The sequence below is a fragment of the Cololabis saira genome, chromosome 13 (assembly GCF_033807715.1).
Source record: "Cololabis saira isolate AMF1-May2022 chromosome 13, fColSai1.1, whole genome shotgun sequence".
In the NCBI taxonomy this organism is placed as follows: Eukaryota; Metazoa; Chordata; class Actinopteri; order Beloniformes; family Belonidae; genus Cololabis; species Cololabis saira.
The window spans coordinates 44,308,449-44,380,537 of NC_084599.1; the positions used below are offsets into that span (position 1 = coordinate 44,308,449).

At 42.9% G+C, this 72,089-nt stretch overlaps 4 protein-coding genes and 1 pseudogene across 4 annotated transcripts; all 5 read left to right on the top strand.

The window, feature by feature from the left end:
• The first annotated feature begins 1,974 nt into the window (after positions 1-1,974).
• Positions 1,975-3,398, top strand: LOC133458817 (interferon-induced protein with tetratricopeptide repeats 2-like). Its single transcript, XM_061739018.1, has one exon. It carries the CDS (start codon positions 1,975-1,977, stop codon positions 3,328-3,330), a length of 1,356 nt encoding a protein of 451 aa, XP_061595002.1. The 3' UTR covers positions 3,331-3,398.
• Positions 3,399-20,229: 16,831 nt separating this feature from the next.
• On the top strand, positions 20,230-21,579 carry LOC133458818 (interferon-induced protein with tetratricopeptide repeats 1-like). The gene has a single exon (XM_061739020.1). The coding sequence runs from the start codon at positions 20,230-20,232 to the stop codon at positions 21,577-21,579; it is 1,350 nt and encodes a 449-aa protein (XP_061595004.1).
• A 2,668-nt stretch (positions 21,580-24,247) lies between these two features.
• LOC133458819 (interferon-induced protein with tetratricopeptide repeats 1-like) lies at positions 24,248-27,312 on the top strand. Its single transcript, XM_061739021.1, has 2 exons — positions 24,248-24,297; positions 25,992-27,312. The coding sequence occupies exons 1-2, from the start codon at positions 24,248-24,250 to the stop codon at positions 27,310-27,312; spliced, it is 1,371 nt and encodes a 456-aa protein (XP_061595005.1).
• A 21,519-nt stretch (positions 27,313-48,831) lies between these two features.
• LOC133458820 (interferon-induced protein with tetratricopeptide repeats 2-like) lies at positions 48,832-50,184 on the top strand. Its single transcript, XM_061739022.1, has one exon. It carries the CDS (start codon positions 48,832-48,834, stop codon positions 50,182-50,184), a length of 1,353 nt encoding a protein of 450 aa, XP_061595006.1.
• Positions 50,185-54,960: 4,776 nt separating this feature from the next.
• LOC133458821 (interferon-induced protein with tetratricopeptide repeats 2-like) lies at positions 54,961-60,590 on the top strand (annotated as a pseudogene).
• The last annotated feature ends 11,499 nt before the right edge of the window (positions 60,591-72,089 follow it).

A 72,089-nucleotide genomic window follows, 5' to 3' on the forward strand; every position in this document is an offset into this window, starting at 1 on the left:
TTTATCATAAAGACATCATTCTAACGTTGAAAGATTAAAAGTGCTTTGGACTACAATACATTTAAGCCTCCGTATGCTAGGTAATACTGTCTTCAAGATTTTGAACTTTAACTTTCATGTTATTTTGGGTATTTTTTACTTGCCTTTTCACTGACTTCACACACACTAACTTTAACTCTACATTAAAATTTTGAGCAAACTTTCAGTCCGACTGCCTTTCTGCTGACGGTCAGCCGTAGGCTTGGTGAGTCCCGGCCTTAAGACCTAGAAAACAGTCTCTTGGATCCATGCTCTTACTCACACAGGAAGTGTGCCATTTTGAGTAGAATACGTTATTTTCATGTATTTTGGTCATTACTAGGCCGGATCTGGTCCAAAACTGATGTGTATGATTGTGGTCTGAGCCTGAACACGTCTACAGTGGAATATTCTGGAACGGTTGTAACACCACCTGTTGGCAACAGGAAATGTCATGTTTTGTACTAAGCATACCTGCTCCAAGCAAGATAAGCCAATACATGTCAAACCTGGTGTACCAGTAGTTAAGACACTGAAGATAGCTGACAGTGATACCTGCAACTTTCTATCAGAGTGTGTTGCTGTGAAATCTGTGCATTTAATGAAGCTTACATTTTTGAACAAGTGGATATGAAAATCTTGGATGAATAGCACCACCTTCTGATGAAAATATAATGGTTTTTGCCACATTATGTCCTGTAATTATGCTGTCCTTTATCAGATCAGCCTAAGACGTTTACTGGATATAGACAAAACTGTTGTCACACACCAGATAAGATTTTGTGGATGGACGTCTAACAGGGCCTGTGTCATTGGCCGTGAAACCGGAAGTGGATGGTTTTTGCCACACATATTCATTGAAATAAAATTAATTAAAAATCCCCTGTTTGTCCCAGGGAGGAAAGATTCAAGGATCAGATCTCTGTCACAAATGCAGAATTGTCATACACTGCAACATAGGGTCTAATAAGAACTTCATCACTCTATATTTTTGAAAATATGAAATCATAATCGTTGATCATATGTCGGTCATACTTTTTCCAAACAACATCACAAATAGTGTCAACTCTGAGCTCATTAAATCCAGGGAGTTTACTTCAGATCAGTCAAACAGTGACATTTTAGATTTTTTGGACACTAAACATATTTTTTCCATCTCTCCATTCATTTTCTGTACCCACTTTATCCTCGGCAGGGTCACGGGGAGGGGAGGAAGACTCGTGTGATCTAGAGGGCTGCATTGGGATTGGGTTCTGCTGGGTCCCGCGGGACCCAATGCAAATCTCGCGGGAGCGGGCGGTTTGAACTCTCCTGCGGGCAGGAGCGGGCGGCTAAAAAAACAGTGCGGGATCGGGATGTAGTCGAGCGACAAGATGGAAATCAATGACGTGGAAAAGAACCTCAAACAAGGGGATCCTGGTGAAAAGCGTCTTTTTTCCCTGTTCTCCTCGTGTCCGTGATGACGAGCATGTAGCTTTTGTGGCTCACAGAGGGCTCAGTGGAAGGGCTCGTAAATTTGGAAGATAAGAGAGCGAGGTTGAGGAAGCCACTGTTATTTAACCACTAGCAGTTCACGTAGGACCATAGCCCAACACAGAGGAGCCAATGGCTGCTGAGTATCAGTTTCCCAGGGACCAGAAGTTAGATCTGAAGTCCTGTCTTTTCATATGAAACTAATCAAAGTAAGTGAACGTAGTCTTCTCCTGAGGTGCATGAACAGTGTTGATCCTGGATGTTGCCATCTGTCGTCATGACGACAGTAAGATGCTGCTTCTGTAAACCTTCACCTCCAAACATTAATTCACCACTGTAAATCTGTAACAACACTGGTGGTGTCCTGGTCAGCACCCACTCGTTCATCCATCTTCCTTCCTTCGTCCCTGCCTTTCTTCTCTTTTAAGCTCCTTCTTCCATTCTTCTCTCGAGGTTTCAGAACAGATTGTGTGACTCTGCCCGATGTTTGACATTTTTAAATATCTACCCTTCAGTGCTGCTCAGGACCCGCCCACCTTGGAGTCCAGACTGAAGGACCTGGAGTGCCACTTCACCTGGGGCCTGGATCTCAGCCATTCCAGTCTGATCCGGAGCAGAGACATGCTGGACGACATCGGCACTGAGGAGGGAAACCTCTGGCTGGGTCATATTTACAACCTGCAGGGTTTCATCTGGTATCAGCTCGGTGATAAAGAAGAGGCCCGGCGTTTCCTCAGAAAGGCCACCGGGACCTTCCGACAGCTGAAGAACACAGATGAAGGTCCCTGGTTGGTGGTGAACTTTGGGAATCTGGCCTGGCTGCACCACCTTCAGGTAGAAGACGAACAGAGTCAGGGTTACCTGTCAAAGGTTGACGCCCTGCTGAGGGAACACCCGTCTCCATGCAAGGACAAGCTCCACCCGGAGATCTGTGCAGAGAAGGCCTGGACCCTGATGAAGTTTGACAAAGACAAGAGGCGGAAGGCTGCACGTTACTTCCAGAGGGCAGTGGAGATGCAGCCGGACATGGTGCACTGGAGGACCAGCCGTGTGATTGGGAGGGTGAGTGCTCAAAAGTACAGCAATACGGACCTGCATCAGGGCATCTGGGAGGAGATGAGGGAGGCCAGGGAGCTGGATCCAGATGACACATACCTCGCTGCCATGGAGCTGCTCATAAGAGCCAAGAGAGGAGAACAAGTCAAGGAGGAAGTTCGCGAGCTGGAGGAAAAGATCGTACTGAAACCTGTCAGCAGTTACAGTGGCATCAATGTTCTGCTCAATTTGTACAGACAGCTGGGCGACATCGACCAGGCCATCGATTTGGCAGAGAGGGCCCTGAAGAATCATCCTGATAATCGATACCTGAAAGAGTGCGCCGCTCTCTGCTACAGCTGGAGAATATTTTCCTTCAGACACAGTCGTCCAAACCCATCTGATCTGATGGAACGAGCCATCAGCCTGCATGAGCAGGCGATCGCTCTTTACCCTGATCGCCGTTCCCTCCGGAAGAAGCTTGACCTTGCAGACATATGTGCAAAAATAAGCAGGGATCCGCCGAGAGCATATCAGATTTACCAGGAGCTGCTAACTCTGGACCTGGAACCTGCAGACAAGCAGCTGGTCTACAACTGCTATGCTAATTACTTACACCTTAACCGGCAGGAGCCAAACAAGTCCATTGACTACCACATGAAGACAGTAGAGGTCCCTCTGGAGTCCTCCTCCAGGCAGAACAGCATCAGAGAGCTGAGGAAGATCAGCAAGCGACGTGGTTTCTGGAGGTCGGAAGAAATCCAGAAGTTCCTGGAAACACTGCAGGAGGACCAGCCTGAGTGAGATTTCAACAACAGCTGGAAAACAAAAAAGTGTGTGGTAACACTTTACAATAAGGGTCCCTTAATTAACGTTAGTTAATGCATTATTAAGCATTAATTAACAGTTTAATAATAGTTAAATAACCATTATTATGTATTACTTAACATTAATTAGCATATTAGTTAATGCATTAATAAACAGTTAGTTAATGCATTATTAAGCATTAATTAACAGTGTAATAATAGTTAAATAACCATTATTATGTATTACTTAACATTAATTAGCATATTAGTTAATGCATTAATAAACAGTTAATTAATGCCTACTGCTCAGAGTTAATTAATACATTAGTAAGCATTAATAAACGTTACATGATGTAATTATGTATCCTTATGTATGCATTACTTAGTATAAAGTAATACATTAGTTAATACATAAGTAAAACGTTAATAATGTCCCTAGTAATCATTTACTAATGGTGTTTATTTGGAGTGAATATGCATTAAGTAACAGCTACCTAATACATCTACTAATCATTCGCTAATGGTGTACATGTTTACTGGATGGGCATTATTAAACAACTATTTACAGTCTTAAGTAATCATTTCCTAATGGTGCTGTGTATGTTATCAGGTAGCTTACCTGACCTTATGAACGGTAACCTGACATAAACCTTAATAAATGTATAGGAGTGGCTCATAAGCATTACTTAACCATTAGTAAATACTATTCTGGACCCTTATTGTAAAGTGTAACACATTTATCCCTTAGATAACACATTATTAATGCTTAACTGCCTCATAAGCATTACTTAACCATAATTAACCATTAGTAAATACTATTCTGGACCCTTATTGTAAAGTGTAACACATTTATCCCTTAGGTAACACATTATTAATGCTTAACTGCCTCATAAGCATTACTTAACCATAATTAACCATTAGTAAAGGCTTGCTGGACCCTTATTGTAAAGTGTAACACATTTATCCCTTAGGTAACACATTATTAATGCTTAACTGCCTCATAAGCATTACTTGACCATAGTTAACCATTAGTAAATTAAGCAATCACATATAAAGAAGTTTAGACTTTTTATTTAAAACAAAATAAAACAGATAACAGATAACAGATAACATTTGTTATATGTATACATCTTATACATATATATATATATGTATATATATATATATATATATATATATATATATATATATATATATATATATATATATATATATATATATATATATATATATATATATATACATATATATATGTCAATGTCTGGAACGCTTTGAAGACAGAAATGGGAGTTTTCAATGGGGAAACCCAGAGTTCTGAGGCGTCATGAACGCAGCATTAGCGGAGGAGCAGAATTTTCTGGCAGGACGGACAGTAATTTTAACAGGATAGCCATTTACCAAGCTGCACGTTTCATTTTAGGAGCACACGGCATGCGTGGGTTAAAGTTAGCAAACAAGTTGAGTGAGCTGACAGAAGGCAAAAAAAAAAACACAAACACCTCAAACTAATTGAATGGCTCCAAAAGAAAAAAATACTGAGATGGAAAGTCAAGTGCAACCGGTGCCATCACAAAATGAAGCTGAAGAAAAAGATGGTGGATCTGTGGACCGATTTGAATGGTGGGTAACTTTGGCTAACATTGTGGGATAACGTTTTTGGTCAGTATTATTATTGTTATTATTATTGTTATTATTATTATTATTATTATTATTATTATTATTATTCGCCAGCTTGATTTCATGATGGACAACATTGCTGCATCCTCAAGAACCCTTTCAAGAATGGCAAAGCTGTCTGCATGACAGCGATGGAGAGGCTGCATCATAGAGAAGGACAGAGAATTGGGGGAAGGAGCATTTCTCATGATAGATGAGTCACTTCAGACATAAAAGAAAGGTAACTTTTTATATTAACTGCTACAAATTGTTAGGCTGCTAATTATGACTTAGTCTTGTGATGCCCAACGTTCAGGTCGAGACTGGACAAGACTTGAATGTCTGGGGAAGTTAGTGCAAGATTTTGTAATAGTGCTACCGCTGGTTGCAACCTTGAAACCTTTATAACCTTTATTCCTTGAAAAGGTAAAATAGGTAAAATAGGCAGGTTAAATAAGAGTTTTCTTTTTCCTGCTCCTTTCTGAACATGGATAAAGATGCAACTGTTTGCTATTTCCTTTGGTACAATTTGAATGTTTCCATGGGCAGAACAAGTAAATGAAATTAAATGAAAATCTGTGTTAGTATTTCATCCTCAACCAATGATTGGTTAGCTCTGCTTTGCACACACCTTACCAGAAACGTCAGCAATGTTAGCAACGAAAGGCCCACCCTAAAAGACTGTTGGTTGGTTTTGCAACACTGTTTTTTTTAAAACTCACAAAACGTTTCCACCCAGACACCCGCTTATTTTTACAAAATTGAGGTGGAACTTCCCCAGACAATCATTTTGAAATATTAGAGTTTGGAAACGAGACTAGTTATAACCACATCACCAATGTGGAAAAATTAATTAGTATATTCAAAGATTCAATATGTAGATATAGATACACTTCAGGTGGAGCTTTGTTTGGTTTATTACACACACACACACACACACACACACACACACACACACACACACACACACACACACACACACACACACACACACACACACACACACATACACACATATAGTCATTTAGTCACATGCATACACACACACACACACACACACACACACACACACACACACACACACACACACACACACACACACACACACACACACACACACGCATGATCATATACATACACACACACACACATAGACATACACACTGGCTTGTTCACCTGCATGCTGGCTCTCTAGTTTTTGGGTTTAGGTAGCGGTAGCGATAGCTTAGCTCAGACTGCGATCAGATCTCAAGATTTAGGTCGATTGCTGTTCGTGTTTTGGTTGGCTCCGTGCCGGTTTCGTGCTTTGTTTGTGGTTTTTTGTTGCAGATTTCCAGTGCTTGACGTGTGTCTCCGTGTGTTCCTGCTTCCTGGATTGGCAGTGGATGTCCTTTTTTTATTTAGTCACATTTTTGTCGACTAAAAGTCGAGCATTTTAGTCTTTGTTTTAGTCCATGAAACCGTGAATTTATTTGTTTAGTTTTAGTCAACAAAAACTATTTGCATTTTAGTCTAGTTTTAGTCTGACAATTTAGTCTAATTTTAGTTTGACAATTATTTAAAACATATTATACATTAATATTATATTCTACTTTAATTGAGCTCATTTCTTTCACTAAGTATTGATATCAAATATTCATGATTTTTTAAAGATTTAACCCTCTAAACGCCAGGTTTTATAAACTTTGGCTGCAGTCGCAGCTGTGTAAACGACTCAACAAAAAGCTGGAGTTTGTTATGATTCTCTCTATGGCTGCACCTTTCATGTGATTCAAAATGCCCCATGTTTGGATTTATTTGTGTTTATGGACCTCTTGTGTAGGTGTGTGTGGTGTGCATTTATACAAAATAATCTTAGAGGGGCTTTGAACTTCTGCACAAAAACCATGTGAATGAATGAAAACAGTGGCACTTGAAAGCCTTTGCTCATAATGTCATAAGGTCACACACACACCACACACACACACACACACACACACACACACACACACACACACACACACACACACACACACACACACACACACTAACTAGTAGACTACTTTCGGGTAGGTTTTATTGTAGTAACATTAAGCTGACAGTACACTCAACAACACAACGTTGATTTAATGTTGTAAAGAACCAGCAACATACTTTATGTTAACTTAGCTTACCTTGATTTCTTTGTGGTAAATGGAGACGTGTCGTTTCAGATTTGTAGTGTTCTTTCCCTTCAACTTATGACCGCACTGCTCCCCGTCCGTTAAAATCAAGCATTCCGTTTTATCTTCGACGTCAATGTATCTAAAATGTTTCCAGACATCTTCCCTTCTCTTTTTCCCGATCCCCGTGCAAAGCATGTTACCGTTTTATTATATTTAATGAAATGAAATGTCCGCGTTGAGATCGTGTGCAGCTGCGGCTAACTTCAAAAAGGGGGTGTGTTTGTTTGTGTGTGAGTGTGAGTGCGAGTGTGTGGGGGAAGGGTATGTTCGATATATGCACCCTGACCACAAGGCCAATACAAAGTGATAGACAACTGTGCTCCCGGACAGTCCCGGTGAGCATTTGCGAACGCACAGCGGCGCTCTATGGCAAAAGAGACAGGAGGAAGTGATACGTTCATTATAATTATATATTTCGTATCGTCTTTGTTTGTGAACGAAAATGACCATAGATTTTAGCGGAGTATTTATTTTGTGAACTATATTTTCGTTTAGTTTTTATTAGTCAACGAACTTGCATAATGATTTAGTCATAGTTATTGTTTATACACGTGTTTTTTTTCTAGTCCGGTCTCGTTTTCGTCCGGGGAAAAATGGGCGTTGACGAACATATTTCGTTTCCGTTTTCGTGAACGTGAACAACACTGCCCACAACCAGCTTGTTTTCTAGCTGAATCTGTTTGTTATCGAAAAGTATGTAATTGATTAAATTATTATTCAAACTGGGAGGGAAGAGATCTGACACAGAACTCATACTGGAATCTGACGATGCCAGGTTTGGGTTTAAGTGTACAACGCTGCTTTTTCGGACAGGTCTGTGAGCAAGGAGCAAGAAAATTCTCACCTGCTGTGTTTCCCTCACATGCTCTGGTCCACCATCCTAATGTGGAGATCTATACTGTATCTTTTAGCCTGGTATTTGGCTGTACTTTGTGTGTATAAAAAGAGTTAAAAACTGCAAGATCTAACTGCTGTCTGAGCGTCGATTAGCTGAGCCAGAGCACAAAAGGTGTGGCGCTACACAGCTGTAGCAGCATATGTGTATGTTTTATAACATCGGCAAGAAAAAAAACCATTGTTGATTGTCTTCTCAATCGCAGTGAAACGATTGGATTGCCGATCGACAGAAGCCAAGTTGAAACAGCAGCCCATCATTTATAATGTTCATGCTTATAGTGATGAAAAACAGAATGGGACAGAATCATTCCTATAGAAACTCTTAAATTTGGCTATAGTAATCATCCATTCCATGGAAATCTTGCATTTTACTTTGTCTAATCAGATTTGTCAACTTTATTCCTGCTAACATTATAAATGCATCTGACACAAGGTTAATAATCTTGTTTCTTGTTCTGTCATTTTCCCCAAAACACAGTATGGAAGGGGCAGGATGGCTGAGGCTGGAAGCGGAGGAAGTGGGTGTTCGGGATGCTGGGGGTGCAAAGCACGCGGAGGCGGCCAGGGCGAAGACATCCAGGGAAGCCGGTGCTTCGCTTGGTGGAGAAGAGGGGGAGGAGGGAACTGGTGCCACTCATAGCTCATCATGTCAAAAGGGAGCCGACATTTCCAGGGAGGATAAACAGAGGGTAGCCTATCATACTGTGTTATTGTATTATGTTACTAATAATGTTTGTTCAAAGATCTCCTCTGTGCGAATTGTTGTTACGTATCTGTTATCACAGATGTGTGTGTGTGTGTATATATATATATATATATATATATATATATATATATATATATATATATATATATATATATATATATGTTGTATACATATAACAAATGTTATCTGTTAAAATCTGTTTTATTTTGTTTTAAATAAAAAGTGTAAACTTCTCTATATGTGATTGCTTAATTTACTAATGGTTAACTATGGTCAAGTAATGCTTATGAGGCTGTTAAGCATTAATAATGTGTTACCTAAGGGATAAATGTGTTACACTTTACAATAAGGGTCCAGAATAGTATTTACTAATGGTTAATTATGGTTAAGTAATGCTTATGAGGCAGTTAAGCATTAATAATGTGTTACGTAAGGGATAAATGTGTTACACTTTACAATAAGGGTCCAGAATAGTATTTACTAATGGTTAATTATGGTTAAGTAATGCTTATGAGCCAGTTAAGCATTAATAATGTGTTACCTAAGGGATAAATGTGTTACACTTTACAATAAGGGTCCAGCAAGCCTTTACTAATGGTTAAGTAATGGTTATGAGCCACTCCTATACATTTATTAAGGTTTATGTCAGGTTACCGTTCATAAGGTCAGGTAAGCTACCTGATAACATACACAGCACCATTAGGAAATGATTACTTAAGACTCTAAATAGTTGTTTAATAATGCCCATCCAGTAAACATGTACACCATTAGCGAATGATTAGTAGATGTATTAGGTAGCTGTTACTTAATGCATATTCACTCCAAATAAACACCATTAGTAAATGATTACTAGGGACATTATTAACGTTTTACTTATGTATTAACTAATGTATTACTTTATACTAAGTAATGCATACATAAGGATACATAATTACATCATGTAACGTTTATTAATGCTTACTAATGTATTAATTAACTCTGAGCAGTAGGCATTAATTAACTGTTTATTAATGCATTAACTAATATGCTAATTAATGTTAAGTTATACATAATAATGGTTATTTAACTATTATTACACTGTTAATTAATGCTTAATAATGCATTAACTAACTGTTTATTAATGCATTAACTAATATGCTAATTAATGTTAAGTAATACATAATAATGGTTATTTAACTATTATTAAACTGTTAATTAATGCTTAATAATGCATTAACTAACGTTAATTAAGGGACCCTTATTGTAAAGTGTTACCAAGTGTGTTCCTCATAAATGCAAATACTCGAGTTTAAGCAATGTTTAGATGATAGAAGAGAGATTTGGCTTTTTAATTCACCTGCTACCAGAAAATGTATGTTCAACACTTTAAATAAAAGAAAATATTACTCTTTAACTGTCAATGTATATCTATTAAATTCAATTCAATTCAATTGTATTTATATAGCGTCTATTACAACAGAAGTTGTCTCTAGGATTTTTCCTGAGACCAAAACATGACCCCCGAGAAATTATTACATAACCATAACATAAACAATGGCAGGTAAAAAATCCCCTAGTGGGAGGAAAACCTTAAGCCAAACAGTAGCAAGAAAAACTCCCCTTTAGGAGGGAAGAAACCTGGACCAAGACCTGGATCATAAGGTGGGACCCTCCTGCTGAAGACCAGCTGGGAAGAGCAGGAAAAGAGAAAACAGACAGAGGGAATGAAGAACAGAGAAAGGAGAGACACAGACACAATGGCTAGCTAGTGCACTGCAGGGATAACTATATAAACAGATAGACAGCAGACACTGAGGGGTCAGAAGGGGAGCGGGGGGTGGTCAGGATGTCAGCAGGCATCCACATAGACAGGTGGAAGCAGCAGTGGGATGATCAGAGGGGGGGACTGCAGGTCAACATGCAGCTCCTGAAGCTCTGGCCTGCAAACATGCACAAAAGAGAAAAGTGGGGGGCAGGCCAGCACAACAAACTGCAAGATCGATGCACAAAAATTATGGTTATGAGATACTTATAATTAATAAATGAAAATGGAAGAGAAGAAGAGGAGAGCAGGAGGGGTGATGGGCACCTCTCAGTGGATCATGTTGGTGCTCCCCTGCAGTATAGCTCTATAGCTGCAGCTATGATTACTGACTCTAACACACTAGAGTTTACCAACTAGAGATTTACTTAACACTAACTATAGGCTTTACTGAACAGAGACGTTTTAAGTTTGCTTTTAAAGGTGCAGGTGGTGTCAGCCTCCTTAACCTAGATTGGAAATTGGTTCAATAGTAAGGGTTCCTGATAGCAGAACGCTCCCCCTCCAAATCTACATTTGGATACTCTAGGAACTACGAGTAAACCTGGACTCTGAGAGCGGAGAGCTCTGTTAGGAACATAAGTTACTATCAGGTATTGGAGGAAGTAAGCCGTTTTGGGCTTTTTAAGCAAGTAATACAATTTTGAATTGGATTCTGAATTTCACAGCGAGCCAAGGAAGTGAGGCTAACACTGGAGAGACGTGATCTCTCTTGCTGATTCCTGTCAGCACTCGTGCTGCTGCAATTTGGATCAGCTCGAGCCTATTCAGAGAATAACTTGGACATCCTGCTCAAAACACTTTTTACAATAATCTAGCCTAGTAGATACAAATGTGTGAAATAGTTTTGCTGCATCACTCTAGGAGAGGATTCTCCTAATCTTTGCAATATTACGAAGATGGAAAAACGCTGTTTTACAAACCTGATTAATCTGCTGTTTAAACCACAAATCCTGATCGAAATACAACACCAAGGTTTCTCACAGTTGTCACTAGAAGCCATTGCAACACCATCTAATACCTTCCTAAGATGCTTTGGACCTAAAATGATAACCTCTGTTTCATCTGAATTTTGAAGCAAAACATTTCCAGACATCCAGTCCTTGATGTCCACAAGACATGCCTGAAGTTTAGCGAACGGTTCTGTTTCAGCTTCATAGACAAATAGAGCTGTGTATCATCAGCATAGCAATGAACATTGATGCCATGATTCTGGATTATACTTCCCAAGGGGTGCATGCATAAACTGAACAAGGTTGGCCAACACTGAGCCCTGCAGAACACCGTAGCAGACCCTTGACTGTTCTGAAGAAACTTTGTGTACATGAACAAAATGGAATCTGTCAAGTACATATATGAATAACAATAATACAATACACATGAACAAGCACATACTGAAATAAATAAATCCATCCATCCATCCATCCATCCATCCATCCATCCATCCATCCATCCATCCATCCATTATCTATACCCGCTTTATCCTTTGCAGGGTCACGGGGGTCTGCTGGAGCCTATCCCAGCTATTTTCAGGTGAGAGGCAGGGGTTACACCCTGGACAGGTCACCAGTCCATCACAGGGCCACATATAAACACACAACCATGCACACTCACACTCACACCTACGGGCAATTTAGAATCACCAATTAACCTAATATGCATGTTTTTGGACTGTGGGAGGAAACTGGAGTACCCGGAGAGAACCCACGCAAGCACGGGGAGAACATGCAAACTCCACACAGAAAGACCCTGCTGGGCCTGGGAGTCGAACTGGGAACCTTCTTGCTGTGAGGCAACAGTGCTAATCACCAAGCCACCGTGCTGCCCATGAAAATAAACAAACGAATGAAAATTAATAAAATTTGTCATTCGGGGAATTTTCGACATCTCGATTAAAAGAGACTTGATCAGCGAAGAGGACACCTCTAAGGGGGCGAATATACTTGCTGTTCAGAACGCATAGGCGACCGCATCATGGCCGACACGCGTATCCTGCGATTGTTTCACATGTCCACATGAACGTTCTCCAAAAAACAAAAACGCGTATGCAACCTGCAGTTCTCGTTTTGCCTGCGAGTGGCACTGGTCCAGGTTAGAGCACCAGCTGACCCAACACAGTCTCACTCCGGAGGCGTCGGATTCCGACGAACGGTCAAGAGCCATTGGCGCCATCTACTGACGCAAAAGGTACCCTTCTGCGTCTCTTTCAGACGCAAGTAGGCTCCAATTGACTCCAATGTAATCCCGTCTGCGGCTATATCTGACGCTCAGAGCAGCTGATCACCGCGTCCTCATTCCTCTTTTAAAATGCAAATACTTCAATTTAAACATTTTTATCCCACAATCTCTGTTCAGTGAGTATCATGCATGGTTTATCAGTTATTAAGAAGCATTTTTCCACTTTGACCAGAGTGAAATGTGGATGGAATTGGGCACCAACAAACGACAGCAGCCTTTTTAAAAAATATATTTTTAGTTAAATGCATTGCATGCATGCGTTTATAATTCCCATATATTCTGTGGCTGTAGTCTACTAGTTGTCAGACATTTTTGGGAGATGTATATATATTTTAAAAACTTAAATAGGGGACTAGTAGCCATCGTCTCGCTTTATATCCTCCCCCCACCTTTCCGCTACCCCCGATGCGTCCCACAAGGACGCTTACACTGCGGCAATACTTGACGCCCAGGGCAAGTAATCACCAAATCACCATGACAACCAAACACTACACTCCCGACTCCTCTCACATAAAAACGTACCCTGCCTACTTGTTCCAAAGTACAAAAACGTAGAGGGATTACAAAAATAGCCCTTGAATTGTATAAATACATTTTTCTGACTATTCCTTTTGCGACCAAGTCACGGACTTTCAAGATTCGGGAACCCCCATCTGGGAATTCCATCTACGTCATAGTGACGAGGGGGATCCTGGACACGTGACAGATGCCCCGGTCGTGGGCCGTTGACTGGTATCAGGCCATGGAATGAAGCGTTATTTATTCCCATAAGTAGGCTAGTGGGGGGCTAGTAACCTGCTAGTAGTTACCGGCCATTTGTTTCAGTTATGGATAACTGAAACAAATGGTTTGAGTAGCCCAGTAATGATTTGTACGCTTGGTAAGTCTCAGCCAATCACGGGGCTGGTTGTTAGGAGGTAGGGACCCGGATCATGCCAGCCAATCAGAATCCTGGAAAAACATCAACAAATGACACGTGTAACTTCCTTCCAAGACGGAACGAGTCTTTCGTTGGAGTGACAGAGAAGTGGAGTTACTTTTAAGTGTGACTTTAGAATATTAAACAGGTAAAATACAAGAAAATATTGACGGTGGCCAAACTAATTGTAAACACAGGTCGCACACATGACGCTGGCGAAAAAAAGAGTTGTTTTTATCAGTGATGGATAATTGTAGGCAATACACTACCCATAATCCTCAGCTACCGTTGCTATAGAGACGACGCCAGTCCGCTTTGCTTGACAAAATCGTTTTAACTATTTATTATTATTATTATTATTATTATTATTATTATTATTATTATTATTATTATTATTATTATTATTATTTATATTTATATTTATATATAACTATTTTAACATTTCTAAACACAAAAACACGAAAGTGTCCTTGATAATTCAATAATACAATAGGTTCATGTTAAGGACATCCGTTTTAATTAGTTCTCCTTCGATTATGACATGTTATTAATGCTCAGTAGGCAAAGGAGGTTTGTTATGTATTGTTATGAGGCCTATTTCAATTAAATTCAATTCAATTTTATTTGTATAGCGTCTAATACAACAGATGTTGTCTCTAGACGCTTTCCAGAGATCCAGAACATGAACATAAACATAAACATAAACATAAACATAAACATAAACATAAACATAAACATAAACATAAACCCCCGAGCAATTTTTACATAAACAATGGCAGGTAAAACTCCCATAGTGGGAGAAAAGCCTTAAGCCAAACAGTGGCAAGAAAAACTCCCCTTTAGGAGGGAAGAAACCTTGAGCAGGACCAGGGGGACCCTCCTGCCGAAGGCCAAACTGGGGGAGTCGGGGACGTCAGCAGCACACAGCAGGCAGGCAGAAGCAGCAACAGGATGATCAGAGGGGGGGGGGGGGTGTCAGCAGCATTTCATGTCTATTTTTGAACAGTTCACTAATGCTTTGAGCTACGAGGCTGAAATTCTAGACTCTGTATCAGGAGGTGACTCTCATCCACTGTGCAGATTTTCAGATCTGTGTGACCTTCGGAAGTGTCAAAGGTCACGCTTTTCAGCCTGCAAAGACTATTTTGTGTCTTTTTTTGAATAGTTCACTAATGCTTTGAGCTAAGAGGCTGAAATTCTAGACTCTGTATCAGGAGGTGACTCTCATCCACTCTGCCGAGGTCCAGACCACCGTGTGTGGTGGCTTTTTCGGGCCTTTGAAATGTTTTTTGAATAATTCACTAACGCTTTAAGCTGGGAGGCTGATTTTTGACTATGTTGCAATGCAGAAGGCCCTTTGCTAGGATCTTTTGGTCCCGTGGCTGTACGACTTCCACAGAGCTAGTTGGCATTGCAGAGGGTTCACAGAGTTGAGACTTGGCAAGCCCAATCTAGGCCCCATATGGAGGCCACAGATCAAGTTTTACTTGGTTTGGTCAAATATTATGGCAAAAGTGTCCGTTCGAATGTTGGAAAAGGTGACGTTTCAAAGCCCCGCCCATCGAAAAGTACAGGTCCGATCTGCACCAAACTAATGTCTGTCTGATCAGGGGATGCCCCCAAACAACATATAAACAATTCAGATTTCTATGACTTCTGCAACAGTGTTTCCTCCAAAACGTTCAGGCTGGTTAGGAGGGTGTAGACACGTATAGGTCTGAGAGCCTCCTGACTAATGGAACAGGGCCTATTTTGTGTCTTTTTTTGCATAGTTCACTAACGCCTTTAGCTAGGAGTCTGAATTTTTTATATGTTGTAGATGTTGTAGATGTGGCAGAAATGGTAGGATCAGGGATTCATCGGCAAGACCCCAGATGGCCCTCTACCAAGTCCCCAAGACATCACCAGTATTGTTATAATAGCGAAAGGGGAATATAGAGAAGCAAAAACAGTTTGGGACGATGTTGAGTTGGCATTTTTGGGGTCCATTGAAGAAGGCAATGGAGAAAGAAAGGGCCAAGGCTGAACTGAACATGTCTATCTGCATCCTCATGACAAAAGTAAAGAAAGCTCCTTCCAAAGCAGCAAGGTCTACCGCCTACAAGAATCTGAAAAACCAAAGGGTGAAGATACCTTTCACATCGAGGCAGAAAAACCACAAACCCCACCTCATGCATCAGGGTCGGAAAAAAGGAACTATGGGAGGCTGAGGCTCCTGGACTGAGAGCCCAATGCCATCTGCTCAAGAAACCCACACCAGCAACTTACAAGGACTCTGGGTACACCAGTTTTGGTGGACCCAGGAAGTCCACCATCCACATCTTTTTTGGATTGTGGCCTTCATGGTGTTTTTAAAGGACATTTCCAGCCTTCTCCCAAACAAAAGCCTTCAGGTGATGATGGCCCGGCTAGACCACCAAGGCACCACCTTGTGGAACTGACCTGTGAGCTAGAGGCATATTTCCTCTAAGAACAACTGGAAATGGAGACAAAATGTATGTCCCCTTTGGATATTGAGACATAGGAAGACTGGTAGAGCGTTTACCGCCACTGACTGTACATCTGGAGCCGACCTTTGGACATCTGCATTTGAAGATTCCACTGCAGGGCAGGTAAAGCACTTTGAATTACCTTGTGTTGAATTGTGCTATACAAATGAAATTGCCTTGTCTTGCCTTGCCTTTGTGTCTTGGAGACATTTGAGCATTGCTGTCCAGAGCCAAAGGGCGCAGACTGACGAAAAGGATCCTGAGCAACGTTGGAATTTCTGAGGCTCAATCAGACACTGAAGAGGAAGATAGCCGAGATCTGCTACGAAAACAAGAATCTCACCTGGCTGGATGCCCTACCATTGGCACTGATGGAATGTCAATTAGGAATTCCACTAGTGACAAACCTAACTTGATTGGGACTGGATATGCAGATAAGAATACCTGGTCAAGAGAGTAATAACATCAGCTTTGTCTAAGGGAAAGCAGGGTCCCCCTCCCTATCAACTGCCTTTCTTAGGTGCCGATGGGATAAGAAACGGGGCAGGAATCGAGGAGGGATGAGAAGGAGACGTGTTCAATCTGCGACCATAGCATATCCTTTAAGATTGGTTTTCACACCTTTTAGGGCGTGAAAGGAAGAATAAATATTAATCGTTCTAATAGTTCTAAATTGGTTTAAATTACGTTAATTACTAACTGATTAATATTGTTTTATTTCCTTGTGGTAGCCGGTTAGTACATAAAGGTTTGGGCAAGGCTGGTTAAAGTGATACTTAGCTCTGAGTTGTTGATGTGGATTACCGCGGTGAAGTTAGTTCTAGGTTGGGTATTTAATGGACGTTCACTACGGAGCCGATGGTCTCTCTGAGGGACTATCAATAAATTACCCACTGAATGAATAAAACACTAGTTACATTAGTTAAGCTAGTTACACTAGTCACAGTAGTTAAACTAGTTACAGTTGTTACATTAGTTACACTATTCAGCTAGGCTAACAATGACAATCAGCCATTGTTAGCAGACAGCCAGAAACCAAACCAGAAATTCCAGCAATTATAGCAGGTTATTACGTAAAGGCTTAGTAAAATTGAAACTTAGCACTGAGTTGTTAATCAGGATTTTAGTTTTCATTCCCGTGAACTGGAAGTGGACCTGGACTGACACTAAGGTGTGCCCCTTTAAAAGCCTGTGTGAACACGCGGAGAGGAGTTTCCAGCTGTGATTCCAGAGGTGATAGAGGAACGAAACAACAAATCATTAGTAACATTAGTTACACTAGTTAAGAGCGACAATAGTTACACTAATTGCACTAGTAAAGTGAGTTACAATAGTTACATTAGTAATGATATTTGCATTAGTTACAGTAGTTAAGCAAGTCACAATGGTTACAATAGTTGCAATAGTTACGCTAGTTACATTGGTTACAGTAGTTATATTAGTTATACTATTTAGCTAACAATTTAGGCTAACAATGGCTTATTGCCATTGTTAGCTGACAACCCAAAACCTAAGTCTTTTAAGACGTAGCTTTGTTGTGTAAAGGGACTGTTGTGTTGGGCTGGAAGGAAACACAAAAATATTTAAAAATTCTATCACTGGCATGGCAGCACCTTTGTCCAACTGGACTCTCAGCAGTCTGACCAAAACCTATCCAGCTGGACCCTCCTATGTGATTCTTGCTTGTGTTTGTTCTCTCAGATGTAAGTTGCTTTGGATAAAAGCCACTGCTAAATGACAGTAGTAGTAGTAGTTACACAAGTTCCATTAGTTACAGTAGTTAATCTAGTTACAGTAGTTAGAATAGTTACATTAGTTACACTAATTACATGAGTTACAGTAGTTACATTAGTTACACTAATTACATGAGTTACAGTAGTTACATTAGTTCCACTAGTTATGCTAGTTAAGTAAGTTACACTCGTTACAGTAGTTACAGTAGTTACACTATTTAGCAAAGCTAACAATGACAATCAGCCATTGTTAGCCCGAAACCAAAACACAAGTTCCAGCAATTGTTGTGGGTTATTACGTAAAGGCTTGGTAAATTGAAACTTAGCTCTGACTTGTTAATCAGGTTTTAAGTTTTCATTCCTGTGAACTGGAAGTGGAGTTGGGCTGACACTACGGTGCGCACCTTTAAAAGCGTTTGTGAACGCGCAGAAAGGAGAGTTTCCAGAGGTGATGGGGGAACCAAACAACAAAGCAAACCTTACAAGAGACTTCTGATTTGCGGAAAACATTCAGATCATGAGGTGAGTAGTCTATCTGGATTTTCTCAGTTCTCTACCTTTCAACCCTTTTATCCTCCTTCAGGTCCTTCCTCAGGATTTATTCCCTTCTTGTCTCATTTATTTACTCCCCATCCTCTTTCTTGTGTCTCTTCTCTTTTACTACATTGCTTATTAGGGTCCAAGCACAAGGGTGTGAGGACCATATTGTATCTGTAATGTTTAGTGAGGGTGGCAATGTAAATTGGCACAGCCTTACTGCTATCACTCGGATGTAGGAAAGGGTGGAAGTGTGAAAAACATGGCCCTAGGGGTAAAACATTAACATGACCCTGAGCCTAAATAAAACTAAAAAAAGGTTGTCAAGTCCCTTATTGCTATTACTCAGATTTATTAAGGGATGCTGATGTAAATACAGTACAGTCTATGGTCTTTGAGATATCGGGGCTTCAGTTTTATGATTTTTTTTCTCACCTGTATAATTTGACAGGTGAGTCATGCTTCGCATTGTTCAACAAACATCAGCTGATAAATTACTAATCACATACCATCATTCTATCAGAAGTAAAAACACTGACTGATGACAGTGTTCAGAACTCTAGACTAGAGCGATCCGTCATTCCAGTTGTTCTTTCCTTTTCTTTCTGGGCGACGTCACAGATTAGCGACGGTCATAGGGACATAATCGGCTCACCTACGCGCAGAACGTACGCTCCAACCGACGTTGGGTTGGTGTGTTCAGGAGTATTTTTTTGACCGCCTCGGGGAGACGAGTCCGACTGCCTTTCAGTCCGACTGCCTTTCAGTCCAACTGCCTTTCTGCCAACGGTGAGCCGTCAAGTTGGTGAGTCCCAGCCTTAAGACCTAGAAAACAGTCTCTTGGACCCATGCTCTCATACAGGAAGTGTCACATTTTGAGTAGAATATGTTATTTTCATGTATTTTGGTCATTTCCAGGCCTGATCTGGTCCTAAACTGATGTGTATGATTGTAGTCTCAGTCTGAACACATCTACAGTGGAATATTCAGGAACAGTTGTAGAGCCACCTGTGAGTGGACGTCAAAGTTTGATGCCTCGCCATGATTATAAAAGTTGTTCTAATTTGCATGTGCTTTGTCCAATCTGACCCAAAATGTGTGCATTTAATGAAGCTTCCATTTTTGAACAAGTGGATATGACAATCTTGGATGAACTCCATGGAGTTCCAAAAGATGGTGATTTATTACTCCAAAAACAAACCAAAAGCGCTGCTGAACAGAGTTAACAAAACACAAGAGCAAAAATCCAAAAACCTTGACAGGACTCACGGAGGAAGGAAACAGTACGGACCAGCAGGGAGCAGGGAAAAACAGGACCAGATATACGCAGAAGGGTTGACCAGACACAGGTGCGGACAATCAGGGCAGATGGGAACCAGGGAAGTCAAGACCAAACTGAAACACAAAGACACAGGTTTCAAAATAAAACAGGAACCTAAACAAACCATGACACTGTGGTGTATGAACAGTGTTGATCCTGGATGTTGCTTTCTGTTGTCATGATGACAGTAATACAGTAATTCACCACTGTAAATCTGTACACAGCACTGGTGGTGCCCTGGTCAGCACCCACCCGTTCATTCATCCCTCTTTGCTTCACTGTTTCCTCCATCCTTCCTTCCTTTCTTCCTTCCTTCGCCCCTGCCTTTCCTCTCTTTGAAGCTCCTTCCTCCATTTTTCTCTCGAGGTTTCAGAACAGATTGTGTGACTCTGCCTGATGTTTAACATTTTTAAACATCTACGCTTCAGTGCTGCTCAGGACCCGCCCACGTTGGAGTCCAGACTGAAGGACCTGGAGTGCCACTTCACCTGGGACCTGGATTCCAGCCGTTCCAAACTGATCCACAGCAGGGACATGCTGGAGGACATCGGCACTGAAGAGGGAAACCTCTGGCTGGGTCATATTTACAACCTGCAGGGTTTCATCTGGTATCAGCTCGGTGATGAACAAAAGGCCCAGCGTTTCCTCACCAGGGCCACCAGGGCCTTCCAACAGCTGAAGAACACGGATGAAGGTCCCTGGTTGGTGGTGAACATTGGGAATCTGGCCTGGCTGCACCACCTTCTGGGAGAAGATGAACAGAGTCAGGATTACCTGTCAAAGGTTGACGCCCTGCTGAGGGAACACCCGTCTCCATCCCAGGACCAGCTCCACCCGGAGATCTGTGCAGAGAAGGCCTGGACCCTGATGAAGTTTGAGAAAGACAAGCAGCAGCAGGCTGCAGATTACTTCCAGAAGGCAGTGGAGATGCAGCCGGACATGGTGCATTGGAGGACCAGCCGTGTGATTGGGAGGGTGAGCGCTCACAAGTACAGCAACAAAGACCTGGATCAGGAGATCTGGAAGGAGATGAGGGAGGCCAGGGAGCTGGATCCAGATAACACGTACCTCGCTGCCCTGGAGCTGCTCATAAGAGCCAAGAGAGGAGACCAAGTCAGGGATGAAGCTCACGAGATGGAGGAAAAGATTTTACTGAATCCTGTCAGCAGTTACAGCGGCATCAGTGTCCTACTCATGGTGTACAGACAGCTGGGCGACATGGACCAGGCCATCGATTTGGCAGAGAGGGTCCTGAAGGATCATCCTGATAATCGATACCTGAAAGTGTGCGCCGCACACTGCTACAGATGGAGAATCTTTTCTTTCAGACACAGTCGTCCAAACCCATCTAGAAGCATGATGGAACAAGCCATCAGTCTGCATGAGCAGGGGATCGATCTTTACCCCGATCGCTGTTCCCTCAGGAAGAAGATCGACCTCGCAGACATATGTGCAGAAACAGACAGGGATAAGAAGAGAGCATATCAGATTTACCAGGAGCTGCTGAGCCTGGACCTGGAAACTGCAGACATGCAGCCAGTCTACTACCGCTACGCCAAATACTTACACTTCCAACGGCAGGAGTCGGACAAGTCCATCACCTACCACATGAAGACAGCAGAGATCCCTGTAGAGTCCTCCATCAGGCAGAAGAGCATCAGACAGCTGAAGAGAATCCGCAAACGAGGCAGGCATGGAGAAATCCAGAAGTTCCTGGAAACACTGCAGGGGGACCAGCCTGAGTGAGATTTCAACAACAGCTGGAAAACAATAAAGTATATTCCTCATAACTGCAAATACTCGTCAACAGAGGAGTTCAATTAATCTTCAGATTAGAGAAGAGAGATTTGTTTTTTTAATTCACCTGCTACCAGAAAATGCATATGGTGCATAAAAGTATGCTTCAGTAACTTAAAGATGTTTGAATAAAGTTTATAAACTCACAAGTAACAGCTTGTTTCTTTGATAACTCGATCGATTGATAGATATGTTGTGCCACTGCCCATGTGATTATGAATTCATGTGTGATTATGGACTTATGGGGGAATTATGAATTTATATGAACTCATATGAAATGTGTGATTATGTGAACAGTCAGGCTTTGACCAGCTGAAGGCTCAAGGTTTTTGGCCTTCGACCGAAGCCACCCTAAAGTTTATGACACCGTTGCCACACGGCTTGGAACAACAGAAAAACCCCATGGACATAAAGCTCAGCCAGGATTTGCATATGTGGCCCCTTGGTGATAAGGGACCACACTGTGATTGGACAAAAACTCCAAGCTGCAGGAAGGAGCATGGACTTCCCTGGCGCAGGTATAAAAGAGCAAGGCCCCCCTCTCTCGACCTCTTCTCTCTTCTCTGCCTTTCCTCTCCCCTACAGGTCTGCTGTAGCACCAGGACCAGCCAAGGGCCGGCTTTCTCCTTTCGTGACCGAAGGAGCGTCCGTTTTGCAGCGCTGCACGAGTGACCCCGAGGTTCCGAGCCCAGAAAGCTGAGCTGGGGACCCTGCATTGCCTCGACGTGAACGCCTTCGGACCGACTGAAAAAAGCCAAGCTGCTGTGCCCTCATCCAGCTGCTGTGCCCTCATCCAGCTGCTGTCCCCTCATCCAGCTGCTGTCCCCTCATCCGCCGCACGGATAACAGGAGGGAGTGAGAGTCGCTTATCAGGACCACCTGCTGAGCATAACCACCCAGCTGTTCCCCAAGGAACGCTGACCGGCCAGACCAAACCACTTTTTTTCTTCAACTACAAAGATCCACGTAAGAGGCTGTTTTGTTTCTGGGCAGAGAAAACTTAGTAACACACTTTAAAAGTTAGTTTACGTTGTGAGCTGGATGGCTGATCCCTTCACAACTGTGTTATTAGATTAAGTGTTTTTGTTTATCTTCTTGTTTGTTTACTGCTGCATCCACACCGCTGGATCGTGATGGCATGTTCCTCCACAACAGAAAACAAAGCCCTTCCCCATTTCCTAGTTGAATGACCAGAGCGCACGTGTGAAGTTTAGTTTCACAGTGGTGCATTTCTGTGTGGGAAAGATCAGAAGGTCTTGGGTTTCTGGTAGCGAGAAATTATTTAAGAGTGTCTGTTATTTTACTTTTCTTCTCTATTTCTCTTTGCCTCTCCTACTAATCCCCACACACACATACAGACGCTTATCTCGGTCATAGACTCCCGAGCCATCCTGAGCTACCGACACACACACACACACACACACACACACACACACACACACACACACACGCGCACACACACACACACACACACACACACACACACACACACACACACACACACACACACACACACACACACACACACACACAATTGGAAGATTTGCATTATATGATTTCTTGTCCCTGTTAATGTAGTGAGCCGTTGGAATTTATCTGAAGTGTTGTTTTACCATCTGCTTGACACTGGTGTAAATAAATTCTGATTGAAAGAAGTCGTCTTTGTTTATTATACGCACATTTGCCGCTAATGTTGGGTGCCGGAGCCTGTGTTCGGATTTCATCCTTCAATTGTATTCTGTAGAATAATTAATCTTGAGACTGATTCTGCTGTTAAAGTTATCATTTTCCTGGTTAGAGCCCCGTTGATTAAGTCATTTTGAATAATTCAATTTGATAAGTAATCTTCTTTATTAATTATTAATTGTTGAAGGACAATTATTATCAACTCTTGATAACTGAACAGCATTACATGTTGCACAACAGATAGTACATAAATGTTACTGCCGGGCCCAAATAATCACAACAGGTAATGTTGCATTGGAGCCAACTAAACATATAAAATAAAATAAAATATTACTCTATATCTGTCAGTATTTATCTCATGAAACACGCTGAAATTAGTTCTCTGCTTTTAGGCCATCATGAATTATGCTACACTAGTTGCATTAGTTACGCTAGTTACATGCGTAACCCTACACTGTCAAGGAGGTTGTGTTGAGGACCCAGATGCAGGAGAGCAGGAGGCAGGACTTCTCAAAACTGTGATTTATTAACAAAAAACAAAAACGCTGCTGAGCAGGATCCAAAAAACAGAACATGAATCAAAAAACTATGAAACCTGACAAGGAGAACATGGAGGGAGTAAACACTACGGACCAGCAGGGAGCAAGGGAAAAACAGGACTAGATATACACAAGGAATAACGAGACACAGGGGCAGACGATCGGGGCAGATGAGAAACAGGAAGGTCAAACCAGAACTAAAACACAAGGACACGGGCTTCAAAATAAAACAGGAAGGGTGAAACCCTGACACATCACAGCTGATGGCTCCCATCCTCTCTCTAGAGAGTTTGTGCTTCTGAACTCTGTAGGCGCTACAGAGTTCCTCTGGCAAGCAAAAATATTTATAAGTCTTTTGTCCCCAGAGCAGTCAACATTCTTAATTTGACAGAATGACCAACTGCATGACGGTGACGGTGATGGTGTTGGTGTTGGTGTTGGTGTTGGTGATGGTGATGATGATGATGATGATGATGATGATGATTATGAAACAGGTTTTTTAATGTTGGTATATTTCTTCTTAGTGCAGTTTTATCTTCTCTACGATGTGATCCTCACTGCTGTATTGCACCCCACATATCTTGCCTGTATTTATCTTGGTGAGCCAAAGATGAATTTCCACCCCGGTGGACAGTAAAGATTTATTATTATGATTATTATTGTCTGACTGGTATGTTTGATCTATATTTACAGGTTGTTATGTAAAGGTTTGGGCATGTCAGGCTGGTTAAAGTGAAGTTTATCTCTAAATCATTGATGTGGATTACTGCAGTGAAGTTAGTTTTAGGTTGGATATCCGACTGTCAGCTCCTGGTGAACGTCAACCGGATATCCAATCTAAAACTAACTTCACCACAGTATCAGAATTTAAGTTTTCATTCCTGGGAATTGGAAGTTAGGTGGGGCTGACGTGACGGTGCGCACCTTTAAAAGCGTGTGTGAAGCGTGTTGTGCGCAAAGGAGACTTTCCAGGTGCGATCCAGAGGTGACCGAGGAACGAAACGACAAATCAAACCTTACAAGAGACTTTTGATTTGCGGAAAACATTCAAATCATGAGGCGAGTATCTGGATTTTCTCCTTTATCTACCTCTCAACCCTTTTATCATCCTTCAGGTGCTTCCTCTGGATTATTTCACTTTTTGTCTCTTTTATTTACTCCCCATCTTCTTTTTCATCCCTCTTCTCTTTTAATATATTGCTTTTTAATTTGAGTGGTCTTAATATTTTCATTTTTTCCTTATTGTTCATTTCATCTTCACCTCTTCCCTCCCTCATCATCTCCTCGTTGTCTCTGCCAGTAAGTTAAAAATGAACCGATATACATTATATTTATCCTAAATGTTTCAAAAACATTTTGTTTCAAGTTTAATACTGGTTTTAAATTCTACATCTTTCTTTATTTCCTGGTTAAAAGTTCCTGTTTTACTGCTCGTTTACAGTCTGGACAGGTGATCCTCTTACCTGTCCATGGTGATGAAAAAAGAATTTGCATACAGCAAAAATAACTTTGCCATTTCCCACAAGACTCTGCTACCTGCGTCAGTTAACAGATTATTTGCATCCTTTTTTGCAGTGTTCATTGAGTGTGTGTAAAAACTGCTGCGGCTTGTTAGAACACCATAAAAACCATGTTATGCAACAAATGTAAAACAGTTTTTTTTGTTACAGCAGGATTATTTCTGAGCTGGCAGTGAAGAATAAGAGCAGATCAACTGACCTGTCAATAGAACCCGCCCCTTAACCACAGATCAGCCAATGGCTGCTGAGTATCCGTTCCACAGGGACCAGAAGTTAGATCTGAACTTCTGTCTTTCCAGATGAAACTGATTAAAGTAAATTAATGTAATCTTCCCCTGTGATGCATGAGCAGTGTTGATGTTGCCATCTGTCGTCATGGCGACGGCAAGATGCAGCTTCTGTAAACCCTCACCTGTAAACATCCAGTCACCACTGTAAATCTGTTAACAATTCTGGTGGTGCCCTGGTCAGCACCCACCCGTTCATTCATCCTTCCTTCCTTTGCCCCTGCCTTTCTTCTCTTTTGAGCTTCCTCCTCCATTCTTCTCTTGAGGTTTCAGAACAGATTGTGTGACTCTGCCCGATGTTTGACATTTTTTAAACGTCTACCCTTCAGTGCTGCTCAGGACCCGCCCACGTTGGAGTCCAGACTGAAGGACCTGGAGTGCCACTTCACCTGGGGCCTGGATTCCAGACGTTCCAAACTGATCCACAGCAGGTACATGCTGGAAGACATCGGCACCGAGGAGGGAAACCTCTGGCTGGGTCATATTTACAACCTGCAGGGTTTCATCTGGTGTCAGCTCGGTGATAAAGAAGAGGCCCAGCGTTTCCTCACCAGGGCCACCCAGACCTTCCGACAGCTGAAGAACACGGATGAAGGTCCCTGGTTGGTGGTGAACTTTGGGAATCTGGCCTGGCTGCACCACCTTCTGGGAGAAGATGAACAGAGTCAGGATTACCTGTCAAAGGTTGACGTTCTGCTGAGGGAACTCCCGCCTATATTCCAGGACAAGCTCCACCCGGAGATCTGTGCAGAGAAGGCCTGGACCCTGATGAAGTTTGACCGACAGCCGCAGGCTGCAGATTACTTCCAGAAGGCAGTGGAGATGCAGCCGAACATGGTGCACTGGAGGACCAGCCATGTGATTGGGAGGGTGAAGGCTCACAGGTACAGCAACAAAAACCTGGATCAGGACATCTGGAAGGAGATGAGGGAGGCCAGGGAGCTGGATCCAGATAACACGTACCTCGCTGCCCTGGAGCTGCTCATAAGAGCCAAGAGAGGAGACCAAGTCAGGGATGAAGCTCACGAGCTGGAGGAAAAGATCTTACTGAATCCTGTCAGCAGTTACAGTGGCATCAAGGTCCTGCTCTGGGTGTACAAACAGCTGGACGACATAGACCAGGCCATTGATTTGGTAGAGAGGGTCCTGAAGGATCATCCTGATAATCGATACCTGAAAGAGTGCAACGCACTCTGCTACAAATGGAGAATCCTTTCCTTCAGGGACAGTTGTCCAAACCCATCTAGAGGCTTGATGAAACGAGCTATCAGCCTGCAGGAGCAGGCGATCACTCTTTACCCCGATCGCCGTTCCCTCATGAAGAGGATTGACCTTGCAGACATATGTGCAAAAATAAGCGGTGATCCCCCGAGAGCATATCAGATTTACCAGGAGCTGCTAAGCCTGGACCTGGAACCTGAAGACATGCAGCCGGTCTACTACCGCTACGCCAAATACTTACACTACCACCGGGGGGAATCAGACAAGTCCATCACCTACCACATGAAGACAGCAGAGATCCCTGTGGAGTCCTCCATCAGGCAGAAGAGCATCAGACAGCTGAAGAGGATCAGTGAGCGAGGCAGGAGCAAGAAGTGTGGAGAAATCAAGAAGTTCCTGGAAACACTGCAGGAGGACCAGCCTGAGTGAGATTTCAACAACAGCTGGAAAACAATAAAGTGTGTTCCTCATAACTGCAAATACTTGTTAACAGATGAGTTTAAGCAGTGTTTAGATGATATAAGAGAAATTTGGCTTTTTAATTCACCTGCTACCAATGTATGTTCAACACATTAAATAAAGAAAATAATCATGTTTATTGATCAGTATATATCTCATGAAACACACTGAAATTAGTTCTTTGCTTTTAAACCATCAAGAATTATGCTACCCTATTAACATTAGTTACACTAGTTACACGAATTACGCTACGCTAGTTACATCAGTTACACTACGCTAGTTACATTAGTCATGCTAGTTTCCTTTTCTTCAAATAAGAAAAAAAAGACAACTTAAAAACAAAAGAATTAGAATGTGAAATAAAGACGCTAGAGGAGGCCTTCCAGACCTCTGCAGACGAACGTATCCTTAACAGAATAAGGAAAACTAAAATAGAATTAAATAAAATAATTGACGCAAAAACACAGTTTCTAGTACAAAGGCTTCGCCTGGAAAACTTTGCACATGCTAACAGATCGGGAAAATACTTAGCCAATCAATTAAAAATAAACAAAGAAAAAACAACCATAACATCCATTAAGGACCAGTCAGGGGGAGTTACACATGATCCCTGTTTAATAAATTCAGTCTTTAGAGACTTTTACTATAAATTATACTCGTCACAAATTGAACCATCTGATCAATCCATTAATGAGTTTCTTGGAGACATTAATCTGCCGAAGTCAGGAACAGGTTACGAATTTAGACTCACCGCTCTCAATAGGAGAACTCCATGAAGCTCTTCAACATATGCCCAATAATAAAGCTCCGGGCCCAGATGGTTTCCCAGCTGAATTTTACAAGGAATTCTGGAGCATATTAGCACCAACATTTTATAAAATGATTCTAAATGCTAGGGAGAATAAAAGCTTACCCTTAAATATGAACTTTGCTAATATTAGTCTTTTATTAAAACCGGACAAAGATCCCTTGCTCCCATCGAGCTACCGCCCAATATCACTGATAAATGTAGACCTTAAAACAATTAGCAAGGCCCTTACCGAACGTCTGAAAAGAGTCACCCCTTCTATTATACATCCGGATCAAACAGGCTTCATTAAAGGTAGACATTCCTCTACTAATATTCGCAGATTATTAAATATTATAGACTATTCGAGTATCAATAAACAGGAGACTACTATTATATCCTTAGACGCGGAAAAAGCATTTGATAAGGTAAATTGGAAGTTTCTATTGGCAACTTTGCATAAATTTGGATTTGGCGAATCTTTCATTGACTGGATAAAAATATTATACAGCTCTCCCAAGGCACGTGTAAGGACAAATGATCAAATCTCTACAAGTTTTACCTTGCAAAGAGGCACTAGACAGGGTTGCCCTCTCTCTCCCTCATTATTTGCAATATTTATTGAACCTTTAGCAGCAGCTATTAGACAAAATCAAAATATTAAAGGTATACAATGTAAAATATTAGAGCACAAAATAAGTCTTTATGCGGATGACGTACACCTCTTCCTCCAGAACTCACGATCTTCACTATCACAGACAATTGCACTTATAGAGGGATTTTCATCTCTGTCTGATTATTCTATTAATTGGTCTAAATCCACTGTTTTGTGTGTTAACTGCAATTTTAGGAATATAACAAATACTCAATTACAATCAGGGAACATTAGATATTTAGGCATAAACATCTCCCCTAGGCTGTCAGAGTTAATAAAATGAAATCATGTTCAGCTTATAAAGAAAATAGAAGATGATCTTTCCAGATGGAGCTCTCTCCCCATCTCGCTCATGGGTAGAATAGCCACCATTAAAATGATGGTTTTACCAAAAGTAAATTATTTTTTCTCAATGATACCATGCAAACCCCCTCTTTCCTGGTTTAAATCGTTGGACTCATATGTATCAAAATTTCTGTGGAAAAATAAAACTCCACGTATTAGTTTAAAGACATTGCAAAAATCCAAAGAATATGGAGGTTTAGAATTACCTAATTTTCAGTATTACTTCATAGCCAGTAAGTTACAGTATATTGTAAAATGGTCAAAAGATCATCCTTTAGATAGTCAATGGCTGGACTCAGAGCAAGTGTTTTGTAATGAACTAGAAATCTCAGAGTTACCATTTATTAGTCAAAGTATCAAACGTCATCAATGTTTCAAAAGCATTAATATTAGCACAACTTTATCAGCTTGGTGGGAATTTCTTAAAATAGCTAAAATTTCACTTTTTCCATGTGACCGTACACCCATATGGAACAACCCAGACATCGTGAAAAATGATAAAAAGATGGTTAACTTCGTTCAATGGAGAGATCAAGGAATACGGTACTTACAGCACGTAATTGTAGGAGGACAGTTTGTACCTTTCAATACACTTATTGTTCAATACGGAGTTAGCAGGAATACATTTTTAGAGTATCAACAACTTAAGGCAATAATAAATAAAACATACAAAATTAGCCAATTAGATTTACAACTTCCCGCTAAGATAATAGATTTATTGAATCTAAGCACTTTAAAGTTGTTATCAAAACTCTACAGGTTAGTGTCTAAACTGGACGATTCAGTCTCTCTCCCGATCTCTAAGTGGGAGGCGGATCTCTCTCTTAATACCGACCAGTTTTCTTGGTCACAAATATGCTTAAATACGTTTACTATGACTAAAAACCCAAACCTACAACTTATACAGTACAAGGTTCTTCATAGAATACATTATACTGGACAAAGGATGTTCCAGATGGGCTTTGTCACCTCTAATATCTGTTCACAGTGCACAGAGAACACCCCAGATAATTATATGCATGCTTTATGGTTCTGTACACCGGTACAGAGGTTCTGGAAGGAGATTTGTGAGGATTTATCCACATGGATCAACCACAGAATCCCAGTGTGCCCCACGGTATGTATATTAGGTCACCTGGGAGACACTCAAATAGAACCTAATTGGACACACCGGGTTCTCACTGCTTTATGTATCACAAAGAAAACCATTCTAGTAAATTGGAAACAAAAATCCAGTTTATGTATCAACCATTTTAGGAATCTTTTATCAGATCATATTAGTAGTGAGATAATGTCTGCCTCCACTGAACAACATTCGGCTGAATTGCACTCTCTGTGGTCCCCGATTATTGGCTTCGTTAGCTAGTGGGGGCGGGGGGGTGGTGATCTCGTAGCCCTTGGGGTTGGGGGTCGGCTTGGGGGGTCTGGGGCGCGGGCCTCTGGTGGCCCCTGGGGGGCGGTGGGTGGGGCCGCGGGGCCCTGTCCCTGGCCGGTGGGGGCCTTGGGGGCCTGTGGGGGGGGTTGCCTCATGGCGGTGGGGGGGGGCTGGGGAGGGCCCGGGCGGGGGGCTGTGGCTTGGGCGTCTCCGGGCCTCCCGGGGGGGGCTGGGCCGTGGACGTGGGGGTCCCACCCGGAGGGCCCGGCCCTGCCTGGGTGGGGGGTGGCTGTCTGCGCTGGGGGGGCATTGCTGCCTTGGTCCTCCGTCGCTGGGCGGGGGCCAAGTGCCCCTGCGGATGTGGGGACTCCGTGACCCTTGGGGTGTCCGCCGGGGTGGCCTCGGGGGGGGGGGGTGGGGCCGGGTCCGGGGAGCGGGCCTCTCCTGACCGGGGGGTGCACGGGCGGGCGCGACGGCGGGGTGGCACCATTCCCAGGTATCTATGTCTTATGTTGTCAGTATGAATGGGAGGATGTTGGACCGTTTCCCCCTCCGTCTGGGGGCTCCGGCGGCGCCGGGGGCGCCCGTGGAGGTACGGTGGGGCCTTGGCCCGGCTCGGAGGTACCGGCCCCCGTCTACTGGATGGCCGGTGGGGGGACGCGGGTGTCTTATCAGGGCCGGCTTTGCTGGTCCTGCCTCCTGGCTTCGGCCTCCGCTCCCCCTTCTTCCCCCCCTACACGATTCATACGCACATAGGCGAAGGGCGGGGGGTCCGGGTCGTGGGGGGCACTGTCCCGCGTGGCCCGGCACTCCCCGCCTCACGGTTTTAACAGCAAAATAGACACTGCACATTCAACACTTAATAAATACATTTGACAAGGACACGTAGTTCGGGAGGGGGGGGGGGGGGGGGGGGTCGGTGTCAATCGATACTTGGCCCTCCCCCCTCCCTGTTTTTATGGCATTAATCACATGCACTCAACACCAGGGGCGGGAGGGGGTCCCACATCACCCGCGTTCCCTCACCGGCCTGGGACAGGTGGGTCGGGTTACCCGGGCCTGGCGGGGCTCGCCGTGCAGCCTGGGGTGCCTTCTGGCGGTGCTGGACCCCCCCGGGGAGGGGGAAACGGTGCGTGATTGTATGTCTGTGTCGGTGAGAATGCGGTATGGAAGGGTCCTGCCATGGAGGATTTGAGCCTCCATTGGCAGGACATCAAAACTTAATAATTTATGAATATTATATTATACAAAGATGGTTATTATTATTATTATTATTATTATTATTAGTATTATTATTATGTATAGTATATTATATTATTATTAGTATAGGTATCGGATAGGTGAATGGATGAATGAATGGGATGCCTGGGTCTGGGGCCCTCCGTTGTCGGGCCTGCACGGGTGTCGCCTTGTTGGGGGGTTCCCTCTCTCCGGGCCCGGCTCCGGTCCCCCCCCCTGCCTCTGCGGCGGGGCGCCCCTCTGGTCTTGGAGGGCCACTTTCGTGGGGGACGGGTGCGCCTGCCCGCGTCGGCGGCCGGGGCGGCTCTGTCTCTCCGGGCAGGCTGGCCCCCTGCCGGGTGGGGGTCGTTGGCCTGAAGGGTGAGGGCCTCCTGGCCGCGTGTCCGGCCCGGACCGGGTGGCCGGGGATTGCCTGGGTCGCGGTCCGCCGCCGCGGGATCCCTGGCTGCTTCTTCCCGCGCCGTGGGGGCCCCGCCCGCGGGCCCCCTCGGCCATCGCCGGGGGGGGGGGGGGGGCCTTGCAGGCGGTGGGTTGCCTCCCTCCTACTTCTCCCCTCTGTGGGGTTGCCGGTGGCCTGGGTTCCGGGCTCTTCCGTGTCGGCCTCTGGTCTCGCGGGTGGCGGGGTTGCTCCCCCCCCTCCCCCCACTATAGATACACTTCAGGTGGAGCTTTGTTTGGTTTATTACACACACACACACACACACACACACACACACACACACACACACACACACACACACACACACACACACACACACACACATAGTCACTTAGTCACATGCATATACACACACACACACATAGACATACACACTGGCTTGTTCACCTGCATGCTGGCTCTCTAGTTTTTGGGTTTAGGTAGCGGTAGCGATAGCTTAGCTCAGACTGCGATCAGATCACAAGATTTAGGTCGATTGCTGTTATTGTTTTGGTTGGCTCCGTGCCGGTTTCGTGCTTTGTTTTATGGTTTTTTGTTGCAGATTTCTAGTGCTTGACGTGTGTCTCCGTGTGTTCCTGCTTCCTGGATTGGCAGTGGATGTCGTCACCCCCCCCCCCCAAAAAATGCGTACACATACAGTAGTAATAATAATGTAATAATGCACATATATTTACTTTTGGTTTCTACCGTCATGGTATCAATCATTAATATGTGTGCAAACAAGGTAAAAAAAAAAAAAAAAAAAAAAAGTGAAGATTTTTGAAAACTCCGTTTATGTACATGCGTGTAGACAGAGACAGAGAGCAGTTCTGCGTTTTCCAACGTCACATTATGCTCCAAAACAACAACAAATCTGCTCTGAGTCTGACGTTTAACGTGCGATCCAGAACTGCAGATGATCCACCATCTGTCCTCCAAGCTATTTATTAAATAAATGGTCTCTGCTCTTGACACCGTTACACCGACGCGGAGCCTACGCCGTAGGGTATGCGGCGACGCGCAGCAGGGCTGCAGCTGGGCTGCGTCGATTAACGCGGCAGCTCCGCGGCGGACACCGGGGGGACTCCAGCTCGTTGCCCGAGGAGGAGGCGCCGCTCCCGGGGAGCTGCGCCGCAGAGGCGGCCCGGAGGCCGGGTGACCAGATGATCTACAGGTTTGGAATGCTTATAAATGTGGTCGAAAACGCAGATCTTCGTTTATGTGTGGAAGGTTTTTTTTTTTTTTAACAACGATGTAATGTGGATACTCATTTTTTATAAACGAAGGGGGGGAAATACGGGGAAATATTCGGTTTTAAAAATACCCGGCTATTTCGGATGCTTTTAATCAGAAAAAAGAGAAGATAATAAGCCTGTTTTCTGTTTAGAAAGTACAAACGTAGACAGATTACAAGTACTCACCCGTTTTTAAGGAGTTATTTTCGGAGTTTCTTTCAGGAGCACGGAGCAGGAGTGCTGCAGTGAATAAAGGCTGATTTATGGTTCCGCGTAAAATCGACGGCGTAGCCTACGGTGTAGGGTACGCGGCGCACGCAGCGTTCTGTGCGTCGCCGCGTAACCTACGCCGTAGGGTCTGCGTTGGTGTAACGCGGACCCATAAATCAGCCTTTTAAAAAGCGAGTTTCAGCTGTCAATCAAAAGAACGTGGGGGGCTAAAGGGTTTCGTAATTATAAGGCTGTGGCCCGTCATATTGGTGTGAATACACATTCACAACCTCTTCAGTGTCACAACTAACATTAAGATCCATTATTTTTCCTACTGTTGAATTCACCGCGCTCCCTGATGTCACGTCACTTCCAGTTCAACTTTTTCAGATGCGGAAGTAAAATACTCTCACAAAAACAACTCCGGAGGTCACTGTAGTATATATTTATGCGTATTTCAATGAAAATTCAGTTCCTACATTATTTTCCTACACATTGATTCACAGGGGTCTCCAACCTGCAATATGCTCTTTAAATACATGTTTACTTTTGAATACTCCTCTTATCAACAATCCTAACATTTCAAGTCATATTGCTGACAGAACTCTACAAAGTTGGACTGAGAAAGGTATCAAAACAATTGATGATTTATATATTAATGATTTATTTGCCAGTTTTTCTCAACTATCTGAATTATTTGACTTATCAACACATAATTTGTTTAAGTATTTTCAAATAAGAGACTGGATCAAAAATCAATCGCTTGACACATTCCCCAATAAACCTGTAACATCTCCATTGGAAAAGCAATTGCTTGATAACAAAATCACATCTATAAAAGGAATAACATCTGTAATCTATAATATTCTTATCAATAACCTACCACTATATCACAGACCTCCAATGAAACAAAAATGGGAAACAGACCTGGAATGTTCATAATGAGGATAAGGATTGGTATACTCTTTTAGAAAAAACACACACTATGTTAATATCCACCAAACACAGACAAATTCAATTCAATATTTTACATCAAATTTACTACACTCCCTACAAATTAAATAAATTTAATAGTGCGGCCTCTGCCATGTGCCAAAGATGCAAAATAAATACTGGAAATCTGCTCCATATGCTCTGGAACTGTCCTGTTATAGATGCTTTCTGGAAATACGTCATCAAAACAATTTCTGACATTTTAAAATCCCATATTCTTGATCCTAAAGTTTGGATACTGGGAGATATAAGTTCATTAAATATAACCTATCATAAAAAGTATTTCATTCTGCTTGCAGGCACCGCAGCAAAAAATTGTATTTTAAAAAACTGGAAATCGGAAAACCCCCCAGGACCCAAACAGTGGATCAATGAACTTGGATCATACTGTACTCAAGAAAAAATATTGTATTCCGTTAGAAAAAAAACTAGAGACTTTGACCTTATTTGGGGACCTTTTTTGGATTTTTTGCTTTTAATGGACTAATGATCTGAATCATCTACTATGTTAATGAATTTGTTTACACAGGACTTGATTATTTAATTTATTATTCATTTTTGTTCTAGTATTGATAGACATATGTTAAATAATTTTGAATGATGTAATCTATTGACCATATGAGGGAGGGAAGGGGAGAGGGGTGTGTTGTTGTTTTTTATTTACATTTTTTATTTTTTATTTTTTTTATTTTTTATTTTTTTATTATTATTATTATTTATTTATTTTGGTTTAATTAATGTTATGAAAAGTAAAAAAAAAAGGGAGAGAAATATTGATAATTATATTGTTATTGTAAATATTTTTTTTTTTTTTTATGCCCTCAATAAAGATATCTATACAAAAAAGAAATACCACTTCCGTAGTTCCAGTTTGTTAGTCAGAATCAAACCCGGAAATCAAGAATCATTTCAGTTCCTCTGCCGACCTCCAGTGCTGGTTCAGTTATTACAATAGTTATTAATAATCAATAAAGAAAATGGCTTATAAAAATGAATCAATCAAAATGGGGCACCAACTGACTTTATCAGGAAATAATAACTAAACAGCAAAATCACTTTCAAAGTAGCTGTTCTTCCATACATGCCAGCCTCTTGCCAGGGGTGGCGTTACAGTGAAGGAAGGAGTCCGAGCACAGACCTTAGCAACCGGCAGCTGTGACAAATATGTATAAAATAAACACAAAAAACTTCTCGCATTCAAATGAATCAGAATTTATTTACACAAGTGTTAAAAGATAATGAAACATAACTTGGGATAAATTCCAGTGCCTAAACTACACATAAACAACAACTAACTAACATTAAACACAAATTCAGTGTGTGTCAGTGTGTATGTGTGTGTGTGTGTGTGTGTGTGTCAAGACAACATCACGTAACATGGACCAAAACGAAAATGGCGGACAACGGCGCGTCACCTAAGACCTCAAAGAGAGATAGTGGATGCACACTCTTCAAAACTGCGGGGGGGAAGTTTCCTCCAACCATCAGTAAATGAAAGTATTGGAGGCTTGATGGCCGGGATACTAACTTGTCCGTGTGGGTTAGTAAGGAGGGAAGGAAATTGGCATGATCTCTGACCACCGGTACCTTTATTGTTCTGTCTTTGTCTTTATTGTTTCCTACTCAGGAGCCAATGTGAGGAGCAAAATCCACAACACTCGCGCTAAGCTTTTGACGGGGAAACAGGAGCACGAACCGCTTCGGTAGTGAGGAAACATGTTATATTGGTCCACTTACAAGGGCCCGTAACAACATAATAATAAAAACGTAACAACCGTCTGTGCGCTTCAGAGACCTTCGGTGCATTACACAGTAATAAGCAAACAAAACAACAGCAAACACACTCAACGCTAATCACTTAAAACTAACTCTGCCCAGACACAAGCCTTTTACGTTGAGATGCCCTGGAGGTAGTCGGCGGCATCCTGGTGGTTGTGGAACTCGTGGTTCTGGCCGCGTCCCACAGGTTGCTGATTTTTACGCTCCACCGGTGGTTCAGCTGTGAGCGGCTCCCTTGTCCTCTCACTGTCACGGCTCAAAAGACAGAGAACCCAAAAGCACAACACCAAACAGAGTATCAGAGTCCAAAAGGCTTTAATCAGGTCAAACGTTGGCAGGAGTCAAATCCCGGGCAGACAGGCAGATCAGGCAGACAAATCCAAAGGGGGCAGGCAAAAATCCAAAAACCGGGAATCAGGCAAAGTAGCAGGCAGGCAGAAACAGACAGACTCAGGTACGCTGGAAAGCTAGGCATGAACACTAGACAATCTGGCAGCCGGCATGTGGAAGTGGGCCGGTATATAAATGGGAACTGATGACCATGGAAACCGTGTGTGGAGATGGGCGGGGTAGCACAGGTGAGGGGAATGAGTAAATTGTCTGGCTGATGAGGGTCAGTGAGTGATCATGTAAAAAACATATCCCCAACTGAGAAACCATGACACTCTCTCTCCCTGTGTCTCACAGAGATGGAGAAAGCAGAGTCGCTGGCAATCGGACTGTGCCCCATTTCCTGGAGTAGTTGCCTGGTCACGTCGTCTCGTTGCGCACAGGTCCCCGTTCCGCTCGTCGAAGCGTTGGAACTTTTGCAGGTCAATCTGTTGTAACGCAGGAAAACGTAAGGACCGTGGATGTTTCCCTTGCGGTGAAGAAAGTCAGAGAGAGTGAGATTTGTTGCAGACCGGCGTTCCTTGGTGAACAGCTGGATGGTTACACTCCGCAGGGGGTCCTGGTGAAGAGCGGCTCTTTTCCCTGCTCTTCTTGTGTACGTGTAGCATTTGTAGCTCACAGAGAGCTCCGTGGAAGAGCTTGGAAGCTTGGTAGAAATGAGCGCGAGGTTCGGGAGGCCACTGCTATTTAACCACCAGCGGAGCTGACCAATGCACTGTCCTCACGTCACTTTCATACTACCCCTTTTATTGCCCCGAAGTGCAATAACCCCCAAAGCCCAGCAAGCAAGTCATTCTTTATATTCCTTTGTTTTAAGACCATGCAGTCAACAATTGAGACAATGCGGTCTTAAAATTGAGACTGGTCTCAGAGTTAGGCCTCAAAGTTGAAACTGAGGTCTCCCATGTTCACAGTGGACTGTGGCCCAACACTCTGATGGGGGTTGGCTCTGTAATACAGGTTGATTTTTTGACGAAAACATTTGTGGATACCAACACCACCTTTAGTGCATATTTCTCTCTCCTCCTGTGCCAACTGAATTGGCTTTTCCACAGTGTCAGCACTTGTGACTCCATCATCCACATAAAAGTCCTTTGCAACGAATTGGGTTCTTACTGGATGTGAATTGTCATGTTCTCTGGCTAGATATTTTAGTCCATAGTTTGCATACCCAGGGTACGACACAGCACCGAAAAGGTGTACTTTCATACGGTATCAAATAGAAGAGCATTGGGATGTTGTCTGAAGTTTATGAGAATGCCTGTTAGGTTAGTGATCATGTCTGGCTCTGGAAACAAGTGTTCATTTAGGCTTGTGCCGCAGTATTTTGCAGAGCAGTCGAACACGACAAGCAGTTTGTTGGCGTCTGAGGGTGATAGATGCTATGATGTGGAATATACCATTGTTCACCTCTAGCTCCATCTGTAGGCATCTCTTCCACGTCAGCCCTCTTTATGATTTCATTTATGTACTTTGTGTAGTCCCCTTTGTATTTCTCATCCCTGCTGAACTTCCGCCGTAGATGACTGAGCGTGATTTCAGCGAGCCTTTAGTTGTCAGGTAGGGATGGTCTTTTTTAAAATGGAAAGAGGTATCTCATAATTTCCCTGAGCATTTTTCTGTAAAGCATCTCTGAGTTTGTCCAAGAACATAAGATCCTCCTGTGAGACAGTTTTGCCATCTCCTTTGGTGTCATTAAAGTCTGACTCCAGGATGCTTATCACATTCATTGGTGTTACTGAAAGGGAGTTCCTTTACTGTAACTTTGTGATACTGGCTGGATTGTCTTTCATTAGGGCAAGGGGTTGAGTAGCCCACAATGGTCCACCCTAAATCTGTAACACCAGCGTTGGACTTATTGTCTGTTCCATCAATTATTTGTCTGGGTTTTACAGCTCAGGGACAGTTAAACCAAATGAGGAGTCCTACATCACAGTTATATATATCACATAGAAGAGCAATGGGATGTTGTCTGAACCTTATGAGAATGCCTGTTAGGTTATTGATCATGTCTGGCCCTGGAAACAGGTGTTCATTTATGCTTGTGCCTTGTGACTGATTTCAACTAGCCTTTAGTTGTCAGGTAAATCTGTAACCAAGTTGTTGGGCCAATTGTCCGTTCCATCAATCACTTTATGGGTTTTATAGCTCTGGGACAATTAAACCCAATTAGGAGTCCTACATCACAGCTCAGAAGAGTTGGCATCTGGTATGCGATTGCTGCTAGGTGAGGCCATTGCTGTGCTGTTTGATGGGTAGGTATGTGATCACGGTTCGAAGGTATGCAGTTTTTTGTTTATGAGGGAGGAAGGTCAATACAAACACCTGAATTATAGCCTCTGACACGGAGTCCATCTACTCTTTAACTTTTCATTATCACGCTCTCTCCCATCACAGTCATGAGTTTCAGTTGTACAGGGAAAGTGTTTAGTTGTAATTCATCACTTACTTCTCACTCAATGAAGTGCTGTCACTCTGGGTGATGTCATCTTTTCCATTTTCAATGGTGTCTGCCATTTTAGCCAGTACCATATCTGATGCGTTTTTCTTCTCAAGTTTCCCTTGATTGATCCAATTTGAACTTTCCATTGTTCATAAACACTAAGCAGTCTCTTTTCCTTTTTACTCTGTTCTTACCTTTGATGGACAAGACATTTCTCTCTGGGTACACCTTTGCATTCTGAATGATGTAATGTCTTTAATTCCTCAGTGTCATCCATTTTGTGTTGAAGCTCAACTAGTTCTTTTCTTTTGGTTTCAGTTAGCTCCTTTAATTCCTGACTTGACGAGCCTTCTTCAGCTCCTTGTTTTAGCGAGCCTCTATTTTCTTCAATTTCTGCCTGTAGGTTATTTATTTGATCCCTTAAGGTATCCATTTTGACTGTAGTTGTGTTCTTTACCGTACCTTGACCATCACTTTACCATACATACGATGCTGCAGCGCCGTTGTGTGCCTCGCCGTGCCCTTAGATTGTGGAGTTCACAGGCAGAGTGATGTTCCATGTGGTAAAGTTGTCAATGGTACCTTGCTGGGCGAAATTCTCACTGTAGCATACTGTAGCAGGGTGAGTGCTACAGGGGCCCGACCGACAGGATAGAGGAGGACACGGAGTTTAGTGCAGAAACTGTTTATTCTCACCAAACACTCTCACACGTGCAAGCACCTTCTCCCAGCAGCAGACCAGCAGTATCAGCAGCAGCTTCCCCTTCGCAGCAGCTGTGCAGCCCTGCCTTATCAAGGCAGGCAGGGTGGAGAGGTTGATGGGACACACCTGTGACCTGTGTGATTGCTGCTCCTCCACCCTGCCACACATACCCCCCGAAAGATGGTGAGAAACTCAACTGATGATTTTAATATTTATTGCTGTTCCAGAAAAATCAGCTCCATAAACCAATGTGAAAACTTGTAAAATAAAGAAAACAAAAACAATCATATTCATGTTTCCATTTTACAAATCAATAAACAGATGGGCAACAGTTAACTCCATAAGCGTACAACACACACCAACCTTGTTTCTCCACGGAGGGATCGCCAAAATATACTACTCTTTGTTGCTGTTACCATTTTATTAGGGCCCGAGCACCTTCAGTGCGAAGGCCCTATTGTATCTGTAGGAATTTTTCTTTTTTCTTTCTTTCTTTCTTCTGACGAAAGGAGGGCCTTTTTGCCCCCCTAAACGTGCCCAAAAGGTCACCAAATTTTGCATGCAAGTCAGGCCTGGCGAAAAATTTGATATTTAATGGTTTACATTAATGGGCGTGGCAAAATGGCTCAACAGCGCCCCCCGGAAAACTTTATGCCTCAAGCCCCACAATACGGTTTGACGTACATGCACAAAAATCGCCACACACCTGTATCAGTACACAACTTAAAGAAAAGTCTCTTAGCGACATGGCCGAAACCGAACAGGAAGTCAGCCATTTTGAATTAATCGTGTCACTTTGGCGCAATTTATGCCATTCCTTCGGCAGTTAATACGGCCCGAACCGTAACGTGCCCCCAAGTGTGTTATACATCAAAACGTGCGTCTCCATCCTGCGACAACACGCATTACTTTTCTCTTTCAAAAGCGTTACCGTGGCGACGCTAGACGCCAAAAAGCGCGCCCACCCTTCATCTGGTTGGTTCAGACAGAAAAAACTTTGCGCCTCAAGCCCCATAATACGGTTTGACGTACATGAACGAAAATCGGTACACACTTGTATCATGTCGCAACTTAAAGAAAAGTCTCTTGGCGCCATGGCCGAAACCGAACAGGAAGTCGGCCATTTTGAACATTCTGAATTAATCGCGTAATTTTGGAGCAATATATGCCCTTCCTTCGAGAATTAATACGGCCCGAACCGTAACGTGCACCCAGGTGTGTTATACATCAAAATGTGCGTCTCTATCCTGCGACTACGCGCATTACTTTTCTCTTTCAAAAGTGTTACCGTGGCGACACTAGACGCCAAAAAGCGCGCCCCCCCTTCATCTGATTGGTCCATATTTGATAGTTCCCCAAAAGGCACCAAATTTGGCATGCAAGGCAGGCCTGGCGATAAATTTGATATTTCATGGTTTGTATTAATGGGCGTGGCAAAATGGCTCAACAGCGCCCCCCGGAAAACTTTGTGCCTCAAGCCCCACAACACGGTTCGACGTACATACACGAAAATCGGTACACACCTGTATCATGTCGCAACTTAAAGAAAAGTCTCTTGGCGCCATGGCCGAAACCGAACAGGAAGTCGGCCATTTTGAATTAATTGTGTAATTTTGGTGCAATTTATGCCATTCTTTCGGCAATTAATACGGCCCGAACCGTAACGTGCACCCAGGAGTGTTATACATCAAAATGTGCGTCTTCATCTTGCGACTACGCGCATTACTTTTCTCTTTCAAAAGTGTTACCGTGGCGACGCTAGACGCCAAAAAGCGTGCCCCCCTTCATCTGATTGGTCCATATTTGATAGTTCTCCAAAAGTCACCAAATTTTGCATGCAAGCCAGGCCTGGCGATAAATTTGATATTTCATAGTTTGCATTAATGGGCGTGGCCTAACGGCTCAACAGCGCCCCCTAGAATACTTTTCTCTGCCATAACTTTTGAAAGGTTTGACATAAAGAGTGGTGGGTGGTGTCATGGGACTCGGTATTGAGTCCTTGACCATAATTGGTGAAAATTAGCCCCGCCCCTTCTTCTGATTGGTTGTCCCGATTTTCTGCTATAACTTTTGAATGGTTTGACATAGAGAGTCGTGGGTGGTGTCATCAGATTCTGTATGGAGTCCTTGACCTTCATTGGCCTGAATTAGCCCCGCCCCTTCTTCTGATTGGTTGTCCCTTTTTTCTGCTATAACTTTTGAATGGTTTTACATAGGAAGTCGTGGGTGGTGTCATTTCTGATATGCTTATGGGGGGCGGTGGCCGTGAGTGCGAGGGCCCGTTCATCGCTGCTTGCAGCTTTAATTTCCCTTTTTACGGTAAACCTTTACCGTCTCTACCACTAGCTCATTCATACCATAGCGGCCTTTTCCCCCCGCAATGCAACACAGGAAGGAAGGAACAAATTGTGCCTGTCAAAATAAAATCTCACGATAAATGGAATCACTTGCTCCAAAATGGGCACAAATATACACACAGAAGCAGGTGAAATTGCGTTGTCATATAATAGGGAAATCTTGTCAAATTTGTATAAATTGGACATTAGCTTAACCCGAAAAACAAAACAGCAAGCAAAAAAACAAATGAGTTGGCTACAAAATTAGTCACACTATTTAAAAGGCAAATTTTTATTTTCATTCCAATGTATATACTGTTTATATTTCGTAATCATATATTTTTTACTTTTTTAACCCCTCCCGTGCAATGAGTGTGTTAAGTGAACTGCTGCTGCACAAAGTGAGTTTCCCCATTGAGGGAGAAATAAAGGATAATCTAATATCTAATCTAATCTCTAACAATGGCAATAAATCATTGTTAACTGACAGCCCGAAACAAACCAAAAATTCCAGCAATTGTAGCAGGGTATTACGTAAAGGCTTGGTAAAAGAGAAACTTAGCTCTGACTTGTTATTCATGATTTAAGTTTTCATTCCTGTGAACTGGAAGTGGAGTTTGGCTGACACTTCAGTGCGCAAAAATAGAAGCAAGAGATCCAGGCACTCGAGACGAGGTGGATTAAAAAGATAAAAAAGCCTTTATCAGAAGACGGCTGCCAACATGTTTCGGCCTATCTGGCCTTCATCAGGGCAAAAAAGGTGCGCACCTTTAAAAGCCTGTGTGAGCGCACGGAGAGGAGAGTTTCCAGCTGTGATCCCAGAGGGGACATCGAATCAAACCTTACAAGAGACTTCTGATTTGCAGAAAACATTCAGTTCATGAGGCGAGTATCCGGATTTTCTCCATTCTCTACCTTTCAACCCTTTTATCATCCTTAGGTCCTTCCTCAGGATTTATTCCCTTCTTGTCTCATTTATTAACTCCCCATCTTCTTTCTTGTTTCTCTTCTCTTTTACTATATTGCTTATTAGGGCCCAAGCACGATGGTGCAAGGACCCTATTGTATCTGTTATGTTTAGGGAGGGGTGGCAATGTAAATTGGCACTACTGCATACTACTGACCATAAATAACCCTAAAAAAAAAAGGGTTGGCAAGCCCCCGATTGCTATTACTCCGATGTAAATACAGTACAGTCTATGGTCTTTGAGATATTTTAAGTTATTGTTTATCTGACTTGTTTCGGTGGAAAACCTCCGACTTCATCAGAGTGTCACATGATGACACCTAAAAACCTTGTCTGAGATAAAAGAAACAGCAAAGTTAATTATAAACCAAGACAAAATTAAAAAGTGAATTATAATGTATGTTGGTTGAATGGAAGGTGTGGATGATACAGAAATTTGTTTCAGAATTTTAAAGTTTATTGGTCAACCCCAGAACGTTAGAGTAGATGACATCATCGCCTAGAGTGGAGAGGTATGAGAAAAAAAATCATAAAACTTAAGCCGCAATATCTCAACCCACATGGAAAGAACCTATATGATGCATATATGCAACTATATGTAACCTATATGCTACATATAAGCATCATATATGCGCATATATACCACATATATGCCTGGTATATGCTCCATATAGGCTGCATATATCTCACATATAGGTCAAAATCAGGTGCATATATGTGCATATAAAGGGCATATAGGTCTCCTATATAGCTTGTTTATACCCTCATATAGGTCATATATGTTCATTATACAAGCCATATATGTCTCCTATATAGCTTGTTTATACCCTCATATGTCATATATGTTCATTATACAAGCCATATAGGTCTCCTATATAGCTTCTTTATCCATATATAGGCTTATCCGTTCATAATACAAGACATAAGTCTCCTATATAGCTTCTTAATATGTAGACCCTGTGTCCCATTATTATAGGCCACATGAGTACGGTTTCCTGCATACAGTAAATGTTTCAGCTCAGTGGCAGATTCTGCCTGCTGCATGAATCACATCTAATGAATGTAATGTGATAACATTAAATATCATGCAAGACTAAATTAGCACATTTGGGATGTGTACATCAACACAATGGTAACGTCATCACATTTGCTCCTAAATACATGTGACAAGGCAATGATTATGGAATATGGCAAGTGAGGAAAACAAGCTAATTTTCGACTAGAGAGCAGTGCGTCATGACGTCACGGCCAATCGCGTTGAAGCCCGGGAAGAGAAGCTGCGCTGTCCGGCTGCAGGAGGAACGTTCTGCCTGAAAACTCATCCTAAATGTCTAAAACAAAGTAAAATGATCAGAATCCACCGCGAGTCGAACCCACAGAGTTCATGGGTGATGATACAAGCTCGGCGGTGAGTTTATTGTGCATTTTGACGGAGTTAGCGTCGAGTAAAAGTGGGTTAGCCACCAGTGCTAATTTAGCTGCTAAATGCTAAGCTCCCGTGTGAATGTATGGACGAGAGAATGCGTGTGTGTGGTTCGTGAACACCGTGTATCGGCTGTGCCGCGTGTGTGTCGCGTGTGTGTGTGTGTGTATTGTGTGCGTGTGAGGGAAAAAGGAGAAATTCATTTTATTTCTTTATTTCATCATTTTACCCAAAGAATTGATGCTAAAACGGTTTTATTTGAGTTATTTGATAAATTTCATTTGATTTACACTGGATTTACACTGGTAAAAAATAGATTTGTAAGAAAAAAGTGATAATATATTTTATTATTATAAATAAATACTTTTGTTTATTTAAATTCATACATAGGTTATATTTATGTTATTTTATTTATCTTGACTAAGAATGTATGACCTATACTAAGCTCATTTAACTGAAATGAATGAATATGACCTGTTCTATAGGGTTTTTGAGAGGATTTGATTCGGTGACACTTGATGTCGGAAGAGAGGACATCAGCGACACCAGTAGTCGACGCTAGAGAGAGAGAGAGGATACCAGCACTGGATAGCCACCAGGCGGCTTCCAGATACCTGTTGGATCAACGGATCCAGAGAACCAGATGGCGAGCCGGAACAGAGGAATGCAGGACCACTGAACTTACCTCCCAAACCTGCGGTGTGGTAGGACAGTGAGCTACATAGAGATTAAAGGGCCCCAACGAAATAAAACCACTGAGCTCATAACAAAGAAAGAAAAGACGATACAGATTGAACACAACACTATTTTTTATTTTCTTTTATTTTGCGCGCAGTTTGTTATTTTTCTTATTCTATTGATATTGTTGTCATATTGTTCTGTTGTTGTTGTTACCCTTATTGTTATTATTATTACCTTTATTGTTATTGTTATTTATTTGGGGGACACATACACATGTAGGGACTTTTGATGTAGTGCTAATGGTGTTGATGGTGTTAATAGCTTGCTGTATTTGCACTTTAATTTATTGAAGAGTATAACAACATTTTCTTCTACGAACAAGATTGAAAGGACTCCTGGTGCACGGGAAGGGAACATGGAAACCACTTGTTCAGATAGGCAGCCATCAACCAAAAGCTGACAGAGCTCCGAAGAGCACACAAAAAATAATAATATTTGGCTATCTTTTTATTTTTCATTGTATTTGATTTTTGTTTCTGTTTATTGCCACTTGAAAGCATGCACTTTTTTGTTTCTGTTTATTTGAAAGCTAATGTTGCACTTTTTTGTTTTTTGTTTATTGCCACTTAAGCTAATGTTGCACTTTAAAATAATTTTTAAATAAAGTGTTTAAGTTCTACATTTGGGTTTTTATTGGATTTTATTAATGTACACCTATTGCCTATTTAACCTATTTTATAGATGATATAGGTATGTAACATATATGTGTATGTAGCATATAGGTACCTATATAAGAACCTATATGCTGCATATATGTTTGTAATATAGGGACGCATATAAAAAATTGGCCCCTTTCCTATATGTATATGTACATATATGTACATATATCTACCATATATGTACATATATGTACATATACATATAGGAAAGGGGCCAATTTTTTATATGCGGCCCTATATTACAAACATATATGCAGCATATAGGTTCTTTCCATGTGGGAAAGACCGTAGACTGTACTGCATTTACATTGGCACCCCTTAACATCATGCTTACATGTACATTTTCTACCATAATTTGGATATTGCCGATAAACCTAAAATGCTAATCTTGCATCACGTTAGCATGAACTTATATAGTTGCATGCTCATTTGCCTGATGTTAACAGGTTAATATAATGATTTTGGGGGATCATTATGCTGGCTGTTACAGTATTTGAGAAATTGAACTGTAAAATGAAAGACCTCTGAACTCATGACGTCATCTCTGTGCGCGCACTCTGTCCTCCGTTCAGTGAGCTATTCAGCCGTATACTCTGGCTCAAAACGGTAAGGACGTCCATCATATTCAAAGTCGTCGTCCACAACCTCAGAATTTGACAAATATTCAGACATGTTTCAAATAACTAACAGTAAACTAACAGTAGAACTCCAGCTGTACACAGAGCTGTGTCTGGGATGCGCGCACAGAGATGACGTCATGAGTTCAGAGGTCTTGTTTACAAACTGATTTATTTGTTACACACACAGCCCCGGATGTAGACAACAGGTCCTGGAAGCAGATCTAGTGATTCATAAAAGAAATGAAGAGTTTCGCGGCAATCATGTGTTATTTAGACGCTGCATCGTCTGTGTCCCGCGGTGCCCCGTTCACTACCGTTATATGGAGAAGCGGCTCGCAAAAAACCCCCTAATATCTTCCGAAGGACTCCAAATGACACCAAACTTGCCTGGGTGAGTATACGACCATAAAAAATGCCAGAAATAAGGTCCAGGTTGTAAAAAACCGAACTTTCCCTTTAAGACCTAGAAAACAGTCTCTTGGATCCATGCTCTAACTCACACAGGAAGTCCGCCATTTTGAGTAGAATACGTTATTTTCATGTATTTTGGTCATTACTAGGCCTGATCGGGTCCAAAACTGATGTGTATGATTGTAGTCTGAGCCTGAACACGTCTACAGTGGAATATTCTGGAACGGTTGTAACACCACCTGTTGGCAACAGAAATGTCATGTTTTGTACTAAGCATACCTGCTCCAAGCAAGATAAACCAATACATGTCAAACCTGGTGTACCAGTAGTTAAGACACTGAAGATAGCTGACAGTGATACCTGCAACTTTCTATCAGAGTGTGTTGCTGTGAAATTTGTGCATTTAATGAAGCTTCTATTTTTGAACAAGTGGATATGAATATCTTGGATGAATAGCACCACCTTCTGATGAAAATATAATGGTTTTTGCCACATTATGTCCTGTAATTATGCTGTCCTTTATCCGATCAGCCTGAGACGTTTACTGGATATAGACAAAACTGTTGTCACACACCAGATAAGATTTTGTGGATGGACGTCTAACAGGGCCTGTGTCATTGGCCGTGAAACCGGAAGTGGATGGTTTTTGCCCCACACATTCATTAAAATAAAATTCATTAAAAATCCCCTGTTTGTCCCAGGGAGGAGAGATTCAAGGATCAGATCTCTGTCACAAATGCAGAATTGTCATACACTGCAACATAGGGTCTAATAAGAACTTCATCACTCTATATTTTTGAAAATATGAAATCATAATCGTTGATCATATGTCGGTCATACTTTTTCCAATCAACATCAAACTCATCACAAATAGTGTCAACTCTGAGCTCATTAAATCCAGGGAGTTTACTTCAGATCAGTCAAACAGTGACATTTTAGATTTTTGGACACTAAACATATTTTTTCCATCTCTCCATTCATTTTCTGTACCCACTTTATCCTCGGCAGGGTCACGGGGAGGGGAGGAAGACTCGTGTGATCTAGAGGGTTGCATTGGGATTGGGTTCTGCTGGGTCCCGCGGGACCCAACGCAAATCTCGCGGGAGCGGGCGGTTTGAACTCTCCTGCGGGCGGGAGCGGGCGGCTAAAAAAACAGTGCGGGATCGGGATGTAGTAGAGCGACAAGAGGGAAATCAATGACGTGGAAAAGAACCTCAAACAAGGGGGTCCTGGTGAAAAGCGGCTTTTTTCCCTGTTCTCCTCGTGTCCGTGATGACGAGCATGTAGCTTTTGTGGCTCACAGAGGGCTCTGTGGAAGGAAATTTGGAAGATAAGAGAGCGAGGTTCAGGAAGCCACTATTATTTAACCACCAGCAGTTCACGTAGGACCATAGCCCAAAACAGAGGAGCCAATGGCTGCTGAGTATCAGTTTCCCAGGGACAAGAAGTTAGATCTGAAGTCCTGTCTTTTCATATGAAACTAATCAAAGTAAGTGAATGTAGTCTTCTCCTGAGGTGCATGAACAGTGTTGATCCTGGATGTTGCCATCTGTCGTCATGACGACAGTAAGATGCTGCTTCTGTAAACCTTCACCTCCACCTAATTCACCACTGTAAATCTGTAACAACACTGGTGGTGTCCTGGTCAGCACCCACTCGTTCATTCATCTTCCTTCCTTCGTCCCTGCCTTTCTTCTCTTTTAAGCTCCTTCTTCCATTCTTCTCTCGAGGTTTCAGAACAGATTGTGTGACTCTGCCCGATGTTTGACATGTTTAAATATCTACCCTTCAGTGCTGCTCAGGACCCGCCCACCTTGGAGTCCAGACTGAAGGACCTGGAGTGCCACTTCACCTGGGGCCTGGATCTCAGCCATTCCAGTCTGATCCGGAGCAGAGACATGCTGGACGACATCGGCACTGAGGAGGGAAACCTCTGGCTGGGTCATATTTACAACCTGCAGGGTTTCATCTGGTATCAGCTCGGTGATAAAGAAGAGGCCCGGCGTTTCCTCAGAAAGGCCACCGGGACCTTCCGACAGCTGAAGAACACAGATGAAGGTCCCTGGTTGGTGGTGAACTTTGGGAATCTGGCCTGGCTGTACCACCTTCAGGTAGAAGACGAACAGAGTCAGGGTTACCTGTCAAAGGTTGACGCCCTGCTGAGGGAACACCCGTCTCCATGCAAGGACAAGCTCCACCCGGAGATCTGTGCAGAGAAGGCCTGGACCCTGATGAAGTTTGACAAAGACAAGAGGCGGAAGGCTGCACGTTACTTCCAGAGGGCAGTGGAGATGCAGCCGGACATGGTGCACTGGAGGACCAGCCGTGTGATTGGGAGGGTGAGTGCTCAAAAGTACAGCAATACGGACCTGCATCAGGGCATCTGGGAGGAGATGAGGGAGGCCAGGGAGCTGGATCCAGATGACACGTACCTCGCTGCCCTGGAGCTGCTCATAAGAGCCAAGAGAGGAGAACAAGTCAAGGAGGAAGTTCGCGAGCTGGAGGAAAAGATCGTACTGAAACCTGTCAGCAGTTACAGTGGCATCAATGTTCTGCTCAATTTGTACAGACAGCTGGGCAACATCGACCAGGCCATCGATTTGGCAGAGAGGGCCCTGAAGAATCATCCTGATAATCGATACCTGAAAGAGTGCGCCGCTCTCTGCTACAGCTGGAGAATATTTTCCTTCAGACACAGTTGTCCAAACCCATCTGATCTGATGGAACGAGCCATCAGCCTGCATGAGCAGGCGATCGCTCTTTACCCTGATCGCCGTTCCCTCCGGAAGAAGCTTGACCTTGCAGACATATGTGCAAAAATAAGCAGGGATCCGCCGAGAGCATATCAGATTTACCAGGAGCTGCTAACTCTGGACCTGGAACCTGCAGACAAGCAGCTGGTCTACAACTGCTATGCTAATTACTTACACCTTAACCGGCAGGAGCCAAACAAGTCCATTGACTACCACATGAAGACAGCAGAGGTCCCTCTGGAGTCCTCCTCCAGGCAGAACAGCATCAGAGAGCTGAGGAAGATCAGCAAGCGACGTGGTTTCTGGAGGTCGGAAGAAATCCAGAAGTTCCTGGAAACACTGGAGGACCAGCCTGAGTGAGATTTCAACAACAGCTGGAAAACAATAAAGTGTGTTCCTCATAAATGCAAATACTCGAGTTTAAGCAATGTTTAGATGATAGAAGAGAGATTTGGCTTTTTAATTCACCTGCTACCAGAAAATGTATGTTCAACACTTTAAATAAAAGAAAATATTACTCTTTATCTGTCAATGTATATCTATTAAATTCAATTCAATTCAATTTTATTTATATAGCGTCTATTACAACAGAAGTTGTCTCTAGGATTTTTCCAGAGAAACATGACCCCCGAGAAATTATTACATAACCATAACATAAACAATGGCAGGTAAAAATCCCCTAGTGGGAGGAAAACCTTAAGCCAAACAGTAGCAAGAAAAACTCCCCTTTAGGAGGGAAGAAACCTGGACCAGGACCTGGATCATAAGGTGGGACCCTCCTGCTGGAGGCCAGCTGGGCAGAGCAGGAAAAGAGAAAACAGACAGAGGGAATGAAGAACAGAGAAAGGAGAGACACAGACACAATGGCTAGCTAGTGCACTGCAGGGATAACTATATAAACAGATAGACAGCAGACACTGAGGGGTCAGAAGGGGAGCGGGGGTTGGTCAGGATGTCAGCAGGCATCCACATAGACAGGTGGAAGCAGCAGTGGGATGATCAGAGGGGGGACTGTAGGTCAACATGCAGCTCCTGAAGCTCTGGCCTGCAAACATGCACAAAAGAGAAAAGGGGAGGGCAGGCCAGCACAACAAACTGCAAGATCGATGCACAAAAATTATGGTTATGAGATACTTATAATTAATAAATGAAAATGGAAGAGAAGAAGAGGAGAGCAGGAGGGGTGATGGGCACCTCTCAGTGGATCATGTTGGTGCTCCCCTGCAGTATAGCTCTATAGCTGCAGCTATGATTACTGACTCTAACACACTAGAGTTTACACCAACTAGAGGTTTACTTAACACTAACTATAGGCTTTACTGAACAGAGACGTTTTAAGTTTGCTTTTAAAGGTGGAGGTGGTGTCAGCCTCCTTAACTTAGATTGGAAATTGGTTCAATAGTAAGGGTTCCTGATAGCAGAACGCTCGCCCTCCAAATTTACATTTCGATACTCTAGGAACTACGAGTAAACCTGCACTCTGAGAGCGGAGAGCTCTGTTAGGAACATAAGTTACTATCAGGTATTGGAGGAACTAAGCCGTTTTGGGCTTTTTAAGCAAGTAATACAATTTTGAAATGGATTCTGAATTTCACGGCGAGCCAAGGAAGTGAGGCTAACACTGGAGAGACGTGATCTCTCTTGCTGATTCCTGTCAGCACTCGTGCTGCTGCAATTTGGATCAGCTCGAGCCTATTCAGAGAATAACTTGGACATCCTGCTCAAAACACTTTTTACAATAATCTAGCCTAGTAGATACAAATGTGTGAAATAGTTTTGCCGCATCACTCTAGGAGAGGATTTTCCTAATCTTTGCAATATTACGAAGATGGAAAAACGCTGTTTTACAAACCTGATTAATCTGCTGTTCAAACCACAAATCCTGATCTAAAACAACACCAAGGTTTCTCACAGTTGTCACTAGAAGCCATCGCAACACCATCTAATACCTTCCTAAGATGCTTTGGACCTAAAATGATAACCTCTGTTTTATCTGAATTTTGAAGCAAAACATTTCCAGACATCCAGTCCTTGATGTCCACAAGACATGCCTGAAGTTTAGCGAACGGTTCTGTTTCAGCTTCATAGACAAATAGAGCTGTGTATCATCAGCATAGCAATGAACATTGATGCCATGATTCTGGATTATACTTCCCAAGGGGTGTGTTGTGCTCGCCCATGTGCCCATGTGAACTTATAAAATGTATGAACATTTTGTGAATGTGTACGTTCAACTTTGAAACGACTCAGCTGAAAATCGGCTGTAATGTGCCTCCAAAAATGGCAGCCTGGCCAGGAACTACAACCCCCAGCATGCCTTGCGTGGGGGGGGTGGCGCCTACAAGCGGCGCGCATCCAATCGCAATGAGGCACCGATGACGTCACCGCAGCGCGCGTAGGATCAAAACGCTGCGCTGCGCGTTCATCTTTCTCTTCTTCCTTCATCAACCAGTGGGTCAGGACGTCTTTTTGGCTCCGGGCCAAAGGGACCACGCCCCCCCCCCCCCCCCCCCCCCCCCAAAGGGGGGGATCTGCGGCGTGGTCTGGTCGGAGGATCAGCGAGGGCCCGCGGCGCAGACAGCGCCGGCTGCATCTCTTTCCTTCTCCACTAGATCTCATCCGAGCTGGATCGTTTGGCTCTGGGCCAAGATCCCATCTTCCGTTCTCCCCCGGCTGGGGGGAGGTGTAAGGCCCCCATCGGGCCGCTCCGTTGGACCTGCAGCCCGTTGAAGCCGCGGTGCACGGAGCCGCCCCCATCAGCTCTCGGTCTCAACTTTTCATCCAGAGTCCTGCTTCACGTATCCCCGGTCCCTGGGAGCCGGAAAGGGGGGGGAAGCCGCTTTGAAGCTCGGCCCCGGCCCAGGGTGAGACCCGTTCCTCTGTTGTAACCTCTCTCTCTGCTCTTAAACTTCACCTGAAAGGACCTGTGGACAGCCTGCCCCGCGCAGAACCGAGACGCATCCTGCCGCGCGTCCCGGGGCCACGCGCTCAGGCCGACGGGCACCAGCACTCAGAAGAAGTAGACTGGCCCCGCGCGCCCCCGAGACGACGTGATAGCCTCCGGACCGGGGCTGGAGCGCCGGCTGCTTCAGCTGTACCCCCGTCCTCTCGTGATTCCAGAGTCAGGAGGAGGAGCGGGAGAGGCGGGAGGACTCTCTTGGATCGGACTCCGACCAAAAGACCCGGCAGGAACCCCTGATCGGCACCCGGAGACCCGAGGAGGCGTGAGGTTTTGAGACCTGGGTGTATGAGTTTAACTGGGAGTGTTACAGAGCTAAATCTGTGTTCAGAGCTGAGATTACATCATCATTGTTATCATTATCATGTTTGATTATTTGGTAGTCGTTGTTTTCTGCCGTAGGCACGTTTTAAATGCTGCGTTCGCCATCCGGTCCGATTGCACGTGGCCCAGAGGGCGCGTCCATGCTTAAATACCACAGAGTTCCGCCATCTTTAAAATACCACCCTTTAAACACAGCAATATTTTAAACTGTACATGTTCGTGATATCATTTTTATTATTGCTTTGATTTCTTTTTTTCCATTCCATGCATTTAACTTTCATGTCACATTTTTCTATTGATGTTTTTCTAGTTAATTAATTGTTTTATGATACTTAAGTTCTGCCATCGGGATTTATTGGGTATCCATTTACATCTTCTTTGATACCCGTATGTAAATAAATTCTGATTGATTTTTTAATGAGTGGTTGTTGTTATTTCATGCCAGATTTGGTCACAAATTGATTTGTTTAAGCAGAGCCTAGTGTTCGGACATCACGCCTTCATTGTTATTCTGTAAGATATAGTAAGATTTGCTGTTCTGCAGGATAATTCAAATCATGTGAGACTGATTTTCTGCTGTTTTAGTTATCGAATTCCATCGGAGTAAGGCCCGGTGGTGGTGCCCCGAGAATTTTATGTATCATATTGATCACTCAATTTGATAAATAGTCAACTTTATTAATTATTAATAATTATTAATAATATTCATTAATAGCCTTGGAATAACTAATCAGCTTAGCTACCTGAGTTGCACAACAGGTGCATGCATAAACTGAACAAGGTTGGCCAACACTGAGCCCTGCAGAACACCGTAGCAGACCCTTGACTGTTCTGAAGAAACTTCGTGTACATGAACAAAATGGAATCTGTCAAGTACATATATGAATAACAATAATACAATACACATGAACAAGCACACACTGAAATAAATAAATAAACGATATTCTTCGAAAATAAATATCCATCCATCCATCCATCCATCCATCCATCCATCCATCCATCCATCCATCCATCCATCCATCCATCCATCCATCCATCCATCCATCCATCCATCCATCCATCCATCCATCCATCCATCCATCCATCCATCCATTATCTATACCCGCTTTATCCCTTGCGGGGTCACAGGGGTCTGCTGGAGCCTATCCCAGCTCATTTCAGGTGAGAGGCAGGGGTTACACCCTGGACAGGTCACCAGTCCATCACAGGGCCACATATAAACACACAACCATGCACACTCACACTCCCACCTACGGGCAATTTAGAATCACCAATTAACCTAATATGCATGTTTTTGGACTGTGGGAGGAAACCGGAGTACCCGGAGGGAACCCACGTAAGCACGGGGAGAACATGCAAACTCCACACAGAAAGGTCCTGCTGGGCCTGGGAGTCGAACTGGGAATACTCTTGCTGTGAGGCAACAGTGCTAACCACCAAGCCACCGTGCTGCCCATGAAAATAAACAAATGAATGAAAATTAATAAATTTGTCATTCGGGGAATTTTCGACATCTCGATTAAAAGAGACTTGATCAGCGAAGAGGACACCTCTAAGGGGGCGAATATACTTGCTGTTCAGAACGCATAGCCGACCGCATCATGGCCGACACGCGTATCCTGCGATTGTTTCACATGTCCACATGAACGTTCTCCAAAAAACAAAAACGCGTATGCAACCTGCAGTTCTCGTTTTGCCTGCGATTGGCACTGGTCCAGGTTAGAGCACCAGCTGACCACAAGTTACTCTACGCGGAAGTCGGACAATTGCGGAATGTTTTGAAGAGAGGCTGGCTGAGCAGGAGCTGTTATCCTCATGTTTATGATGTGACATCACCGCTGCACAGTGCAGATATGGAGACATGCAAAGAGAAGTGGGAACAACTGCATGACCGTTATGTCCATGCTCGTTGGAGGATGCAGGGCAAACACAGCGGTGATGGTGCTGGTGGGGTGTTTTGCCCATCGATGATCAAAGGTCTGAGCTGGATAGAGAGGTTCGTCAGTCATCGCTGGGCCGACACCAACTTTGCTCCAGATATGTCGGTAAATTAATCTCCTGACGACATGCGCGTGCACTGAAGGCCTGGATGCTTCAGAAACTAGTGATCCTCCAGCAGCAAGGTCTACCGCCTACAAGAATCTGAAAAACCAAAGGGTGAAGATACCTTTCACATCGAGGCAGAAAAACCACAAACCCCATCTCATGCATCAGGGTCGGAAAAAAGGAACTATGGGAGGCTGAGGCTCCTGGACTGAGAGCCCAATGCCATCTGCTCAAGAAACCCACACCAGCAACTTACAAGGACTAGACACCAGTTTTGGTGGACCCAGGAAGTCCACCATCCACATCTTTTTTGGATTGTGGCCTTCATGGTGTTTTTAAAGGACATTTACAGCCTTCTCACAAACAAAAGCCTTCAGGTGATGATGGCCCGGCTAGACCACCAAGGCACCACCTTGTGGAACTGACCTGTGAGCTAGAGGCATATTTCCTCTAAGAACAACTGGAAATGGAGACAAAATGTATGTCCCCTTTGGATATCGAGACATAGGAAGACTGGTAGAGCGTTTACCGCCACTGACTGTACATCGGGAGCCGACCTTTGGACCTCTGCATTTGAAGATTCCACTGCAGGGCAGGTAAAGCACTTTGAATTATCTTGTGTTGAATTGTGCTATACTAATGAAATTGCCTTGTCTTGCCTTGCCTTTGTGTCTTGAAGACATTTGAGCATTGCTGTCCAGAGCCAAAGGGCGCAGACTGACGAAAAGGATCCTGAGCAACGTTGGAATTTCTGAGGCTCAATCAGACACTGAAGAGGAAGATAGCCGAGATCTGCTACGAAAACAAGAATCTCACCTGGCTGGATGCCCTACCATTGGCACTGATGGAATGTCAATTAGGAATTCCACTAGTGACAAACCTAACTTGATTGGGACTGGATATGCAAATAAAAATACCTGGTCAAGAGAGTAATAACATCAGCTTTGTCTAAGGACAGCAGGGTCCCCCTCCCTATCAACTGCCTTTCTTAGGTGCTGATGGGATAAGAAACGGGGCAGGAATCGAGGAGGGATGAGAAGGAGACGTGTTCAATCTGCGACCATAGCATATCCTTTAAGATTGGTTTTCACACCTTTTAGGGCGTGAAAGGAAGAAGAAATATTAATCGTTCTAATAGTTCTAAATTGGTTTAAATTACGTTAATTACTAACTGATTAATATTGTTTTATTTCCTTGTGGTAGCAGGTTATTACATAAAGGTTTGGGCAAGGCTGGTTAAAGTGATACTTAGCTCTGAGTTGTTGATGTGGATTACAGCAGTGAAGTTAGTTTTAGGTTGGATATTCAATGGACGTTCACTACGGAGCCGACGGTCTCTCTGAGGGACTATCAATAAATTACTCACTGAATGAATAAAACACTAGTTACATTAGTTAAGCTAGTTACACTAGTCACAGTAGTTAAACTAGTTACAGTTGTTACATTAGTTACACTATTTAGCTAGGCTAACAATGACAATCAGCCATTGTTAGCTGACAGTCAGAAACCAAACCAGAAATTCCAGCAATTATAGCAGGTTATTACGTAAAGGCTTAGTAAAATTGAAACTTAGCACTGAGTTGTTAATCAGGATTTTAGTTTTCATTCCCGTGAACTGGCAGTGGACCTGGACTGACACTAAGGTGTGCCCCTTTAAAAGCCTGTGTGAACGCGCGGAGAGGAGTTTCCAGCTGTGATTCCAGAGGTGATAGAGGAACGAAACAAAGAATCATTAGTAACATTAGTTACACTAGTTAAGAGCGACAATAGTTGCACTAGAAAAGTGAGTTACAATAGTTACATTAGTAATGCTATTTGCATTAGTTACACTAGTTAAGCAAGTCACAATGGTTACATTAGTTATGCTAGTTACATTAGTTATGCTAGTTACATTGGTTACAGTAGTTATATTAGTTATACTATTTAGCTAACAATTTAGGCTAACAATGGCTGATTGCCATTGTTAGCTGACAACCCAAAACCAAACCAGAGATGATCATATGATGGTATATTTTAAGATGTAGCTTTGTTGTTTTTAAGGGACTGTTGTGTTGGGCTGGAAGGAAACACAAAAAAATAAAAAATTCCATCACTGGCATGGCAGCACCTGTATCCAACTGGACTCTCAGCAGTCTGATCAAAACTTATCCAGCTGGACCCTAATAGGTGATTCTTGCTTGTGTTTGTTCTCTCAGATGTAAGTTGCTTTGAATAAAAGCAACTGCTAAATTACAGTAGTAGTAGTAGTTACACAAGTTCCATTAGTTACAGTAGTTAAGCTAGTTACAGTAGTTAGACTAGTTATATTAGTTACGCTAATGACATTAGTTACAGTAGTTACATTAGTTCCACTAGTTATGCTAGTTAAGTAAGTTACACTCGTTAAAATAATTACATTAGTTATGCTAGTTACAGTAGTTACAGTAGTTACAGTAGTTACACTATTTAGCAAGGCTAACAATGACAATCAGCCATTGTTAGCCCGAAACCAAAACACAAATTCCAGCAATTGTTGTGGGTTATTATGTAAAGGCTTGGTAAAATTGAAACTAAGCTCTGACTTGTTAATCAGGATTTAAGTTTTCATTCCTGTGAACTGGAAGTGGAGTTGGGCTGACACTACGGTGCGCACCTTTAAAAGCGTTTGTGAACGCGCAGAGAGGAGAGTTTCCAGAGGTGATGGGGGAACCAAACAACAAATCAAACCTTACAAGAGACTTCTGATTTGCGGAAAACATTCAGATAATGAGGTGAGTATCTGGATTTTCTCAGTTCTCTACCTTTCAACCCTTTTATCCTCCTTCAGGTCCTTCCTCAGGATTTATTCCCTTTTTGTCTAATTTATTTACTCCCCATCCTCTTTCTTGTGTCTCTTCTCTTTTACTACATTGCTTATTAGGACCCAAGCACAAGGGTGTGAGGGCCATATTGTATCTGTAATGTTTAGTAAGGGTGGCAATGTAAATTGGCACAGCCTTACTGCTATCGCTTGGATGTAGGAAGCGGTGGAAATGTGAAAAACATGGCCCAAGGGGTAAAACACTGACCTGACCCTGACCCTAAATCTGACCCTAAATAAAACTAAAAAAAGGTTGTCAAGTCCCTTATTGCTATTACTCAGACTTATTAAGGGGTGCCAATGTAACTACAGTCTATGGTCTTTGAGATATCCGGGCTTCAGTTTTATGATTTTTTTTCTCACCTGTATAATTTGACAGGTGAGTCATGCTTCTCATTGTTCAGCAAACATCAGCTGATAAATGACGAATCACATACCATCATTCTATCAGAAGTAAAAACACTGACTGATGACAGTGTTCAGAACTCTAGACTAGAGCAATCCGTCATTCCAGTTGTTCTTTCCTTTTCTTTCTGGGCGACATCACAGATTAGCGATGGTCATAGGGACATATTACGCCTCGCCCACGCGCAGAATGTACGCTCCAACCGACGTTGGGTTGGTGTGTTCAGGAGTATTTTTTTGACCGCCTCGGGGAGACGAGAGCCGACTTTCAGTCCGACTGCCTTTCAGACCGACTGCCTTTCTGCCGATGGTCAGCCGTCGGGTTGGTGAGTCCCATCCTTAAGACCTAGAAAACAGTCTCTTGTTCTAATTTGCATGTGCTTTGTCCGATCGACAAAGCACGATCGATACTTGGCCCTCCCCCTGCCTGTTTTTATGGCATTAATCACATGCACTCAACACGAGGGGCGGGAGGGGGTCCCACATCACCCGCGTTCCCTCGCCGGCCTGGGATAGGTGAGTCGGGATACCCGGGCCTGGCGGGGCTCGCCATGCAGCCTGGGGTGCCTTCTGGCGGTGCTGGACCCCCCCGGGGAGGGGGAAACGGTGCGTGATTGTGTGTCTGTGTCAGTGAGAATGCGGTGTGGAAGGGTCCTGCCATGGAGGATTTGAGCCTCCATTGGCAGGACAACAAAACTTAATAATTTATCAATATTATATTATACAAAGATGGTTATTATTATTATTATTATTATTATTATTATTATTATTATTATTATTATTATTATTATTATTATTATTATTATGGGCATGCCAAGTAGTGGCATGACCATATTGCAATCGTCCAGAATGGCCCAAAGGGCATTGTTGCTAGCATTTTGCTAACAAGCTAAAGTCGCAAAAGTCCCACGTCACACCAGCGGGTGTACAGCATGACCCCGCTCTAATGTGGAAAAAAAAAATCCCCAAAAAATAAAACACGCCCGAAAAAATTAGGAAAAACATGAAAATGAAGGCGATATATTAGTATACAGAAAAGGTTTCGTATACTAACGGTATCGTTGGATGCGTCTCCATCGTGCCTCGATGGGCATTACTTTTCTCAGTAATAGGGGTTACCGTGGCAACGCTAGTTGCCAAAAAGCAAAAGAAAAGGCGAAAATTCGGACGCTTATTGCTCGGCCGAACTTTATCATAGAGACATCGTTCAAACTTTCAAACACTCGGCCCGATTGGCACTAAAGGAAGGTACAACCTCATTCTTCCAATTATTACAGTTTTTGTGATATTGACCTTTCATTTTTTTTTTTTTTTCCGTTTGACTTTGGACGCTTGTTGCTAGGCAACAGGTTATCGTAAAGACATCGTACAAATGTTTCCCGACTCGGCACGCTGTGGACTTCAACATACTCAAATTTCATGAAGCTGGGATTTAAGGAAATTTTATGTCAAAATCCAGGCCAAATGGGCCCATTCATTCGGATGGAGTTTTTTACCATGGTGAAAAAGATACGTACCTCGCTGCCCTGGAGCTGCTCATAAGAGCCAAGAGAGGAGACCAAGTCAAGGATGAAGCTCACGAGCTGGAAGAAAAGATTTTACTGAATCCTGTCAGCAGTTACAGCGGCATCAGTGTCCTACTCATGGTGTACAGACAGCTGGGCGACATCGACCAGGCCATCGATTTGGCAGAGAAGGTCCTGAAGAATCATCCTGATAATCGATACCTGAAAGTGTGCGCCGCACACTGCTACAGATGGAGAATCTTTTCTTTCAGACACAGTCGTCCAAACCCATCTAGAAGCATGATGGAACAAGCCATCAGTCTGCATGAGCAGGGGATCGATTTTTACCCCGATCGCTGTTCCCTCAGGAAGAAGATCGACCTCGCAGACATATGTGCTGAAACAGGCAGGGATAAAAAGAGAGCATATCAGATTTACCAGGCTGCTAAGCCTGGACCTGGAAACTGCAGACATGCAGCCAGTCTACTACCGCTACGCCAAATACTTACACTTCCAACGGCAGGAGTCGGACAAGTCCATCACCTACCACATGAAGACAGCAGAGATCCCTGTGGAGTCCTCCATCAGGCAGAAGAGCATCAGACAGCTGAAGAGGATCCGCAAACGAGGCAGGCGTGGAGAAATCCAGAAGTTCCTGGAAACACTGCAGGAGGGCCAGCCTGAGTGAGATTTCAACAACAGCTGGAAAACAATAAAGTATATTCCTCATAACTGCAAATACTCGTCAACAGAGTAGTTCAATTAATCTTCAGATTAGAGAAGAGAGATTTGTTTTTTTAATTCACCTGCTACTAGAAAATACATATGGTGCATAAAAGTATGTTTCAGTAACTTAAAAATGTTTGAATAAAGTTTATAAACTCACAAGTAACAGCTTGTTTCTTTGATAACTCGATCGATTGATAGATATGTTGCGCCACTGCCCATGTGATTATGAAGTCGTATGTGATTATGAATTCATGTGTGATTATGGACTTATGGGGAATTATGAATTTATATGAACTCATATGAAATGTGTGATTATGTGAACAGTCAGGCTTTGACCAGCTCAAGGCCCGGTTTTGGGCCTTCGACCGGAGCCACCCTAAAGTTTTACGACACCGTGGCCACACGGCTTGGAAAAACGGAAAAACCCCATGGACACAGAGCTCAGCCAGGATTTGCATATGTGGCCCCCTTGGTGATAAGGGACCACACTCTGATTGGACAAAAACCCCAAGCTGCAGGAAGGAGCATGGACTTCCTGGGTGCAGCTATAAAAGAGCAAGGCCCCCCTCTCTCGCTCTCTTCTCTGCCTTTCCTCTCCCTTACAGGTCTGCTGTAGCAGCAAGAGCGACCAGCCAATGGCCGGCTTTCTCCTTTCGTGACCGAAGGAGCGTCCGTTTTGCAGCATTGCACGAGTGACCCCGAGGTTCCGAGCCCAGAAAGCTGAACCGGGGACCCTGCATTGCCTCGATGTGAATGCCTTCGGACCGACCCGAAGCTGAAAGAAGCCAAGCTGCTGTGTCCAGTTGCTGTCCCCTCATCCAGCTGCTGTCCCCTCATCCAGCTGGTGTCCCCTCATCCGCCGCACAGATAACAGGAGGGAGTGAGAGCCGCTTATCAGGATCCCCTGCTGAGCGTAACCACCCAGCTGTTCCCCAAGGAACGCTGACCGGCCAGACCAAACCACTTTTTTTCTTCAACTACAAAGATCCACGTAAGAGGCTGTTTTGTTTCTGGGCAGAGAAAACGTAGTAACACACTTTAAAAGTCAGTTTACGTTGTGAGCTGGATGGCTGATCCCTTCACAACTGTGTTATTAGATTAAGTGTTTTTGTTTATCTTCTTATTTGTCTAATGCTGCATCCACACCGCTGGATCGTGATGACATGTTCCTCCACAACAGAAAACAAAGCCCTTCCCCATTTCCTAGTCGAATGACCAGAGCGCACGTGTGAAGTTTAGTTTCACAGTGGTGCATTTCTGTGTGGGAAAGATCAGAAGGTCTTGGGTTTCTGGTAGCGAGAAATTATTTAAGAGTGTCTGTTATTTTACTTTTCTTCTCTATTTCTCTTTTCCTCTCCTACTAATCCCCACACACACAGATCCAGACGCTTATCTCGGTCATAAATGTGGTCATATTTCCCGAGCCATCCTGAGCTACCGACACACACCCACACACACCCAGACACACACACACCCACACACACTTATGATCGGAAGATTTGCATTATATGTTTTCTTGTCCCTGTTAATGTAGCGAGCCATCAGAATTTATCCAAAGTGTTGTTTTACCATCTGCTTGACACTGGTGTAAATAAATTCTGATTGAAAGAAGTCGTCTTTGTTTATTATACGCATATTTGCCGTTAATGTTGGGTGCCGGAGCCTGTGTTCGGATTTCATCCTTCAATTGTATTCTGTAGAATAATTAATTTTGAGACTGATTCTGCTGTTAAAGTTATCATTTTCCTGGTTAGAGCCCAGGTGGTGCCCCATTGATTAAGTCATTTTGAATAATTATATTTGATGAGTAATCTACTTTATTATTGTTGAAGGACAATTATTATTAACTCTTGATAACTGAACAGCACTACATGTTGCACAACAGTACATAAATGTTACTGCCGGGCCAAAATAATCACAACAGGAAATGTTGCAGTTGAGCCAACTAAACATATAAAATAAAATAAAATATTACTCTATATCTGTCAGTATTTATCTCATGAAACACGCTGAAATTAGTTCTCTGCTTTTAGGCCATCATGATTTATGCTACACTAGTTGCATTAGTTACGCTAGTTACATGCATAACCCTACACTGTCAAGGAGGTTGTAGTGAGGACCCAGATGCAGGAGAGCAGGAGGCAGGACTTCTCAAAAGCTGTGATTTATTAACAAAAACGCTGCTGAGCAGGATCCAAAAAACAGAACATGAACATGAATCAAAAAACTATGAAAACCTGACAAGGACAACATGGAGGGAGCAAACAGTAGGCTACGGACCAGCAGGGAGCAAGGGAAAGACAAGACTAGATATACACAAAGGATAACGAGACACAGGTGCAGACCATCAGGGCAGATGGGAAACAGGAAGGTCAAACCAGTACTAAAACACAAGGACATGGGCTTCAAAATAAAACAGGAAGGGTGAAACCCCGACATATCACAGCTGATGGCTCCCATCCTCTCTACAGAGAGTTTGTGCTTCTGAACTCTGTAGGCGCTACAGAGTTCCTCTGCCAAGCAAAAATATTTATAAGAAGTCTTTTGTCCCCAGAGCAGTCAACATTCTTAATTTGACAGAATGACCAACTGCATGACGGTGATGGTGTTGGTGTTGGTGATGATGATGATGATGGTGATGATGATGATGATGATGATGATGATGATGATGATGATGATGATGATGATGATTATGAAACAGGTCTTTTAATGTTGGTATATTTCTTCTTAGTGCAGTTTTAGCTTCTCTACGATGTGATCCTTACTGCTGTATTGCACCCCACATACAGTATCTTGCCTGTATTTATCTTGGTGAGCCAATTAATTTCCACCCCGGTGGACAGTAAAGATTTATTATTATGATTATTATTATCTGACTGGTATTTATGTGTGATCTATATTTACAGGTTGTTACGTAAAGGTTTGGGCGTGTCAGGCTGGTTAAAGTGAAGCTTATCTCTAAATTGTTGATGTGGATTACTGCAGTGAAGTTAGTGTTAGGTTGGATATCCGACGGTCAGCTCCTGGTGAATGTCAGCCAGATATCCAACCTAAAACTAACTTCACTGCAGTATCAGAATTTAAGTTTTCATTCCTGGGAACTGGAAGTTAAGTGGGGCTGACGCGACGGTGCGCACCTTTAAAAGCGTGTGTGAAGTGTGTTGCGCGCAAAGGAGACTTTCCAGGTGCGATCCAGAGGTGACCGAGGAACGAAACGACAAATCAAACCTTACAAGAGACTTTTGATTTGCGGAAAACATTCAAATCATGAGGCGAGTATTTGGATTTTCTCCTTTCTCTACCTCTCAACCCTTTTATCATCCTTCAGGTGCTTCCTCTGGATTATTTCACTTTTTGTCTCTTTTATTTACTCCCCATCCTCTTTTCCATCCCTCTTCTCTTTTAATATATTGCTTATTAATTTGAGTGGTCTCAATATTTTCGTTCTTTTTTCCTTATTGTTCATTTCATCTTCACCTCTTCCCTCCCTCATCATCTCCTCGTTGTCTCTGCCAGTAAGTTACAAATGATCCGATTTATATTATATTCATCCTAAATGTTTCAAAATGTTTTGTTTTTAGTTTAATACTGGTTTTAAATTCTACATCCTTCTTTATTTGACAGTTAAACGTTCCTGTTTTAATGCTCGTTTACAGTCTGGACACGTGATCCTCTTACCTGTCCAGGTGGACCCAAAGGTGGAGTATGGCAAGCCAAAAGGGACGCAAAAACGCAATATTTTGTGATGAAACTAAATTCAAAGCAAATGATGATGAAAAAAGCATTCGCTTACAACAAAAATAATTTTGCCGCTTCCCACAAGACTCTGCTACCTGCGTCAGTTAACAGATTATTTGCATCCTTTTTTGCAGCGTTCACTGAGTGTGTGTAAAAACTGCACCATTAGAACACCATAAAAACAATGTTATGCAACAAATGTAAAACAGTTTTTTTTGTTACAGCAGGATAATTTCTGAGCTGACAGTGAAGAATAAGAACAGACCAACTGACCTGTCAATAGGACCCGTCCCTTAACCACAGATGAGTCAATGGCTGCTGATTATCCGTTCCACAGGGACCAGAAGTTTATTGTTCGTTTATTGTTTATTGAGATCCCCATTAGCTGCAGCAGAAACTGAAACTATTCTTCCTGGGGTCTTAACAAAATAATGCAATACAAAGAAAACAAATAGAGAAAAGTACTTAAAAAAAACAAAAAAATACAGAATAAGAGCAAAAAAAAAAAAAAAAAATATATATATATATATATATATATATATATACCTATTATATAATACCCTATCATATCTAATATTCCAAGTAAATTCTATATTATATTCACACACACACACTATTATGCAATAATACCATTATATCTCATGTACCAAAACAATCATATTACATACACAACTCTATTACATACCGAAACCATTACTTGGATAGATGCTGTTTAAGTAATATTCTGAATTGATTATTGTTAACAGAGAGTTTTACATGATTGGGTAAAGAATTCCATTATTTCATTCCTCTATACAGGACTGTACGTCTGATGGCATTAGATCTAACCTTAGGTATTGTAAAATTTCCAACAGTTGCATGTCTAGTGTTGTGACAGTGATTTTCTGCACTAAAAGAGAGGTTTTTAAACAAATCATATGGCTTTTTTAAAACAGATATGTTTCTTATCACAATCAACAGTGAGTATATGAGTCTGTCTTTGACCAATAACCAGTTGAGTTTCTTGTGCATTGAGATGATGTTTGTCCTATTGTCGCACTTGAGAATAGTGCGGGCAGCTCTGTTTTGTATATATTGTAAAGCATTCAACATTTCACCATTAGCACTGGACCAAACTGCTGGGCAATAGTCAAGGTTTGATAATATAAGTGATTGAATAGCTGTTTTTAAAATCCTATGATTAATATAGAATGCGTGTCTTCTTACAATAAATATACCCCTCCCCATCTTTGTAATAATATTAGAAATATGTTTTTTCCATCAAAGTTTGTTGTCTACTGTTACTCCAGAAGTTTGGTTTCCTGCACTTGTTTTATTGTGATGTCATTGACCTTGATATACAAAACAGGATTCTTATCAATATTGATTGACCCGGTAATCATACAGTTGGACTTTGATAAATTTAGGGCTAGCTTGTTTGCAGATTGCTCAAAGCCATAACAAGCCAGTTTTTCTAGTAATATGTTATGATCTATAATGTCAAAAGCCGCTGAAAAGTCTAGAAATACAGCACCAATCATGTTTTTCATTTCAATTTCCCTAAGCCAATCATCAGACATGACCGTCAACGCCGTTGCAGTGGAGTGAGCCTTTCTATATGCATGTTGTGAAGTAGTGATTATTTTATTATCTGATAAATAGTTATTGATTTGTTCCTACGCAGTTGTTTCCATCATCTTTCCAAGTACCGGTAGCAGACTTATTGGACGACTATTTGAGCCAGAAAAAGGTAGTCTCTTGTTTTTTGGTAGTGGAACTATTTTTGCTTGCTTCCAGGCAAGAGGACATGTGCCGCATGTAAAGCTTAAGTTTATGATGTGAACCAACGCTGGAGCAATGTCATCAGCAACCACCCTCAGAAGCCTGCTGTCTAGGCCATCAAGACCAGGTGGTTGTTCTTTGCCCTTTTTCAATAGTTCAATTACCTTGTCCGTGTTAACATTTACCAGTTTGAACTTAGAATTTCTATTTTTCATAATTTTATTTCTTATTAATAGATGAGATATAGCATTACCTAGATTTGTCATACTTTCTCTTAGATTCACTACTTTGCTTATAAAATAATCATTCAAATAATTGGCAATGTCACTGGGCTTAGTAATGAACTCACCATCCTTTTCCAGAAAAGCTGGATTTTTTTTTATCTTTTCTACCTGTCAGTTCATTTAAGACCTTCATAGTTTTTTACTATCATTTCCCACCTCCTTTACTTGATTCTCAAAATATAATTTCTTCTTTTTCCTGTTTAGTTTGGTAACACAGTTTCTCTTTTTCTTATATAGATCCCAGTCACATTTGCTACCTGTTATAATTGCAGTTTTTTTCATTAGATCTCTCATTTTCATAGCCTCTTTGAGTTCATTGTCTAACCAAGGTGTGATTGTATTCCTGACAGTGAACCTTTTTAATGGTGCATGTTTTTCCACAAGTGGAAAAAATAATTTATTAAACTTAGTCAGGGCCATTTCTGGATTATTGGCTTCAAATACTTCCAGCCAGCATACTTCTTTCACCTCTTTAACAAATACCTCTTGATTAAACAAACTGTATGATCTTTTCAGCACCGTTTTGGGTCCAGGTTTACCCACTTTAATGTTTCTCACCATTATAACTAGATTATGATCGCTACAACCAATGGGCAGAGACAAAATACTACTGCATAGCTCTGGGGAATTTGTAAAGATATGATCTATGCATGTGGCTGTTTTAATACCATCTTGTTTTTCACATATTCTAGTAGGTTTATTCATGACTTGAGTTAGTCCACAAGTTGTAGAGGCAATTTGCAATGTTGAAAAATATTATCAAAACCAGTTCAGAAGTCTGCTGTGGTATAGTGAGTTTTATTCAGTAAGCCGGCGGTGAGCAGACCGACACAGATCAGGTCTGAGTTGGTGTGCTGACCCAGAGTGGTTGGAATCATGACTTTTTATACAGTAAGTTCAAAGCACAAAAGGCAGGAATAAACAAACCAAGTGAGAGACAAAAACAATTTACAGTCAGATGTGATCTGTGGCCAAATGCCGTATTCGGGCATTTGGCATGACTGTCACTAAGTTCTAAATTACCCCATAGGGTGTTCTTGTGATTCAAGTCTTGTGATTCAATGGCTCAGACGGTGGTGAGGACGAGGATCCCAGAAGAGGGAATCGGCTGGTTTCTGGTGCATGGTGGAGGAGTTGTTTTCTCACAGTGGAATGCGTGGATCCAGGTTCGACGCCCCTCACACTTGACTGCAGTGTTGGTGGTGAGCAGGACGTGTTGAGGTTTGGACCAGCGAGGTTTCAGGGCGTTTTTCTGTCAGAACTCTCTAACTCAGACCCAGTCCCCGGGTTGGAGGTTATGGCATGGTTTGCCACTAGGATGAGACTGGACAGCTTTTACTTTTCTGTGGATTGACTGAACGGCAGAGGTTAGAGCAGAGCAAAATGATATCATGGATTCATCCATGGCATGGAGGTCCATCTTCTTCATACATAGAACTGAATTGCTTGGTATAGTCATAGGTCTACCTGTAATCCTTTCATGAGGTGTGAGTTTGTGCTTCCTAATGGGTGTTGACCTCATTGACATTAGGACCAAAGGCAACAACATTGTCAATTTAAGTCCAGTTTAAAAAAAATGATATACACATACAAGAACATTTTCATATCCCTCACATATTGGCATATGTATAAAGTCTATTTGCAGAGCTTCAAAAGGTCCCCGTGGGGGGGATGTGTTGACAATGTTCGCAATATTTTTTGCATAGGATGTAAATCTTGGAGCATACCAGTCTTTCAACACTATCTGACACATTCCCCCTTTGCTCACATGTGACAAACTATGTGACATGCGTGCTAGTCACGGGAATAAGGATGTGGGTGTCACAACGCAGCCGTCATTGCTGACCCACAAATTATTCACATTTTTACAACCATGGGAAAGCCACAATCTGTGCTTCTTCACATCAGTAGTCTCTTGTAAGAGGGCTACATCATTAGGAAAAGCAAGGTCGTTAGCGGGTATAGAAGGTTAGATAAGAGCTTTACATGGACAGGTAAGCCAAATTTGGCGGCTTCTGTGAAACAGGATCTTTGGATTTGATGTGGGCTTCACATTTAACAACAGCAATAGATGAAGGTAGTTGACATGCTTCTAACAGTTCACCAATCAATTTACCATGTTTAACGGGTGTCCCCGAGGATGTGATAAATCCTCGGTTCGCCCACAATATACACATACAAAGTCGTGTACACAACCAAAAGCATATCTGGAATCTGTATCGATTGTAACAGTTTTACCTTTTGCTAGTTGACAGGCTCTCATCAGTGCATACAATTCAGCTACTTGGGCAGAGCTGGAGGAGGGCAAGGCGGCGCTTTCAACAATTTAGAATTATCACAAATTGCATAACCTGCGTATGGTATTCCATTTTCTCTATAAGCAGAGCTGTCAGTGAAGAAAACAAGATCAGCGTTAGGGAGAGGAGTTTCAGAAAGGGTTAACGATTAGTTTGACATGCTTTCAGTAAAGGGCCTATAAACCCTATAGTAGGCTCAGAGACAGGTACACACATGTTTGTTGGATTTCCATGTGCTTACATGATGGGGTTACCGTAGGCAGGATAAGATTAGGTTGGGATGCTCTGATTTGGCTCACCACAATAGGAGCAGTTCCCATTGTCTTTGATTGAGAAGTGTGACGTGTGGCCTTTGTTGTGGTATGAATGATTCATTGGCCGGCGTCTTTGGTTGGTTCCTCTATCTCTGCGTCCTCCTCTCTCCGCTCAACCTGTGTAGTGAGACACTAATTCTAGTGCGCTATTTTTTCTGTAATTAATTAATCGAAATTAACGTGCTAAAGTCCCAGCCTTATTATTGTGATGCCCCTATATAGATTACTCCTAATATGGAGCATGTCATGCAAGCTAACATTCCAGGTAGACCTGAAACTTGAGAACCTGCTCAGTGAGGGTTGATTGCCTGCTTGTGCTCATTGGATGACACCTGGGCCCGGTGTCTCCACCCCTGAGTATATAAGCAGCCTGCACCTCAGTCTAAAGATCTCTAGGAGAGAACACCTTCCCTCAGCTCTCCATGTCTTTGTTTGTGTTCTAGTTCTTCTGTATTCTTTCCATCCACACACCCTGCACTACACTATGTTTCACTCATCCATCACTCGCACACACTACTGACTTACTGACTCCACACTCCATAGGATCCTTATGGCTTTTTCCGTTTGTTATGGTACCTCAGTTGTTTGTTTTTTGGTTAGCTTAATAAATATTATTTGTTTTACTTCCGTCTCCTGTCCCCTATTTTGCCATGACTTAGAGCCGGTCATGACATTATTATTTAATTTTAGTTGTTAAATTTCTGGAAAAGAAAAAAAGTCAAATCATACATGAGAGAAACTATTCAGTTTGTGGCAAAATATTTGTACTTGTCTGAAACTGAAGATGCATAATGCAAACCTGACATTTACTTTTAGTTCAGCTTGTGGAAAATGGTTGGCCTGGCTTGCTCTTTACAGTTATAAAGCATTACAAACTGTAACAATAGGGCAAACGCACAGTATTGTTTTGTACTTAGTGTCTTTCAAATAAAAGACAATTTTTTCCAGTCATATGTTCTTCATTTAAGGTTGTTAAAAAAATACTTCTATAATATTGTATCGTATCGTTATCGTGACCTCAAGATCGTGTATCGTATCGTATCGAGGAGAGATTTAAGGATCAGATCTCTGTCACAAAGGCAGAATTGTCATACACTGCAACATAGGGTCTAATAAGAACTTTATCACTCTATATTTTTGAAAATATGAAATCATAACCATGGATCATATTTCTGTTATACTTTGTCCAATCAACATCAAACACACCACAAATAGTGTCAACTCTGAGCTTATAAAATCCAGGGAGTTTACTTCCGATCAAACAGTGACATTTTAGATTTCTGGACACTAAACATATTTTTCCATCCATCCATCCATTTTCTATACCCACTTTATCCTCGGCAGAGTCATGGGGAGAGGTGGAAAACTGGCGCGATCTCTCACCACTGATACTTTTATGGTTCCCCTGTTTCCCACTCAGGAGCGAGTGTGAGGAACAAAAGCCACTACACTTGCTTTAAGTTTTTGACCGGGAAACAGGAGCACGAACCGCTTCGGTAATGAGTTCGGTAGGCCACAAGCCTCTTACTTTGAGATGCCCTGGAGGTAGTCGGCGGTGTCCTGGTGGTTGCTGAACTCGTGGTCCTGGTCCCGGTCCACAGGTTGCTGATTTTTTACGCTGTGCCGGTCGTTCAGCTGTGAGCGGCTCCCTTGTCCTCTCTCTCTCTCCCTGTGTCTCTCGGAGACGGAGAAAGCAGCGTCACTGGCAGCCGGGCTGTCCCCCTTTTCCTGGTCGTCGTAGCCTAGGCACTCTCGTTGCGCATGGGTCCTCGTTCCGCTCATCCAAACGTCGGAGCTTTTGCAGGTATATCCATTGTAACGCGGGTGTTGACTGGTTTTTGGTAACCAGTGGGCTTTCACAAGTGCAGTTTGCAGGATGGATCCTCGGCTGATGCTAGTCACACTGATCGGAGATGAAGTGTCATCCTTACAAAACGTAAAGACCATGGATGTTTCCCTTGCAGTGAAGAAAGTCGGAAAGAGTGAGATTTGTTGCAGACCAGCGTTCCTTGGTGAACAGCTGGATAGTTAACTCTGCAGGGGGTCCTGGTGAAAAGCGGCTCTTTTCCCTGTTCTCCTTGTCTCCGTGATGACGAGCATGTAGCATTTGGAGCTCACAGAGAGGTCCGCGGAAGGCCTTGGAAGGTTGGAAGATAAGAGAGGTTCAGGAAGCCCCTGTTATTTAACCACCAGCAGTTCACGTAGGACTGTGGTCCAACACAGAGGAGCCAATGGCTGCTGAGTATCAGTTTCACATGGACCAGAAATTAGATCTGAACTCATGTGTTTCCATCCATCCATCGATCCATCGATCCATCGATCCATCGATCCATCCATCCATCCATCCATCCATCCATCCATCCATCCATCCATCCATCCATCCATCCATCCATCCATCCATCCATCTATCTTCTTCCGCTTATCCGTTCCCGGGTCGCGGGGGCAGCAGCCTTATTAGGGATGCCCTGACTTCTTTCACCCCAGACACTCCGAGGGGAGTCCGAGACGTTCCCAGGCCAGCCGAGAGACATAGTCTCTCCAGCGTGTCCTGGGTCTTCCCCGGGGTCTCCTCCCGGTGGGACATGCCTGAAACACCTCCCTGGGGAGGCGTCCAGGAGGCATCCGGTACAGATGTGAAGGAGCAGCGGTTCGACTCTGAGCTCCTCCAGGGTGTTCGAACCCCTCACCCTATCTCTAAGGGAGCGTCCAGCCACCCTGCGGAGGAAACTCATCTCGGCCACTTGTATCCGCGATCTTGTCCTTTCGGTCACTACCCAAAGTTCATGACCATAGGTGAGGGTAGGTGCGTAGATTGACCGGTAAATCTCACGCTCCGTCATTCACTCACTCGTGAACAAGACCCAGAGATACTTGAACTCCTCCACCTGAGGCAGGACTTCTCCACCCACCCGGAGAAGGCACGCCACCCTTTCCCGGTGGAGAACCATGGCCTTGGTCTTGGAGGTGCTGATTCTCACCCCTGCCGCGTTGCACTCGGCCTCAAACGCCCCCAGCACATGCTGAAGGTCCCGGTCTGATGAAGCCAACAGGACAACATAATCCG

Coding starts and splice junctions, on each gene's coding strand:
- LOC133458818 (XM_061739020.1), top strand. CDS start 20,230: ATGTTTAACATTTTTAAACATCTACGCTTCAGTGCTGCTCAGGACCCG.
- LOC133458819 (XM_061739021.1), top strand. CDS start 24,248: ATGACCAACTGCATGACGGTGACGGTGATGGTGTTGGTGTTGGTGTTG. Junction 24,298..25,991: donor GTGTTGGTGTTGGTGTTGGT/GTTGGTGATGGT, acceptor TCTACCCTTCAG/TGCTGCTCAGGACCCGCCCA.
- LOC133458820 (XM_061739022.1), top strand. CDS start 48,832: ATGTTTGACATGTTTAAATATCTACCCTTCAGTGCTGCTCAGGACCCG.
- LOC133458817 (XM_061739018.1), top strand. CDS start 1,975: ATGTTTGACATTTTTAAATATCTACCCTTCAGTGCTGCTCAGGACCCG.